This window comes from Thalia democratica, chromosome 7, assembly GCF_965202585.1.
Source record: "Thalia democratica chromosome 7, ktThaDemo2.hap1.1, whole genome shotgun sequence".
Classification (NCBI taxonomy): domain Eukaryota; kingdom Metazoa; phylum Chordata; class Thaliacea; order Salpida; family Salpidae; genus Thalia; species Thalia democratica.
The window spans coordinates 57827903-57899991 of record NC_139171.1 but is presented as its reverse complement, the minus strand read 5'-3'; the positions used below and the strand labels follow the sequence as shown (position 1 = coordinate 57899991).

General features: G+C 27.5%; 3 protein-coding genes across 3 annotated transcripts; 2 read left to right on the top strand and 1 right to left on the bottom strand.

Annotated features, from left to right (window-relative positions):
- Positions 1 to 8208: 8208 nt before the first annotated feature.
- On the bottom strand, positions 8209 to 10976 carry LOC145841659 (kelch-like protein 6). Its single transcript, XM_082949010.1, has 2 exons — positions 10893 to 10976; positions 8209 to 9300 (listed from the first exon to the last, which is right to left on the bottom strand). Exons 1-2 carry the CDS (start codon positions 10974 to 10976, stop codon positions 8209 to 8211), a joined length of 1176 nt encoding a protein of 391 aa, XP_082805136.1.
- A 16587-nt stretch (positions 10977 to 27563) lies between these two features.
- On the top strand, positions 27564 to 49999 carry LOC145840811 (protein FAM228B-like). Its single transcript, XM_082948149.1, has 7 exons — positions 27564 to 27697; positions 28890 to 29018; positions 31801 to 31917; positions 34226 to 34420; positions 35535 to 35678; positions 37086 to 37303; positions 49438 to 49999. Exons 2-7 carry the CDS (start codon positions 28890 to 28892, stop codon positions 49634 to 49636), a joined length of 1002 nt encoding a protein of 333 aa, XP_082804275.1. The 5' UTR covers positions 27564 to 27697; the 3' UTR covers positions 49637 to 49999.
- Positions 50000 to 52864: 2865 nt separating this feature from the next.
- Positions 52865 to 58488, top strand: LOC145841657 (putative myosin light chain kinase DDB_G0292624). Its single transcript, XM_082949009.1, has 7 exons — positions 52865 to 53284; positions 54139 to 54335; positions 55261 to 55390; positions 55697 to 55872; positions 56358 to 56420; positions 56812 to 57012; positions 58389 to 58488. Exons 1-7 carry the CDS (start codon positions 52865 to 52867, stop codon positions 58486 to 58488), a joined length of 1287 nt encoding a protein of 428 aa, XP_082805135.1.
- The last annotated feature ends 13601 nt before the right edge of the window (positions 58489 to 72089 follow it).

Here is a 72089-nt window from a genome sequence, read left to right as displayed (position 1 = left end):
TTATTAAGTTTAATACTTCTATGAATATAGATTATCAATACTTAGTTTAAATTTTTTTAGGTATCTTGGTTTACAAAATAATTTAAAACTTAACTACTAAACCCTTATTGTCTTAACTGTAAAATTTCCCATGTTTGTCATGTTGTACACTTCTTACCAATTGAAAGTTTAAGAAATTCCATTAGAGAGGAAACAATTTTGATTTGTTTATTTTTTAGAAGTTTAAAAATGCTGTTTTTGAAAAGTTATTTTATTATCTAAGCTAGGGGTCGGCAAACTGCGGCCCGCGGGCCAAATGCGGCCCTTGAAGGGTATATCTGCGGCCCGCGAGCACGTTTATTTTTTGAATGGGATGCGGCCCGCGAAAGAAAATTCTGTGGCCCGCGAGCATGTAAATGTGGCCCGCTGAGCAAAAATATATTCTAAGTTTAATTTTTTATGGTAAAAATGCTGTAGTTTGTTTAGATTTGATTAGTTTCATTTAAACTCCCTGTATAAAATTTTTAAACAATTAAAACGCTTCACTCCTTTGGATTAAACAAGTAAAAAAGACAGATTAGCCTTCGAGCTGTGTTTTATAATAATTTTCTTTATACCATAACAAATTATGATGTGAAAAAACAGTCTTAAAAATACTTGGACTCAGTTATTTATATAACACCTATTAAGTATGTGCACAAAATGCAAATGTTTTCCCTTGTTTACAAAAGTAATGCACAGTAACTGAAAAAAATGTCATTTCTTTAAAGTTCATACATTTCGTTTAATATGTAACTTATACCTATAATATCACTGTATTTAAGTGTACATAAAAACATTAAAAGTAATATAATAAAAAGAAATAAGGTTTGTTTTATTTAGATTTTAACATATTTTGAATGTTATATAAGTTTTTTGTGTACTTTAAGTTATTTCCTAGGCACACCTTTGTACAGAGAAGTTCATTTTTAAACCATTTTGTAAACATTAATTAAGTCAGATTTGGTTTAATTTAAGCATAATTTTCGATTATAATTGTTTTTACATAAAATATCTAAAAGTGTATAGACACATTTTAAACAATAAATATAACATAATTACATTATTTTTGTTCAGTATACATTTTTAATTTACAAACAAAGCTTTTTGGAAACTTGAGTTAATTTCTTTGCATTGCACACTTATATACACAGATGTTCTTTTTTAGAATTACCTATTTGATACAAACAAGATTTAGGTATAATAAATTTGTTGAGTCTGTTTATTATCAATCAAAATAGTTTAAATTTAAGCAAATAAACAAAACATTGTCACACACTCAGACTAAGTCAGACTAGTTTATAAACTTTTCAAATATCAGGCCAGTTTAGGCATTTTTCAGTTTTTGACTCAAATTTTTTTGTTTTATTCTAAAATGTAAGGATAGTTTTTATGATGTATGTTTTGTTCATTTCACAGTTTTGGTTTTAATTATGATATATTTTAAGTTTTAAGTCTTGCAGCTGCTATAAATGGAAGTATTATTTTTATTATTATATACATATAAATGTGAACAATCATTGTTGCCCAAAAATCTTGAACTTTGAAAAAGACTTAAAATTTGACAATTTGGGCAAAAATAATCTTGAACTTGAGAATTTTCGAAAACACCTTGAGTTTTAAACAATTTTCACATGTAAAGTAATGAAACTTCGACTTTATAAAAAAGATTTCTCAACAATTTTATTTATTAAAAAACACATTAAAAATCGCCTAACAGTATCTTTTTAATGTTGCTATACTATTTTAGACAGTTTTTTTTACTTTAAACTTAATTTTATACTAAAATTAGATTACAAAACTTGCACTTTTCAAAATATGGAAGAAACTCAGAAAACCTTGGAAAAAAATCTTAAAAACCTTTAGCAACCCTGAAACTGTTTACATTCTTTCTAAGAGTTAAAAATAGCACAAATATTATATGTTTGACATATGTCATGTGTAAACAACATAATAAAACTTTTTTTTACAAAATATGTTATAATGGTAATTTTAAGTATAATGACCAACTGTTTCAATTTTCTTGTCTTTAACACCCCTTGTAAGTAATCAGATTCATATAGTTTCGCAGTATAATGTTCTTAACCTCCTTAATAAATATATGTAAACCTTATACAGAAATTACCATAGTATTTTGTTTGACATGTAGTTTATACCTAAGTTACTCTTATAAATGTTTTAACACTACATGTTATATTTGAGTGTACACAAAAATATTTAAAATAACACAACAACAAATAATAGTGTTTATTTCATTTTGGTTTCACACGTTTTGATTTTTTTAGAAGTTTTCTGTGTATTTTAAATTCATTTCTAACCACACCATTGTACAGAGATGCTTATTTTTAAACCACAAATTTAAGTAGGACATGAGTTAGTAAAAATACCTGAAATAAATATTCTCAGATGATCAGCATTTGGTTTTGCTTTCATCTTAATAGATCGATTAAAGTCCCAATTTGATTTATTTGACTTTGAAATTTCAGAAATTTCCTAAAAGCGTTTTTTTTTTGTCACTGAAAAAATTAACAAAATACTTATACTACCACCAACACAAGTTCTTTAAAAAAGTTTTGAAATCTGAACGGTTCCTCTTTTTAAGTATTTACTTTTGCTACTTAATAACTTACCTTGACAAATTTTTCTCTTTAAAATGTATTTACTGAAGATAATCATGTGCTTTCTTAAAACTGACTTGAGCGATTTGTTTTTTTCGTTTCTCGCAACTACTCCTAATTAACGTTTTGTGATTCTTATAAATCGTCTTATATTTTTAATTTACTCGTTTTTGTAAGCAATATTTTCATTGCAGATAAAGCCATAAATAATTGGTACAATTATTAATAAAAAAAAGTTTTTCTACTTCATTTATAGCTTAACAAACTTTTACTTTTGTCAACAATATTTTAGAAACTTAACTGTTTATTCAAGCTGACTTACAACAGTATTTTTCTTTTGCTGTATGTATTTATTTGCTGTCAAAAAACTTCGTTATTTCGTGAGTTTTATTTAAAACAGGGTTGCAAAACAAACTATTTTAAAAACTCACACTTAATTAAACTTATTTAAACATTTAAGAAAACTTAGGTGCAAGTGTGCAATTTTTATTTAAAACATTTTGAATTCTCAGAATAGTATTTATGACTGTAGTGAAGTTGATTAACTATAATATTTACTTGTCGTTTTGAATATTTTGTACTTTTGTATGATGATACTTTAGTTAAGTATTAAAGCTTTTGTTTTTTCAAAGCAAGTTTTTGGCTTTTTCAACTTTTAATAAACTCAGGCTGGTTTATGTAATTCAGACTTTTTGCTTTTAAAGTGACAACCATGTAAAAAACTAATTAATTTTTAATAAGATATTTTACTAAAGTATTTAAGCATTTATTGCGTTAAATTTTTTTATACTAATTTACATAACATATAAGTTCTAAATTTATTAAGTTAAAACTAGTTACTGAATTTTTTTTTAAAGTGCAAATTATTTAAAATGCAAAAACTATTTATAACAGTTTAAATTTTTTTAAATATGAAAAAAAGGTTGACATTATAAACAATACATAAAAATGGCTTATAGATGGTTTTCAAGCTTGGTTTTTATAGAGAGTTAGGTTGTAAGTAAAATAAGAAACATATCAAGTTAATCTTATTAACTTTTAAAGACAGTACATAGTTTGTTAAGTCTTGAGTATATTAGTCTGTGAAAATATTACTCCATTAAATGTGTATAATTTTAATAGGTTATCTGTGTGTAGCTACAAGTAATTAAAAATAATAAACTTAATAAAAACTAAAGTTTTTAACTAGCGTCACTAAAACTAAAACTGCGGCCCGCGAAGATTTCGGAAACTTGAAAATTGGCCTGCGAGTACCATCTGCCTGCCGACCCCTGATCTAAGCTAACTGATTTTATTTCTATTTCAAAGCAGCGCACAGTAGAGTTTCATTGCAACAGTAGCATTGCCACTCCAACATAGAAAAGTAAGTTAAAACAAACAAGAGTACGGATAACATTTTCATAATACCCAACCTTGATGTACAGTGCATGTTTGTTTCTTATTGCGCATTTTTCAGTCTACATTGAAAGCTTATAGCATGTTGCAGTTAGAGATATACTGGAAAAAAAAGTTGTATAAATGAACTCAAAAAGTAATGAATACAATGTGCAGAGGTGACAAAAGGTGTACTTTACAAACAGCTTTGAAAAATAAAGTTTAGGTGTTCAATAAATATCAATAATTAGGTAAAGGTAAACTTAAACATACTTTATAAATTAAAAAAAAAAATCACAAAAATAATAATTTTTTCTTAGATAAAACATACATTTACTATCTAGTTTTAATCTAACATGAAACTGCTTTAAATCTAGTATCTCTCTTTATTAGGTTAGCGCACCCTAGCTGAATTTTTTTTGCAGACACATTAACTAAATTAAAAACATAATATATATATTTTTTTTAATTATAAGCTAAAACTAGTTTACAATGATAATTTATACAACAGCTTACAGTCTGTTTGATGAATTTGTAAAGCATTTTTTATTAAAAGCTTTTGTTACAGTAAAACTTCTTTTAAAACATTTTTGGTGCATACCAAAATTATTGATAGGTTTTTATTCGATAGTTTAAAAATGCAGATTAAAATTCAAGCATTTATAATTTTTCAAAAAAAGACACAAAGCTCTGAATATTTTAAATAGATAAATTAATAAATATCAACTAATCTGAATTAAAAAAGCTACTTTTTTAGTTAAATTTGATTTATATATGAAGTTTAAGCTAGAACATTTGTAATTTTATGTGTATATATATAATATATGTATTTATCTAATTATATAAAAACTATGATTTAAACAGCTGTTTCACACATGAAATGTAAAATTTCATGTGATCGTCAGTAAGTTACAATTTACTATAATAGTAAACAGAAATTTCGATTTTAAAATTTTTATAATAATTGTGACGTAGTAATGGTAACATAGTAATGGTAACAATTATATAAAACATTTAATATATAATATATGTATATATAAGAATAATATAATTGGGTAAACTTAATCACCTTTAAGAGCCCACTTGAAGGCTTTTAAAAAGTTGATTGTAAACATTCGATTCAATAAGAACACTACATATATCTAATAAAAACAATTATTTGAATTTAATTTGAACTACAGCAGATAACTAGTTTAATTTTATTGTTTTTATGATACGTATGTAGTGTTAAATAATTTTAATTTACTTTGAAATTTTAATGTTCGCAATAAAATAATATGTATACTTAAATAGCTTGTCCTGGACATGACTTTAAACTGTATACTGGTGTATGAATCGATAACCGAATAGTTTTTTCGTAAACCAGGTCCTAGGACCAAATATTTGAACGCTTTTTGTCGTTCAATAAATAATATATATGGCTTAAAAGTTTAAAAAAAAAAGAACAATATTCTTGTTTCTGCTAATTAATTTTTATTATAGTTTTTTTAAATTCGTAAACTTGAGTTTTTTAAATCGTGAAGATATTGCTTGCCAATATGAAAAAATCTCAAAAAGTTTGTAGGTAAAAAACAAATTTAAATAACTTAAGTTATGAAAACTAACACTCATAACCTTCATAAAACAGTAAAGATTATTCAGCACATTTTAACAGACAACAATGTAACTAGTTTCTAAGTAAACAATACGCATATATACTTTTGTAAACTTATTCTCAATTAAGGTTTAAAGTTCTTAACAACATTACACGTGAAAATGATTCCCAAGTGTTCCATAGGCCACAAAGTAGGAGGGAACCACTTGTAAGGGGCCGTAAGGCCATAACTTGAAACTTGCGCTGGATATTCTGAAATTGATTATGAAGTGCAAAAAAAGGTCTTAAGTGTTTTTAATGATAATTTTGAAACTTACACTTGATACTATGGACTTGGTGATGATGGCAAAAATATGACTATCTAAAGTAGAAGTCGGCAACCTACAACCTGCAGACCTAATGTGGCCCTCTAAGAGAAATAATTAGTCCGCAACTTAGTTTTTAGTTACAGTTTTGTGCAGATCAAAAAATTTTAATACCTTTTTTGGTAAATATTTTCAAACATGTTTTTAATTTAATTATTAGGATACAATAGTTTTTAGTATATGAGTATCTTATTGCAATGTTATTAAAAAAAGGAGTTTATTAATATATATAGTATAGTTTTTAAAGTCACGCGGCCAGTGAAAGATTTTTCGAATAAGTTTGTCCCGACGACTAAAATATGTGGTCACCCCTAATTAAAAAACTAAAGTTTCATAACTTAATAATGGTTTCAATCAGTATTATTATCAACATTACACATTTAATCATACTTTTGATCAGTTGCACTCCAAAAGAGTTATGCTCATTTTCAGCTTAGCCCATTTCACTCTTAAAACTATTATCCTGAATTTGGTACTACGCAATTTTTAATTTTTGTCATTTCAATTAAAGTCGAAGAACTACTTAGATACTTTTTGTTTTGAGTCAAACAGTCACCTTAAGACTTAAAAAAAATTTTTTTCTTAAATTAGTAAACAATAAATCTTGTAACATAAACTGCTATTAAAAATAATATTTACACTGCATCTTTTAGCTTTTCTGAACAATATACTACTACGCATTTCATCAGGAATACTTAAGTTTAAACAGTTGATTAAAACAAGTTCTGTCAATCAAAAAGCTTGTTGGAAAGCTTTAAAATTTTATACAATTTTGCGGTTAAATGACAGTTTTAAAACAGCTTTAGTGGAGGTTTATAAGAATATTTCAACGTTCAAAATCGAATTACGTGTTAATAAAAATATATTTTTGTTGTCTTTAGATACACAACAAACTTATTTCTCTTATTTAAGTTTATTACTTTCTTGGACGTTATTTTTCATAATTTTTTATTACTAAAAATGTTTATATTCAAAACATTAAATTTAAACAACTAAGCTGAACATCGTGTAGTTTAAGTATGTAACTTTATTTTTATTGCTTAGGATACAACTGACGAAAGAAGCATGAAACATACTTTGTTCTAAAAATTGAGTATTATTTTTTTTGTTTCAAAGAATTGTACATGTGTTACACTGTAACTTCAGATGTAATATAAAATAAGTTATGTTTTAGTTAAGTATAAGTGACAGGTTCACCGTCATTCCTGACTTTAACTTGATAATTTTAAACTTGATCTTTTTTTTTCAAAATATACGAATTCAAGCTCTCTTTTTTTCTTTGAGTAAATTAAAAATATTTTAATTACTTTGTTTAAATATTTTTTTTTAATTTAGTCATCTTTAATTATAGTTTTATTTTTTTATTATTATAAATAAGTTACTTTCATTGGTAATTAAAATACAATGAAGAAAAAACTTTAATAAATAAACAGAATAACTCTAACAAAATAAAACTCTACATCAGAGTTTCCTAAACTTTTTTTTCAAAAGGCCCCCTTTAAAGATATTAAAAAAGCTGTAGCCCCGCTCCAACAAGATTACTCAAGAAACTACCATTAGAAACACCTTTGACTTTTTTTTTTGCTTTTCGTCATCAACTCCAGAATATCTAGTGTAAGCTTCAAGTTATGACCACATACCCCTATCCCTTTGGCTCCCTTGCTGCTCCCTTGCTGCTCGGGGCTTACTTATGTTCAGGTTAGTAAGTACTGTTGGTAACTTTATAACTAAGGGCTCCCGCGGCACAGATTGCCCGCAATTGGAAATTGTTAAAAAATGATAAAAACTAGAATTTCTTTTTAAAAATTTGCGGGTAGAAAGCCAAGTTTCTAGCGCATTTAGTGACTCATTTGATTTTAACTTTTTAGCTATTTTTTTTGTTATAAGAACTATTTTGACTAATACTAAACATAAAATGAAAATTTGAAGTGATATTATTCTTCTTAAATTCAAGTCGAGAACTTTTATTATGGTGTATAAATTAAAAAAAAATAACACAAAAGCTTTAGTAAAACTAATGAAATTTAATAAAGTTCTATACTTAATACCATTTATACAACTAAAATGTTTTTAATGTAGCAATAGATTACTTAAAACATTATTTAGACTGTTAAAAGTTACTGATAAAAACTATCTAAAGAAAAGACATTCTTTTAAATTCTTAAAACTTTTACTATAAATCGAATCAATAAAAAATCGCATTTAATTCAACTGTTAAAATCTATATTCACAAAGGCTGTCAATACCTACGCACAACTGATGAATACCACGGAATGCTTTTCGGCTCGTTCGCCGAGCACCACTCACCAGCAGTCGTGTCGTACACAACGACTTCCACCTCGCCCTTCCCCCTTCTCATTCTCACCACTATTTTTCCGTTCGCCCCGAAAGCGTCGCAGATCGATCCGGCGCGCGGCATGGGGTTCACCAAGCGGGCGAACCTGCCCGAACGAAGGTCGAAAACCTCGCAGCTTTTGTAAATTTTGCCGCAACCCTCCCCGCCCACCACGTACAGTTTGTTGCCCGCCGCCACCGACCCGTGATCCCACCTCCTTTCAGTCAAACCGGCCATGTACGACCATTCGTCTTCGAAGTGGTCGTAAGCCTCGACGGACTTTTTCAAGTTGTTGCATCCGCCCGTCACCACCATCCTGCCGTTGAAAACGACGCAACTGTGGCCGAACCGCGCTTTTCTCAAGTTTTTAATGCGGCGCGCCCGGCCAGTTTTCGGGTCGTAAGAGTAGCACTTTTTCAACGGATCGTAAACGGCCAGTCGTTGTTGGAATTCCGCGCCGCCCAGTATGTAAAACTTTTTCATGAAGAAGCAAACGGCGTATTGGTCAAAGCTTTCTTCCACTTGTTTCCATTTTTTGTCATACTTGGAAATTATGTTGAGTTGCCGGAACTTGCTGAATCTGTACGCGAAATTGTTGACCTGCAGCGAGCTTCTGTTTGAACCGAGCTGCTCAACGGTGAACCCGGCGCTAGTTTCAAAAAACACCCGTTTTGCGGCAAACTTGAAAGGAACGTATTCGTTCGCGCACCAGCGGTTTTGAAACTGCGGGTCGGTCGACCTGGTGACCACAGAGCTCGTACCTTTTTTCACGACACCTTCGATGTGCTTGCGGCAACTTTGACAACTTTCCCAAAACGGGTGGTTTACCACAACTTTTTCAACGACCGCAGGCGGCAGCAACGGTAACCGAACCGTCTTTAGAAGGTCACACGTGAACTTTCTTCTGTTTGTTTCGTCATAAGAAACCCAGCTGACTATTGCTTCGAAAACTTCAACTTCATTGCTCACGTTCAGCTTTGAACTGTTGATGACGTTCTGAAAAGTCACGTAGTCACAAGAATTAAAGTTTTTTGTTTTTGAAAAAGTAATAAAGTTGCTTTTTAAAACTGACATTATGTACTCACAAAGAGTTTTTAGAGAGAAAGCTTTACATATGTTTAAAAAAAAGAAAACGTTGCGTTTGTTTATTTTTTCTTTTAGAAAATCGATGTATGTTGTTTCTTCAACTTCTATAAGTCGGGTTATTTTCATAAATGGGATGGTATTATCATTCTTTAAATTTAATTCACCTGTTGTTAAATTTCAGCATTTTGAAAATAAAAACTTTAATATATATTAATATTACACTTAGTAATAAAACTAGTTGTAGCAAGCTATTTCAATTAACTTTAGTTTACGTTAATTTAACTTAATTCATTTTTTAAGCGAAAAAGAGCAAAGTATGATCCTTAATCATTATGCTGTAATGCCAATTCTTTTGATTTTAAGATATAAAGTTTACTATTATTATGTGCTTTAAACTTCTGTAAACTAACGTTAATTTTTTTATTTAACTTAATCGTTTAAGTATAAAGTTTATTATTACATTTACAAAAAACAGTTATTCATGTACAATTGAAGCTTCAGCTAATTAAATACAACTAGACTTTGATAGAATGAAAAAAAATGAGTAAAATAGTATTTATATTTTAAAAAACATTAATGTCAACCGATTAATTAGGTGTGTCATTTTAAAAATAAGAAAAACGAACTTTTGCAAAATAGCTTAATTAATAGGTGTGATAGATTAATTACACACTAGCCTAAAACAATTCAAATGTAGGACTAAAATTACAAAAAAGAAAAAAATAAGCATTACTATGTGATTAAACTTGATATTTCAAAAGAATACGAGAAAAAAAAATATGAACAGAATATTAACTAGTTTAAGTAAATAAAAATCAAAGTAGTATTACATGGTCTAAGTCGTTTGTACCCGAGATCTGTTTTACTTATAACCAACTTAAAACGTTTATTTTTCGGACTTAACTCATTAATAATATACAAATCAAGATCTGAGTGCAAACTATCAAAGAATTTCAAACTGCTAGTTACAAAAAAAAAACTTTAAAAGTGGAATATCACCTACAGCCTGAGTAACCTTAGTGGTCTGAATCATTAAGAATACTGATTAATACTAAATTATTGGAATCGAAGTATAAGGAACGAAATGCTTCTGTTTTTATCAGACATATTTTGGCTGTATTTGTTTTTAGTTAGAGTATTTCTATATGTTATAGTAGTTTTAGTATAGTTAAAAGTTAAGCGATTGGAAACTATTATTACTAATTAGGTTTAAGCAAAAACGTGTACTACCACAACAGTTTAGTTTTAAAAAAAGTATATTTTTTACTCTTTAAAGTTTTCAAGCATTTTACCTAATTAGTTTAGTACGTTAAGTATGAAATATATCTTTAGATTTTTATTCTAAACATTATCTAAAAAAATACTTATGTACTTTTTCAATTTGTGCTTAGTAAAAAATAAAAGTACTTACCAGTTTTAATTAAGTTTATTAGCTGCTTAAAAGAGTTGAATTCATGATACTGCAAATTTTTTAAAGTGTTGCTGTGTAATGCTTCGGTAACCTCACCAATAGAAATTTCTTCAATGAGCTCCTTAAACTTTTCGTTTTGTTTTTTCCTTCGTTTGGTATAATATTTTGGTACCATGTTGTTTAAAATAGTTTAGAGTAAATTCTAATAAGTATTTTGATATTAAAATTTTATATAAAAATGACTTCGCTCAACCTTTTTTCTATAAAATTGTTTGAAAACACTTTATCTTTTGAGATTTAGTTCTTTAATTAATTTGTTTCGTTCTTTCATATGTTATGAAGTAAAAAACTCGTGTAAAAATATTTTATTACTCATACAACTTTAAGGCTATCAAGTATGGTTACATGACAATTCAAAGTCTTAAAAAAAAATTTAAGGGCAATAACTAAAAAAAAATATATTTAAGTTAATTTAAAATCGATGGTAGGCCTAATTGTTAAGAGTGTTAATACAAAACATATACAATTAAAGATAATTTTGGAATTGATGTACTTTAAAACTTTATTTATGCATATCTTTTTTTTTTTTCAAAAAGAAAAACTGTTTGTAGGTCGTAAATAGACCTACGATGGTTTTTTACAATTATACATTATTTTTTAGCTGTGACCCTTAAAATTTTTTTTCAACAATTTGAATTGTTCGAATGTAAATAGTCGTGCTACTATTAAGCCTTTACAAAACCCTATTAAAAACTTCAAAAGCTTTTTAATTAAAAGTTGTTGCAGGCTGTAACACCTTTTCGAGTCTGTTTGCTGTTCAAGTTGTTGCTGACTGTATTTTACATTGGCAATAGTTTATACTGTTTAACAATATTTGAAAAAATTCATGCTAGAGTGAACAAGTATAGAGCAAAATAATTGATGAATCTCGAAACAAAGCCATATACAAAATTTATTATAATGCTGTCTTTTTGTCATGATTTATTTTTGTTTAACTAAATAATTTATCTATTTTTAAGATACTATAAAACAACAATATTCATAGACTAGTTTATGTTTAACTACAAGAATCATAAATTTTAAACTACGAAAAAGATGTCATTATTCTAAAACCATGCAGCAATTTACTTTAAACTGACCTTATTCTTAATTCTGTGTTTTTATTTTCATGACAAATATTTTCTGCACAAAAATTTATGTTCTACTACAAGGTACGCATTAGGCAGTGCAATAAAATAGATTCGAACACTTTTAGGTAAAATTGTAGTTTATAGATCAATAATTAGTGTTTACTTATTTGTTTACTTAAATTGTTATTTTTGTTAGAAAACTTATTAGTGCAGGGTTTCCTTTGTCAATTAAGCTTTTACTAATCTAATTTACTATGCCATCAAAAAAAAATACAATTTCAACCAGTCACCACTGTGCTCAAAGTGTTCAACTCTGGTTTAGGCAATTTTTTATCTAATGATAACATTCTAGAAATCAGTCTGCAGGTTAATATCTAACTATTCAAAAACTAACTATAAAGCATTGTCTTTGTTTGAAAATTATAATTAAAAACAAAATAATATAATAACTTTGTTTTTTCTCAGGGATAGCACAACCTCCAGGAAACCTATCATTAACCACTTCGGTCTGTAGCAGAGACCTAGATAGATTAAAAAAGTTACGAATCTCAGAAATAAAATGAACAAAATCAGGTACGACACGTGATGACGTCATAGAGTGTAGAGATCACTTTAAACTCAGAACGGGTCTAAATTGCAAGAGGGAACTAATATGCACGAGAATAAAATTGCACAATGCACGAAATTGCACGAAGTTAAACTTACACGAAGTCAAATTTGCCCGAATGACATTTTTACACGGGAGTAAAAAAATACAGAATAAAAAAATAAAAGAAAATTCAGGAAATATAAAAAATTACTGGGTAAGGGCTAGGGATAACAGTGATGGCAAAAAAAAAATAACTAATAAAAATTAAAAAATGATAATAATATAAAAATTAAAACTTTAATAAAAAAATAAATAAATAAAAAGCTACCGATAAAGAGTATGGGTTAGGGGTAATAGTGATAATAAAAAAAATAAAATAAAATTAAAAAGTATTCAAAAAATAAAAAAATAACTTCTGCAAAAATATCTCCGTGCAAATTTATTTTCGTGCAATATCTTACCTAAATTTGTCTTTTATTTTAAATAAACAGTAAAAAAAAATGATCAAAGTATATCTAGCATAAAATTCTGCAAAATAAGCCGGAAGCTGAAAAACTGTGGCAAGGCCATATTTGTGATCCTACAAATGGTAAAGACTTTCCGTAACATCTAGAATTGGCTGACTTTTTAAACACTTTTAAGTGCCACAGGTACTAAATGGCTGATTTTATTTTCAAATAGTGTTTTTATATTTTAACCTTGGGAAATTTTAACTTTTTAACCAAGTTTAAAAATATACCTGTAAAACAGTTAAATTTGTTAAAATCCACAAATAGTGTATCAGGTTTACAGTAGTACAATAATATAAACAAAACAACTAATTTCAAAATGTAAACCTAACTGAGATATATAAAAAATACTAATTTAATTTAATTGTAGACAATTTAAACTAAATTATAATTTAAACAGTTTTTAGCAACAGCCTACCATCTGGCCAAAACAAATTCGAAGATGTTTTTCTTGAATTTTCCTTAATATAAAAGTAAGTCCTTAAAAGTGAAGAATAAGAATGAAAAAAAAATTATAAGACATGATTATTTTTCTTTGTAAAAAAAGATCATTTTCCTATTTTTTTGCCTAATAGAATATTGTAAACTATTTTCCTGAAATAACTAGAACCTTTTTATCAACCAAAGATCTTTCCATTCTAAGTACACCTTTTACAATTAATACTTTCAGCATCTGCACTTGGCAAAGGCGTTGTAGTAAAAATATTTCTTAATTTCATTTTCATTGATTCACTATCTAAACTAGGGTTTCCCAAACTTTTTTTTCAAATGGCCTTCTTTAGAAAAATTAAATAAGCTATGTCCTCCTTCAACAAGATTACTCAAAAAACTACCATTAAAATCACCTAAAGATTTTTTTTTGTTCTACATCAAAAGCTTCAGAATATCTAGTGTAAGTTTTACATTATGACCTGACGGCCCCCTTTGATGCTCATAGCCCGCAAGGTATCTGTCATGGTCTCCTGAGGAACCGCTTGGCTTATTTTAGGAAACCCTGATCTAAACCTTCTTTCTTGAATTTTTTCTATAAATTTTACAATAATTCTTAAACAATCTATCCCTTTAGTAAAATATTTCAAATTTAAGCCTAAGCTTACAAATTATAGTTAAAGAATAAATGTTATTAATACTAATAAAAACCTAACTCCACTGAAATTCAGAAATAGATTAAAAAAAAATTCTAAACATTATTATGCTACTAAATGTTCTGTCTCAACAATTTCAAATGTTTTTTCTAACTTAAGTGAAATTTTACTATCAACCTCACTTGCTGTTTCCTGAGTGTGAGTTGGAAAATCACAAACTTCACTGCCTTAAGAAAACTCTCTTCAATTCTCTGAAGCTATTGTTCACGGAATTTACTGTAGATCTAACACTTTGTAAACTAAAAATAATCAACTTTACATAGGAAACAAAATTAAAATGTTTAAAAAATTAAAAAATTGACTATCAAAAAAAGTTTTGAATTTCTTAGTCTAAAGTTAAAAATTTTTCTTACTTTGCTTTTGGTAGATGCTTACCAAAAACAAGTTGTACTCCCTGAAAAGGGTAACTCACTGTAAATTGTAGATATTTCTACTGAATAATTTAACTTAGTATTAGATCCTGCTAGTTAACTTTCTTCTCTACATTTATGTTCTTTTTTTTAACTGTTTTTATTAAGAAGAAATATTTCTAATGTTTGCAAAAAACTCCATTTTGCTGACATGTTTTCTTAATGACTAACTTCATTTGATAGCAATAACAATGTCTGTAGTTGGTCCTTCTATATACGTTCTTAATTCTAGTCTGAACTCATTTTTACTATCCTTCCATTAACTATGCTCCATCATAAGTTTGAGCTATAATTTTTTCCTGATTTTCCTATAGCACAATTTTCAGTTGCTCTAAAATGTGTTTGGAAATACCTTCTGCATTTATACATTATGGACAAAAAAAAGCTTAAATATGCCCAAAAACCTAAACTGATAACTTCCTGTACTTAAAAACAATAACTAGCTGGCTTTCACCCTTTATATCAGTACTTTAATCTGCTATAAGGCTAAACATTAGCCTGATTTGTTTAAAAAGCGACTTGCCTCCTTAAAACCAATATATTTAAAATTTAATTTTTGATGTCTGGTTAAGTTACCTTACAAGTTGATCCTGAGATACTATTTGAATGGGCTTTTAGTAAAGGGCTATTATCTGCCAAGAGTTCTAAAATTTATTAAAAATATACCCCCTTTTTTACAAAAAAAAATTCTCATGAGATCCTAAAAAAACATAACCTTTATAACATAAATTAAAACTTTAAAGTTCTTCTTTACTTTTCAATTACAATCTGAAATCATTCTAAGAAAATCCTATACTTTCCTAAAAACCTGGTTAAAATAAAAGGTTGAGGGCAACTAAACTACTTATTTTACCCTCAGAACTCCTATCTTCTCTCATCCTCACAGCAATACAACCAATATTAGTTAAACCAGTCCCCACAAAATTACTTCTAGCTCCTAAAGTAAATAATAAACATAGAAAACACTATGAAGAATTATCCAACCTACTTGAACAACGCCAGCAATTTTTTGATTTTTTTTGCTTTAAAACTTTATATAATTTTTCCAAAACATATGTTTCGTTGTTTTACTACTTATTTAAATTTTAAAAATTTGAGATTATTAAAAATGCTCATACTGTTAACTTTTTCAATTAGTCTTTAATGTTTCTAAGCTTTTTTTCTGTCTTTTTGTATCCTATTCTTACAAGTTTATATATACAAAACTGCAGAAAATAATAGCATCACTACTTAAATTTTTTGTCAACCACAGGGATTCAATCAAGCAAAATTCAACTAAGTGATACTGTTTGATTCAAATTTCATATAGGAGGTTAAGTTTACTTTAAAGCTTTAAAATTTAACATGTTGCATATTTTCATTCCTAGTTTTTCTTTGTTTGTCTTATGTGACACAAATAAATGCAAATTTTTAAAAAATATTAATCAATTATTGAGTCAACACAAACACTTTAATAGTGCACGAACATCTCTCACTTTTACTTTTTAATTCTTAGACATATTCTGTAAAGTATGGTTGAAGCTACTAGTCACAATCAAATACTTACTTAACTGAATGCTATCTAGTAAATTATAGATGCTACTTTGTATTAATAATAAACTTGACAAGACAGTATAAACAAAGTATCTATTACAAAAACCCTACTTTATAAATATAAGAACTTTAATGAACAAAATGGAAGAAATAGAACTTAAGAACAGTTTAAGTTTAACTAAAAGATATTTTAAAGCTTTAAGTAGTGTAATAGATACATATAAAAATTAAGGACTCTAGAACCATTAATGTTATTTAAAAAATAATTTTCATACGTAAACCTTAAAAAATATGCATTATTTGCTTTATACCATAGGTCTAATTTTTAGTCTCTCGGCAAATTACAACAACTCTATTTCATAGTAGTGATAAAGATGCATAAAATATTTGCCTGTTTAACAAAATGGAATAGGTAAAACTGGTATTCCATTACAATTCCTATCTAAACTAACTAAAAATATAAAGTTGTGACTACTTTAACTAATTGATAAGCAAAACTACTAGAGAGTATCAATTAATTTTCATGCATATTATTTTCAAGATTGTATGAATTCTATTACAGTTAATAAATTTTAACAAATGTACTATCTGTGTTTTTTTATCATATCACTTTTACAAAAACTTGTATGAATATATTTTTTTCTTACAACAATACAATATTTACTACAATCTACTTACACCTTTGTTTCCTGGTTTTTTTTAAGCAGGAAAATTTTATAAAGCAAACCGAAGTTTGTTCAACATTCAGAAATATATTTCTTTGCTGTCTCTGATGGATGCATAGACAATATTAATTTAGTTTTATTAAATAGTCGTAGTAAAAACAATTCTTAGCTGTTGAAGAGTGAAACAAGTCAGTTTATTATTAAGTTTATTTACCTGTATCTGAAAGTTTTTATTATTACTGTTTTTTAAATATAAAATTTTATATATCAGCTGATAAAACAATTAATATGCACAAAAATAAGTGCACAAAAATAGCTATTTAGCATCTTTATTGTTAGATCAGAAATGTACAACGTAGTATAATTAGGAGAATGTATAAACATTAAAACTCAATAACACAAACACTATATCTAACAATGAGCCAATTCTGGACCATACAATTAAAACACAAAAAAATATTGTTATAAACTAAAAAATCAAATTAGGATAGTAATTATTATTTATAAAACTAGAAAAAACGTTCACTAAGTATCAAGCAGTATAAATTGTAAGTATTAAAATTACATAGGTTGTGCAAAAAGGGTTTATAAAGAAGTACTAATAAAATTGAGCAGTGCTGCATCTTTTTTTATATGGTAAATTAAAACAATGTTTATTAATTTTACAGTTAGTCCCGGACAAGACATTAAGCTGTATCCGTGAAGTATGATTCGTTAAACAGAAAATTTTTACTTACAGAAGGTTCTTAAGAAAAAATTTAGTGCACTTTTATCATTTAAGGCAAGGTCGGCAAACTGCGGCCTGCGAGGTAGATTTTAGTTAAAATAAAATAAAAACATTAAAATGAAAGGTTTTGCAATAAAAACTTACAACTAGGCTTTTACTTTAATGAATACTCATTAAAAGTACTATTTGACTGCTTATTTTGTTATATTTAGATTTAAAACAGTATTTTTTTAGTAAATACTATAACTAATTTAAAATAACTGCGGCCCTTGAAAACTTTTTTCTAAATAGTGCGGCCCGCAAGCAGTTATTTGTGAGAAAATCGGCCCGCGAGTAGTAAAAGGCTGCCGACCCTTGGTTTGAAGTATAAGTTTTGAAATTTTCAATTGTATTAAAGTAATGTAAATAATATTACTAATAAGGCTTAAATAACTTGAAGGGTTTTCAAAACATTTTTACATAAGGCTTAATTTTAAGAAAATTAAAAAAACTGTTGCCCTTCTCTCAAAATACTTACGTTAAACTTGCTTAATACCTTTTTTTTTTGTTCTATACCTTAAATTCATGTACATCGATTAAGTTAAATATTCTCGCCTCATGGCCCGTATGGACTATTTTACACAACTGACGGAACATATTCACATGATATTTATAAAACAAAAACACTTGTGTTGTTTATAACCCTTAAAAAGAATGTAAACAGATCAAGAGTTGCCAAGGTTTTTAATAACTTTTTCACCAACACTGGAAATATTAGACATAACTTAGTTTAAGATTAAAGTAAATTAGGTCAAGTTAGCTTGAGTGGCCTCGTTGGCCATATTGTATGACGACACTGGTTTTTCAGATATTGTTTTTAACTAATTAATTAATAATTAGCTAACTGTTTTAATTAATAGCTTTGTATATTCTTTGAAGATTATAAATACGTCTTAAAACTTAGTTTTACTATTTAAGGTTAATTTTCTTGGAAACTTAGGTTATATTTAATCTAAGTGGGACTTAAATTGACCAACACTGTCTAAAGTATTTTTTAAACATAGATATGTTTTTAATTCAATTGATTTATGTTCTTTAAAGCTGCAAATAGTTTACTACAGTTATTTAAATAAACTAAACCATTTTGTAATCAAAACATAAACTTACCATTACTGGAAATTGCCTTAAAAGGTATCCAAGTAATGTGCGACTTTATAACCAAAAGATTTTTTCGTACCCTAGGTCCTAGATCCAAATATTTTGAGCACTTTTTATGTCGTTTAATAAATTTTTTTACAAATAGACTTATACCTAGATCAAAGTCTAAATCAACTTGACAATTTTTTTTTTAGTTTTTTTTTTTTTATATAATAAAACGTAACATTTTAGAAGCAAATAAACTATGTTTAATTTTTACCTAGAAATTTCCACAAAAATTTTTTTTTTTGGTTAAATAAGATCAAAAATTTAAAATTAATCTAGTTTACTACACTACACCCTTCATGTATCTTAGCTACCAGATTTCTTTTAGTTTATTTCCACACAACTAAACGAGCGCGTCATTTAAGCTAAAACTAAAAAATAACACGTCTTTTTTTATTAAGTAATTTTATCCTGTATTTTTGGAAAGATTTCTTCACAATTTTAAGCAGTGCTCCCAGAATTTAAAAAGTTTAAGAGTTCCTAAAACTGAATAGATATTTTTAAATACACGAGTATTTTTGTGGCAATTTGCTAAACGAAATCTGTCAAGAATTCTAATATAGTAAAATAAAGGACTATAAGTAGACGGAGTAAAATTATTTTAGTTCAAAAATCACAATTTTAAGAGTATTATTAAGTTGATAAATATTAGTATATGTCAGAAACACTTTCTAAAATCTAGAACTTGTAGAAGTATTAACCTAGTTTTAGTTATGTTTTGTATTATAGACTTTATCATTCTTGTAATTAGTTTGTGAATATACTCAACCAAGAAAGGTATATTTATTTATGATAAAGTCAAGCTAAATTGAATCAACAATGCCTGTGATTAAATGCCATCTTGAGAGTTGCACATATGAAACACCAGACATCGATGCTTCTGTAGTTGCCTCTTTGCTTACCATTCAAAACATTGTTCACATTAATGCAAATTCTTCAAAACCAAAGCTTCCAAAGATGGACCGTCCTCGAAAAGGGACAGACTGCAGTGAAGAGGGTTGGAACATATTTGTACAAAAGTGGACTACTTTTAAGACAGCATGGAGATGACAGATGTAGAAAAACGCCGTCAACTGTTCCAGTGCTGTGAGGAAGATTTAGGCGATGCTATTCTGAAGGGACATGAAGATGTAGTATATTTAAGTGAGCAAGAGCTTTTAAGGATAATCAAGCAGCTTGCAGTTATTCCTGTTTCAGTTGTTGTACGACGATCAGATTATCTTAGTGCAGAATAGGATTTGACTGAAAACACTAGATCATTTGCTGCCCTTTTAAAGGGAAAAGCCAGTACATGCTCGTACACATGTAAATGCCCAAAGGATGGCTGTAATCAAATGATAGATTTTACAGACATAATTCTAAAAGATGTCATGGAAACAGGTTTAGCCGATGAGGATATCCGTAAAGAGGTGCTAGGATGGGAAAATCTAGATGAGAAAAATGTCAATGAGACAATCTGTTTTATTGAAGGAAAAGATATGGCACGTGATGCAATGTCAAAAACCGCTGTTACAGCATCACTTTTCTCATACAAATCCTCAAAGAAAACTACACAAAAACCAAGTGGTAAAATAACTTGTGGCACATGTAATAAATTAACTAAAAAATTTGTTTGGAGCAGTAAAAATATGAGGTATATTGAGTGTTCTGCCTGTAAAAAATGCTGGTTAAAGTCCTGTAAAAAAAATTATCAAACTCACCAAAATTATGCTGATGAGTCAAATGCACTTCTAGTTGGTGGATTGTATACACCAAATGTATATAAGTCCTTAAAGAAAACCACACAAAAACTAAGCGGTAAAACAACTTGTAGCATATGTAATAAATCAATCGATAAATTTGTTTGAAGCAGTAAAAATATGAGGTATATTGAGTGTTTTTCCTGTAAACAATGCTGGGTAAAGTCCCGTAAAAAAGTTTATCAAAGTCATCAAAATTATGCTGATGAGTCAAATGTACTTCTAGTTGGTGGATTGTATACACAAAACTTTGATGGCTTTTGCAGCCAAGGTCGTAGAAAAAATATGTTCGAGCGGAAAAACGCAAAGAAGAAAAAGGAGGTTCGTGACACCGATGTTGCTGATATTAATTTATTGTCAAGTTAGAATGTTCACTGTAAATTAATAATTTATGGTCTTATAAATGAGTTTCAATCCAATGGTGACGTCCTAAAGTTTGTAGTTGACTTTGCAGCAGACTAGTCTAACAGCCATCTGTTCAAAGTGATTTTGGATGAGGACGCAGAGATTGACTTTCAAAAATTCGAACTGTTGATTGGTATCGAGTATTTGGAAAATAAGTGTAGCAGTATTTCGTCAGTGTTTAATGCTATCAGTAATGCACCTTCTACCTTGTTTAAAGTCGAAAATATGATAAAGATGTTTATCAGCAAATTTAGTGAAGTTTCAAGGTGGTTAAATGAAAATGACGTGTGGTTTCGTTCTTTAAAGCTGAAAAGTTCAAATCGGTGAAGCAATTAAGTTTTTAAATGCTGTATTTAGCAACTGACTGAAGAAAATTAAAGATTAAGCTTCAAATTTTTTGTTACAGTTTGTTTGTTTAAGTTGTAGTTTGTTTTAACAAATCATTTATTAGTGAACTAAGTTAATCGTAATTTTTAAAATGTTTTTTGTCTTTTTGAGTTTAATTTCGTTTAATTGTTTTAAAAAAATTTTGTTTCGCTAGGTAAATTTATCGTCTATCTCCTTAGTAGATAAAATTTAAAAAAAAAAGGGGATATGTTGAAGTATTTACCTAGTTTTAGTTATGTTTTGTATTACAGACTAATCATTCTTGTAATTAGTTTGTGAATAAACTTAACTAAGAAAGGTTTATTTATTTAGAAAAAACCGAAGTAGAAGATTTTGCTCTTACTCATTCTAGTTGATTTAGTTTATAAAAATGGTTCAAACTTTTGTATAATTATTTTATTTAAGATAAAATATATTTTTAGTGGTATAGTATATATGCTTAAGTTTATATAAAAAGCTCAATTAATACCCATTTTTGCAATAAGATAAAAACTAGTAGCACCTTGGAGTTGATTTTAAAAATAATTTTTTCAAATTAGTTTTCAGCAAAACAATATTTGCAAGTCAAATTTTCGACACAGAAGGTTATCTACGGATGGCCACCTGAATAGCGGAAATAAAACAAAGTTTTTTGTTTAAATAAATATTTTGTACTTTAAATTAATTTCCGCACACGAGTAATTTTTGACGGTTTTATAGATTTAATATAAATCTTTAATACTTGAAAATATAAAAACATTCAAAAATTTCAGTCTAAAAACAAATTAAGGTTAAAATTATAAGAGATTTTGGTAAAAGTTACCTTAAAGTGTCTTTAAATAAATGAAAATTCATCATAACAACTAACTGTTACTGAAATTTTAAGACAGACGTAAAAGAAGTGTTGCTTAAAAAAAAGAGTCTCTCTTTTAGCTTTTTATTGAGTCAGTATAAACTAGTGAAAGGACAAAAAGAAAGCGATACAATCCTATAAAGTGTTCGTTAAAACGTTCACTAGCAAAATAAAATAGTTATGGGCAAAAATGGTTGAAAAGAAAGGGAGCGAAACAGCGATAATGACCACTAACACGTAATTGAAAGGACAACGTGTTATGACGAGGATACGCAAAAAGTGTCATTACATGCATAATTGACAACCTGCAAATGTGGCGAGTTTTTATTAAAGATGCTAAAACGTTTAAGTTTTAATTAAAAAGCTCAATATTCAAGTGCGGTTCGGTTTGTTGCTAATTTTTTATGGCGGGAAAACATTTTATTACGCTGACCATTGACAAAAACATTGATTCTATGACGCAGTTAGCTGATAATGTTTTAGTCTTGACTAAATTCTCACATTGAAACTGACAATGCTATATAATATGTTTAGTGTAATGACTTAGCTCAGCTATATTATCCTGATTAAAACCTTCAAAGATATTTGCATTGACTAAAAATGGTGTATATTTAAAGCTCAAATTCAGCGCATGCTTCAGAGTAGTTTACCGACTTTTGTGTTAAATATTTGTGTTTAAAAACACAAGTATATTATTAGATGGGTTAAAAATTTTATGACTACCTTTTAAAAAGTTTAATTTGCACAGGACATATTGTTACTAGTTTAAATAAAAGATAAAGAGAATTTGTGTTAGCACAAAAACAGCAAGAATAAATTATAAAACAATAGTATTTTACATTTAAAGACTCCTAAAGTCAGTTTAAACTAATTTATTGTAGTAAATATTTATTTTGTTTTAGTCTGACTTATAATCTTTATTTAGGATTTTTCCTGTTTATTGTTAAAAAACCGTTTTATTTTAAGCGTTAACTAGCAGCAATGTTTTAAATAATGTTTTTTTTTGTATAACAAAATCTATTTAAATTTATTAAATGTCTAAAAAACATTTTTTTTCAAAAATAGTACAGGTGTATAAAATATTTAAGAAATTTAGAATTTTTTAAAATAATAGGAGTGTAATAGTTATATTAGCTTAATGTTAAATTAAAATTGTATTATAGTATCACTTTTGAAGCAAAAAAAATCAACATAATTTAAAAAAAAGGTTTATTTTATTTTTTTTGCATAGTAAAAATAGTTTCTTTATTAGTTTTTACTTTTATGTAAATAATTTGCAGTTAACATAATAATAGCAAAATTTGACATCGGGATTCGGGTCATTTATACTAAAAGAAAAATTTGTTAATGTATATTTTAATTATAATTTAGATTTATTTATAAATGAAATTTATGTTCTACGAATTGTAAAATGTTTTGTTGTTGATTTTACGCCAATATAAAAGTTAAAGTGTTTGATTAATACCACTTCACTTAGTGTTCTCCCATCTTAATTCAGTTTTCGTTCTTTGTTTTACTGTAAGTCAAGTTTTTCTTTGTTCTTTAGAATGATATAAACCATATTGTTCCATAGTTTCAAGAAAAACTTTGCACATGTTTTTAAACAAGTTAAAAAATATTAAATTTAAAGTTAAAAATAATATAACAATTAGTCAAAAGTTAATAATAGATATTTTTTACAGTTCGAAACTGTCAAACCCTAAGAACTAAACATTGTATTTATTACAAAAGTTTTGTTTAAACAAGCAAAACATGCTTTATTTATACCAAATTTCAGCATTCTAACAACATTTGAACATTAAGAAAATATTTAAATAGCTTGATATTGTTTATTTAGTTTTTGCTATGAAAAATGTTATCGATTTTATTTAAATGTTATATAAAAGTCCCAATATTTGTTTTGTCCAAAACATTGTTTTTAGAGCTAGAACCTTTAATTATAAAAAATTAAAATTCTCAATGGCATGTGAAGCAGGCTAAAGGGGACTAACAAAAAGGGGTAGTGTTGTGTAACAGAATTATGAATTATTATAGAATAGGAAATTTGAATAAGCTAATAAATTACAGTTATTTCTATAAAAGGTATTCAATGTAAACATATCTGCCTGAATTTTATCATCACCAGTTTTCTCAGAAATTTTTTAATTTTAATTTTATTTTATTTTTTATTTTTTATGGTTGAACTATATTTTAATAAAAACAATTCTTTTTATTATATGTACTACAATAGACAAGTTTGCATAAAACAATACTTTAAATTCATTTAAATAGATGACATATCTGATTATTATCATATTATCTATTATTATATTATATTATAGAACATTGAAAAAAATCAAAACTCAAAAAAAAAAAAAGGGATATTTTCTAACATTTATACCAAATCCTGTTTGTAATTTTTAATGTAGTTAAATAAAACTGGGAAAATATGAACAAGATTTAGTTAAAAATATGGAAAATAAAATTTGAGTTAAAATAGTCAAGTTTTGTCTATGTGACTTCTATAATGAGCCTATTAAACTCACCAAATTTGGTCCCTATAATTTCTAAACTTGCTATAAAAAATAGAGATAATTCCTTAAGTTGTAAAAAATTTCCTCATAATAAAGTTAACTTAAAAGAAAACAAAATGAAATGCTTTATAACCAAATAGTTAACACATTAAATTTAGGAAAAGTTAAGATGTACTCAACCAGAACTTTCAAAACCACTCTTACTCAAACTTATTATATTTCTCACATAATTAGTTTTTATTTTCTTTTAAGTGTAAACTCTGCAGATTTAAAATAAAATTAGTTTAAAATGATGGAGAGAATATTTTTAAAAGTGGAATTTTTTTCTTTTTTTATTTTGCATTTTAAGAAACTGTACTTACTAACTTTGATTCTACATTGCACATGTTTAAAACTACTTTAGATTTTGTTAAGTGGTACCTTGTAGCTAAGCTTAAAGTCAAATATTTCCATTAAAACAAATGCTACCCATATTTGAATATTTGTTGATGTCAAACAGAAAATGTTTTAAAAGTTTGTTAGCAAGTGTACTAGTTAATGTTTAAAAAAGTAAAATGATACTTTTCTTCTAAATACTTACTAAAATCTACTTACTTTAATTTTAACTTATAGCATTTTATCACTTAGGTAATTATTTTTACCTTTAGCTTGTTATGCAAAAACTAAAGGTCCTATTTTTAGTTTTGAAATTATATTATTATAACTTTAGAGCATAGGGGGAGGGTCCAAATTTTTTTTAATATAAAATTAACATAGGCTCTTATTAAAAAGCTTTGAGTATATACTAAAATATAGTTTTTATAGAACAAAAAAATTAACAACAATTTTTGAGAGATAACCAGTTTTGTAAAAAAAAAACAGATGCTACCGTATGTAGTTAAAATTTTTTTAAATTGTGAAATGTACACATATTTTCCTTTGTTTTTAAAGTGTTTTATCTCAAATTTTTAGAAACGGTTTTTTTATTATTACAAAAATATTTATTGTAATGATTAAAAAATTAAAATTGAAAATTTTATAACCACAAGAAATAAAAAAAAATACTCAAAATAAAAACAATCCTACAAATTAATTGTAAATTCTGAATTAAGAATAAACAGAGGAAGTTTGAGAGAGATTGCTAAAAAACAGTCAGAAAAGAAAGATATTTATTGAAACAGTTTTTTTTGTCTAAACTTTTTCTCTTTCTCTTTTTTCAAAGATCCTACTGAACATTCTGACTTTGCTCTTCATATCTCAATAGTTAATTTTTATTATAAGATGCAGTAAAAAGCAACTGATAGCTAAGTAAAAGTTCTTTAAAATCAGATCAACATATACAAAATTCCAACTCTCCTATACCTTTAATACAACTTGAAGCTTCTCATTCATGAGTTTTGATTTGATGTTAAATAGTTTCAACTGAAATTATACGGTTCCTAACTTAATGTAAAAACGACCTAAAAACTAAATTTTTATTTTTAACAAATATTTTTATTTGCTAGTTTTACAGTTATTTTAGATAAGTATTAAGTAAAGTTTGTTTTATTATTTAAAACAGTATTACACCAAGGTTTTTTTAGTGTTTCAATATTATTTTATCAGTTTTTTTAAACTCCTAGTTTATTTAGTAAAAATATTCTATCAGTTAAGATTTATCCAATCAAACAAATTTTTAAAGGTTTTATTTTGCTTTCAAATTTTAATAGTTTAGTCAAGATGAGAAGAGATAGGATTTACAGAGATGGAAAACTCTTAAAACTGTCACATACTTTTAATTGGAATTTGTTTAAAGATTTAGAAGAAAAAAATATCTTAGTTAGTACATGTTTACTTGTATTTGAACCTCCGGCTAAAAAAGAATAGTTAGAAAAATGTTTTGATTAACGTTCAGTACAAGCTATATTTTAGATTGTTAGCCCTGCATAAAGTATGCCTCATTTGATATAAAGGAAAATTGCAAAGTTATTTTTTTATGCACATGAAAAGAAATAAATGTCAAGGTTCATACACATTTTTATGAAAAACTAATTGTGGTTGTGTTTTGACTTACTCAAGAAACTGTAAAAACCACTATTAAGTACACTTTTGTATATGAGTTGAAGTTGATCTTATTTTTTAATGTAATACCTTTGCTACCATAAACTTTTTACTGCCAAACAAAATATAAAGTAATAAGATGTGATGGATCAAAGTCAGTGTGTAGGTTTCCATTAGTAGGCAAAAAATAAAAAGGCTGTTTGTTAAATTAAAGTGCATACTGGGCACTGGCCCTTAGTGTTTTACAGTGTAAAGATGATTTTTAGTCTTAACAAATGGTTGAAACTTTGAAATATTTAAAAAATACTATTTAAATTTTATAATTAATGATATACATTTTACTGAATTTTGAATTTTTTACAAAATTGTTAGTGAGAATACTGTGGTCTATACATTTTTTCTGAAATTTGACTATATCTCATTAATAAACATATTAAAAAAAAAAAAAAAAAACCTTGGAATGTTAGAAAACAGGAATTTTACTTAAAAACCTATACTTCATTTTGACACTTTCATGCCACCTCATAAATTCTCTAGTTTTAATGTCTTTTATATTTAATTGCTTTGGGTTTTCAAAGTGGTTGAAATAACTAGTAGTTTAGTTTAAAATTTGCAAAACAAAGCCATGTTATAAAATGTCCTTATAATAATATTAACAAAAAAATAAAATGGTTTTATTTATTATAAAATTGATTTGCATAAATTGATTCTTTTTTGAAAAAGTCATAATTTTTTAAAATAAAAACAATAAAGCTTGAAATTTAAAAGTGAGTGAATCTTAAATTTAATGTGTTCAAAACACTATATAAATTACTTTTTATTTTATTTTTTAATTATTTTTTCTTAGTTATTCACTAAAAAGTGTTTTTTTTCTACTTAGTATATTTTTCAAAAAAAAGTTTATATGTTTAAGTTTAAAAGTATACAACATTAGTATTTAGTTCAAAGTCTAACTTTTTTTATAAATATTTAGAAGCTACCTGCCTTAAAATACCCAACATCTAAGTCGTTTGATAGTAAAACCAGTAAAACCCAAGTTTTAATAAATTCTGAAGCTTCAACCTTTTCTGCTGAGAATAATGAAGATATAAAAAAAGAGATAGCCCAAAAGGTAACTAGTTTTTTAAGTGATATACAACAGTTTATTTTTTGAGCTGACACATTTTTTCCTCTTTTAATTGTTTTAAATATCTAATACAGTAAAAAGTTAGTATTGTTCTTGTATATTAATTTATTTTAACATTTGTATGTTTTAATGCATGTCTCTAATTAAGCTTAAGTATTTGTTGTTCTAAAAAATGTACAATGTTTTTGATAACAAAAACAAATATGATCAGACTTTTTTTTAAATCTTTTTTAGATTTCCTATTCTTAAGTTTTTAAAAGTGGTTTTGAATTTATTATTTTTTTTTTGTTTTAGTTAAACTTGTTCCTACAAGAGCACAGTCCAAAAAAGACTTAAGTGAAGTTCGAAAAGCGTTAACAACTAAACATAGACTCTAAATATTTTCATTTATGTGTAAACAGATTAAAAAAAAAAAGTTTATATGTTCTGGTCGTAAATTATAAAGCTTTTTTATAGTTTAACTTGTGTTAAAATCTAACGTTCTTTAGATAGAAATATTTTTCATACAAAAAACTTATTTATGAGTAATTTAAAGTATAGAATGATTATTAGTACATTTATATTGGTTTATTTGCTAAAACTTATCCATTAACATAACTATTTAAGGTATGTTAAAAACATGTTTGGGAAAATAGCTTAAAGTGCTTAAATTTTTGTCATTTAGGCACAACACTACAACTAAAATTTACTATTTGTAGTATTTTTATTTGTTTAATAAAATTAATATTAAGAAAATGTTCTTGTAATTCAATTTTAATAAACTACAAATTTTTTTTTATATTTGCTGTTGTTCCCTAGAATTTTTTTATCAGTTTGTAGTTATTTTAAGTTATATAAAACTTTACAGTAGTGAGTACATGTACTTGTATACCATTGTGTAAATAAGCAAAAAGCATAATTTTTCAATGTAACTAAAACTTTTATTTACAATTTTATGTAATGACTGAAAAAAAATTTAATGCGCTATTTTACTATATACTGACAGACATTCTGGAGAGTTTCTCTATCCCTGTTTTTAGATTTTTTATACAATAAGCATTCATCATACATGCATTCTTTCAGAGGGAATTTAAAACTTTTAAATAACTCACTGTTGTAAAACAGTATTATTTTGTCGCATATTATTATTTTTTAGTTTAGTTTTCAACATTTTCAACTTGATAACATCTTTCATTAGATGAGAGAAACAGAGGGAATGCACAGGGCGCTGACGGGTGACGTCATGAACAGAATTGACAGCGCCATCAGCAAGTTGTGCAACACCGACTCAATTACAAAGAGCAAGCTCCATGAAGACCTTGAAAAAGTTTGTGTTGTTGTATTAGAAACATACCAGTGTTTACTTGATCTATAAACAAAATTTTGCTAATTTAAAGTTATAAAAGTAAACTATTCTTCTTTTATTTCAATCACTTTTTATATGTTAGAAAAACCAATGGTGTGTTGATATTTTGAAAATACATATTTTTCATTGAACTTTAATACAATATATGAAATTTAAGTATCTACTGTTATAATTTAAACTTTTACTTGTTTTATTGTAATAAATTCAAAATAGTTTTACATCAAATTCACATTTTGAACACATTTTGTACAATTAAAAATAAAAACTATTTAATTTCTTCTTTTTATGAAGACCTTAAGTTGGTATAGTCAATAATGTATGATAGTAAAGTTTAAATTTTATCTGCAGAGATTCCCCAATAAAAGATTTCTAAAATTGAAAACATACCAGTGTTTGTTTGATCTATAAACAAAATTTTTACATGTATAAAAGTGGACTGTTCTTTGTTATTTTAATCACTTTTTTTAAAAGAAAAAAAACAGTTTGGGAATAGTCTTTACATTGATAAAAATAAAAAATTAAGTTTAAGAAGTGTTGATGTTTTTTAAATCAAAAGTTATATTAAGCATAAAAAACACCAAAAAAAGGTTATTTTTTTGCAAAAAGCAGGGTTTGTGCGCGCCAGGCTAAATCAGTTTTTTGAAAAAAGTTGAAAAACTCAGGCTAAATCAGTTTTTTACTTAAAATTTTGAGAATCTCAGTTTTTCTCAGTTCAAATGCTTGAAAATTTTTAATCAAAAATAATTGAGAAGTCTTTTTAAGATCAAATTGAGATGTGAATTTATTTCTAAATAAAGGTTTAGTTATTAAAGACAAAATCAGTCAATATTTGTAAAGATAAATGCTTGGAACCTTTTGTTGAATCTCTAAAAAAATTTAAAAATCTTCATTTTTTGTTTTGAGTTCATTATATACGTCATAATTATGAAAATTTTTAAAGAGAAGTAATGTTTAAACATTACAGTTTAGTTCAACAACTTAGCTGATTTTTTTTGAGTTTTAATACTCGTGTAAGCGTTTCATTTTAAATTTTAATAAAAGACAATGCACGTCGTTTTATTATAAATTTTCTGGTTATAATGTTTTTACTTAGAGCTTAATGAAATTGAACAATTGTGTTTAGTAATATATATTATATTTTTAAACTACAGTAACCTCTCGCTTATTTACGCACATTGTGTCCACAGAAAAAGTGCGTAAAGATATGAGAGATCGTAAAGAAACGAGAGGTACCAAATATACTCACTATAATGGTTGTTTTATAATATTGCTTCAAGTTAAAAGCAGACTGGACACTTTCCCACTTTTAACTATTTGTTTACTTCATTTATAAATATGAAAACAACAGATAAAACTATACATATATTAAAAAAAAAGGATTTGAATTTCTATAAAATAATAATAATACAAGTAGAAATAATTTTACTATTTTAATAATAAGTAGAAATTATCTTTATCTTTATTTATATGTGACATTTATATTCTATTATACTAAGCAAATTCAATTTATAATTAAGAATGTCTTTACAATTATAAAATGGTGTTTATAAATATATAGGGCAAGACTGCTGTATTATTTCTTTGTGTTTTAAACTCTCATTATTTCATTATACTGTCATTATTAAACACAGTCATGTTTATTTCAAAATTTTGATTTAATCTCTTATTGTTAACGAAATTTCAGATATACTGAGGTATAACTAAATGTTTATCAATTAGTCAAGGAACATAAATTTACAAAGTCAAAAGATATAGAGAGGTGTGTTAGCATTCAAAAACATATTTTAATTTAAAAATATACATTAAACCTAATTTGTGCAATATTAGAAAAAGATAAAATTTTTATTTTCTGAATTTTATAGAATTCTGAAATGCGTAACTAAACGAGAGTGCGTAACGTCACGAGTGCGTAAAGATCCGAGAGGTTACTGTAGTAAAAGATTAGATATAACACTTATTTTAAAACTTATCACTGAATTTGTTATGTTAAGGGCGTAGGGGGGAGGTCAATCACCTTTTTCACAATTTAGTCTTATTTTATTGAGTTGTAACTAAGCTATGAATTGCTTTTTGCATATTTTTAAAGCTCAAAATATTTTTGAGATAAAGCTGCTTAAAGTCGGAGACTACAATCGTACTAATCAAGACCCCCAATATCTAAAATGACTTATAAAGGGGATTTTCCTTACTTTAAAAAAATGTCAGACTAAATTGGTCTCAGTCAGGCTAAATGAAAAAAAATTCGCGCACGAACCCTGAAAAAGAAAGAAATGTTTGATATAGTTTATTTTGTTGTGTAAGGAATTACATATTTATTTATGTTTAATGTAGATATCTTCATTGCAATGTGCACTTTTTTGTACTTGAATGTTTTTATAGCTGTAATATATTCTGAATTTAGTTGTGAAAAAGTAATTGATAACAAAACCTACTGTTATTAAAATTGAAGTTTTTTCGAAAGTATGTTTAATTTACCTAACAGGAAACTTAGTACCGCAAAAAAAACATGTATAATAATTTATAGAAATTACATTCAACACACAATTAAATACATACAGTTAATAATCTCAGAAACGTTTTAATTCTATAAATGTATAACTAAAAAAAATTAAATAAAAGATTAGTTTTAAATTGAAGCAGTTATACAGGAAACATGAAACTACAAGAAGAAAATTCTTTAAATTGTTTATTATTAGTGATTTTGAATTAATTTTTAAGTGTTTTAATATATTTAATTAACCAGGAAACCTGGCATCACAAGAAGAAATTGCCATACATGAGAGAGAATGCATCAATGGAGGCGATTGCAATGAAACACATAACTAATATCGTACTCGACAATGAAGAAGGTTTTGCAAAGGTATTTTTTTAATTTGATATGCTCGTTCTATTTATTTAGTATTTATTATTCCAAACAAGTATGTATAGCGCTTTTATAAATTGTAATTCAATGGTATTCTACCTAGTTTGGTATTGTTTTTAAACGGTATGATAAACAAAAGCATAGGAGAACATTATTTCTAACTTAAATAAATTCTTAATTATTTGATTGTAAACTGTGGATGTTGGTATATTCATAATTAATACTACCTTATTAAATTAATATTTTGTAAATACTAGATGATACTTTAGTTTACTTTACAAATCAGACAGTTTGAGAAATGTATCTATTTAAAAAAAGAACCACAAAACACTATTATATAAACTCTACTTCAAAAATATAAGTTAATTTTATAAATCAAAGGGAAACATTAAAAACTTAACAACAGTTTAAGTTTAAGTGAAAAATACTTAAAAACTTTTAAATAATTTGAGAACTAAAATGTTTTTAAATCTAACTAAAAAGACTTGAAAATTTGATGTATTGTTTAAATAAAATGTAATAATACTAATAAAGTAAACATACAACAATAAATAAACACGCAGTAATTAAAATAATTCTAGTTTAACCTCAAGCTTGATATCAACACTGACTCTATATTTTAATAATTGAATTTGAAAAAAAAATCTATTTCTCAATAATACGCTTATGGTATTTTTGTTGTTGTATGAACACAATTGATATTTAAAACAATGAAACAATAAGTAAAAAACAGTCGTCTCAATACATGATAAGTCAATGAAGGGAGTGGGCAAAACACTTTTGTTACTCAAATGACTAAGCTACCAGTTACAATTACTGTTTTTTGTTTAAATTTTGAGATAATAGCAATCAAAGTTAGAGAGCTCGGTAGGCAGTTTTCGAAATGCACAAGTTTTATTTTTTACTATAAGTATGTCTACTTAACATTTTTTGAAATAAATACCTCAAAATTTTAGAAAGTGCCTCTCGCAAAATTTATAAAAATCTGTTGTACGAAATTTTTAGTCTTCCTTTTTTTTCAAAAATAAAAACATGCTTTTTTTGGTTCAAAAAACTTGTATTTTTTTAAATTTCAAAGTTTCTTACTGTATTTTCTAAAAGTTTTTGGTATTGATCTCTAAAATCGTAAGAGAAGATATGTTTTAATTGGTACTTATTTATCTACCGTGTGAGTTTTCTCCTCCCACAAAGAACCTATTGTACTCACTGACTTTACATATAAAAGCTTTAAAAAAATTTCTAGCTTAGCAAGTTAGTATCAAGTTGTAAAAAAACAATACTTCCCTATTCCCTTGATAGAATTTATTTGTAGTATTTACTAGAAGAGTTAAAAAACTTTTATTTAAAACTTTAAATTTTTTAATTTAAGTCTATTGCCACAAGTAGTTATTTTAACATATAATTTTTTTTTTCTTTAAATTTTATGAATCACAATTTTTTGGGTTGATTACACTATAATTGACAAAGTATAAACTACCAGTATTTGATAAAAAATAATACTTAAAATTTAGAAGACACAACATAAAATTTGCACAGTAAGTTAGCTTGAATTCACACTACTGTACACAAATGTACAGTCGGGTGCATACGTTGCTCTGACCTTTGAGTTTCCGAATGAATTTGTTTTTTCAGCATCGAAATCACATAAAAAGCAACACAAAAAAATTAGCATCCAATCTTTTTAGATTTTTCTGAAAACAACCCCTATGTAAGCTGTATGGGACCTTAAAAATTTGAGTTTCAAGTTTTTAGCTGAAAACTTTTATATGTGTAGTAACAGTCACAAAAACACAATCAATATGTTTTAAAACGATTTGAAGAAAATTTCTTGGAGGCAATTTTGATTTTCTGAACTTTTTTTAAAACTTTTCGTTAATTTTAAGTTTTATTGAGAATATCAAGAAGTGCCTCCATGACATATTCTTAAAATTGTCTTAAAACGCGTAGAATGTGTTTTTGTTTAATTGCTGCACGTGAAAAAGTTTTCAGGCAAAAACTTAAAGGTGGAACTTTTAAGGTCCCATACAGTTCACACAGGAGTTGTTTTCAAAAAATGTAAAAAGCGCGACGGCGGTAAAAGCTAGGAAGCTGATGTTTTTAGTGTGGTTTTTTATGTGAAATTTTTCATCTCGCCACCCAAAAACTTTCATTTTTTGAGGGGCAGCACATGCACCCTAATTAACACTTTAAAAAAAAATTCAAGCAAAAGCCATTCACAAAACAAACAATGTCTACACAACATTATTCAAAACAAGTTAAGTATAATAAATATTTATACTAAAAAGATTTTCTATTTTTTTTTCAGAACTTGGAGGACACGATCAGGAACCACGAGCTGCTGAGCGAGAGGAAGAAGGAGGTGCGGTACCGGAAGTGGAAGGAGCAGGTTCACCTGCCCGTGGAGAGGGCGGTGAAGGCCACGATGAGGGAAAACTTCGCCAACTTCAGGGTGGCCAAGCAGAGCGCGTACAGGGACTACCTCACCGAGACCAATGTGGACGTTAGTTTGTTTATATGAATAAATTACAGGGAATATTTGACTGAAACTAATGTGAATGTTAGTTTGTTGATAAAAATAAATTACAGGGAATATTTGACTGAAACTAATGTGGATGTTAATTTGTATATAAAAATAAATTACAGGGAATATTTGACTGAAACTAATGTGGATGTTAGTTTGTTGATTGAAATAAATTACAGGGAATATTTGACTGCAGGGTTGCCACTTTACCTGGAAACCTGGAAAAGCCTTGAAAAACCTGGAATCCGTCATTTTAGGCAAAAATAACCTGGAAAAACCCGGAATTTGAGGAATTTAGAAAAAAACCTCGAAAAACCTGGAAAAACCTAGAATTTTTAATAATTTTTACATGTTGAGTAGAAAATTTTTGATATGACACAAAAATCTATCATATAAATAAGATTTTTTTTGTTGTGATCAAAAATTTTTTTATTAAAAAACACATTTAAAGTAATTTTACAGCATCTTTAAATGTTTTTGTACTATTTATCACATTTTTTTTTATAGAAATTAACTTAAGACTAAAAATAACCCAAAAATGTTTACTTTTAATAACCTGAAAGAAATTTGTAAAACCTGGAAAAAATTTTGAAAAAATGAGTGGCAACCTTGTGACTGAAAGTAATGTGGTTGTTAGTTTGTTGATAAAAATAAATTACTGAGATTATTTGACTAAAACTAATGTGGATGTTAGTTTGTTGGTAAAAATAAATTACAGTGAATATTTGACTGAAACTAATTTAGATGTTACTTAATTAATTAAAATAAGCTACAGGGACTACCTTTTCTTTTGTTAGAATTATTTTGCCATAGTATTTGATTTTAGTAAAGTCAGGATTTTAAAAAGGAACAATTTCACCTTGATGTCGGCAAAAGTCACTGAAGTAATATCAAATTTTATTTTAAATTTTACAATTTCCCATTTAGGCTAGTATCGCCCTCTTAGTTTGACAATCAAATTTTAGAAAAATTATTACTTGAAAAGAAGTTTAGTTTGATAAGACAACTATTAATTTTTTTTTAATTTTGATAAGCTGAATTTATTAAGAAAGTCAAGTTAGTAAACATCTTTTATTAAAACTAATTCGCACAGCAACCGTCGTACCTGGATGTTGGGTCGTCCTACTACAACGGGATGAAGTTGTACAAGGTGTTGGGGGGGAGCATGCGGGCCAACATGCCCCGGCTGATCGACCCCATCCACTCGTACCAGGACCGGATCAACCACGAACACAGGGTTTGTATAGTGTTTCTATGTTTTTGTTGTACTTAGTTATGTACTCAACTCACAGGGTGTATTTGTTCATTTAAACTGATTATTAATGAATTACTTATTACAAGTTGTTCAATTGTAGTTTGTTATTTTATGTTACTTGTTTATGTGCCTTTGCTTTCTTTTAAGTCATGCTTAAATTTTTATTTAATGTTTTTATTAAATCTAGGCAAGTAATTTTTCTCTTTTTACTTAAAAAATTTTTTAAACAGTTTTTAAGAATAAAACTTGAAGTATAGTTTAAACTTTTTACTGCTTGGTATATGTCTCAATGGTCCCCAAAGTTTGCATTTGTACAGTATAGCGCCTAGAAGCTAAATGACTGAATATTAGTTTTCAGCTGTTGATGTACATGTAAAATTTCAATTGAAGATAAAAAGACATCACTTTAATTATTATTTTATATTTATTTATAAATAATAAATTTTTGGTCTAATTTATAAATAAGGTATGGATTACTTTAAAACAGATTTAAATATAAGCACTATATCATAAACATTATTTAAATATATGTACAATCTGTTTTTTTTATATTAAATTCTTTTTCTGTTAAAGATTTTAAAGGTTCTTAAATGTATTTTGGTAACAAATAGAACTAGTCAATGTTTTAATTGCTTTTGTAGTATAAGTATAAGAAAGTAAACTGAATAATTACATGTATACTCATTTTTTAAGTAGTCTAATATTTTTGCTTAGCTTTGGTAATCACTCATCTACAATCTTAACTTTTTTTCACTTAGTTACAGTTCCTTTATTAACAAAAACTAGCCTCTAAATTTAAAAGAAGCAGGTCTTTATAAAGATTCACCTGACTTTAATGCTGTTTCCAATGATATTTTTAAGTTTTCATTTTACTTTTACACTGTTGTCTTCGCTTAAAGTATTATTTAACATATAAATTACACTCATAAATTATACATTCATTTGAACGTCGTAACGTGCATTTTTGTGATTCAAAAAAAAGCTGTTTATTCTGATGAAAAGCTTAATGCGTGGAAACTGTAATAAACAAGTCGGACATCAGTTGTTTTTTGCATTACTATATATGTTTAAGTTTTACGACGTTATTATATTATTTCCTAATTTATTATTATTTTTTGAGTATATGACCCATACACGTTTTACCTAAAACTTTAGCACCTTAAATCCACCAAAAAATCTCTCAAGTTACGTTAACAAAGTGCTCAAGTGCCAAGAATTTGAACAAAACTTGTACGAGTCGTATATTCAAAAATTAATAATAAATTAGAAAAAAAATATAATAAGTTGTTTTTACTAATAAATTTTTTTTACTTAGTGACGTCATACACATTTTAACCGTAAACACTCTGTTTTGATAAAATAACACTTCCACGTTTAAACTCCACGCAGACGATCCACCAGTGCGAGACGGGCGAGCTGCTGACCAACAAGCAGCTGGAAGCGCGCAGAAGGCCGTGCGCCAGCGTGCAGGGCGAGCTGAAGCCGCTGGGCAGGTCGAAGCCGGACAGCGAGCCGGTGCAGTGGCTGCTCATGAAGTACAACGACGTGGACATCTACAACAGCCAGCCGAAAGACCCGACGAAGCACCAGTTCAGAGTGAAGAAGCGGTTTGTTTGATTTTATAGATATTAGCAGGTAATTGATAGCGGATATAAGACATTAAAATTATAAAAAAAACTTCAGTTTATAACAGTTCAGAGTGAAGAAGCGGTTAGTTTGATTTTTTCGATTTAATAGGTATTTGATACTAGATATAAACCATTTAAAATTATAAAGAAAGAAACTTTAGTTTATAACAGTTCAGAGTGAAGAAGCGGTTTGTTTTGTGAGTTTTTGGCTAGTGGGTGTAGTCGAGTTTGTTACTGAATGTATATTATTTGAGTAAGGTAGTTTAAAAAAACTCAAATTACTTTCGAGTTTAAATCGATCATTTAAAAATAAAACAAACAGCCGAAATTGTTTTTTAACTGCATAATCATTTACTTTAATCGTGTGATCAAATAGTTTTTATTTGTTTACTGTATATTATTAAATCACTCGAGTCCCTCAGTAAGCCAACCGAGTTGCTTGTAAAGAAAATAAACTTAATTGTTTTAATTTTTTGAGTTTAATTAGAAAACTGAATTAAATAAAAAACCGAAGTAAGTTAAATTATTTATTTTAATCTTGTCATCTATTATTCACTCTTGTCGCGACTACTCCAGCCCCTCAATGGGCCACCCCAGTTGATGTAATTGAAATAAGTATTATTGTTTGTTTAGTTTAATTAAAAATAAAATTAAATAAAAAACCGAAGTAAGTTAAATTATTTATTTTAATCTTGTCATCTATTATTCACTCTTGTCGCGACTACTCCAGCCCCTCAATGGGCCACCCCAGTTGATGTAATTGAAATAAGTATTATTGTTTGTTTAGTTTAATTAAAAATAAAATTAAATAAAAAACCGAAATAAGTTAAATCATTTATTTTAATCTTGTCATCTATTATTTACTCTTGTCGCGACTACTCCAGCCCCTCAATAGGCCACCCCAGTTGATGTAATTGAAATAAGTATTATTGTTTGTTTAGTTTAATTTAAAAATTAAATTAAATAAAAAACCGAAATAAGTTAAATCATTTATTTTAATCTTGTCATCTTTTATTCACTCTTGTCGCGACTACTCCAGCCCCTCAATAGGCCACCCCAGTTGATGTAATTGAAATAAGTATTATTGTTTGTTTAGTTTAATTTAAAAATAAAATTAAATAAAAAACCGAAATAAGTTAAACATTTATTTTAATCTTGTCATCTATTATTTACTCTTGTCGCGACTACTCCAGCCCCTCAATAGGCCACCCCAGTTGATGTAATTGAAATAAGTATTATTGTTTGTTTAGTTTAATTTAAAAATTAAATTAAATAAAAAACCGAAATAAGTTAAATCATTTATTTTAATCTTGTCATCTTTTATTCACTCTTGTCGCGACTACTCCAGCCCCTCAATAGGCCACCCCAGTTGATGTAATTGAAATAAGTATCATTGTTTGTTTAGTTTAATTTAAAAATAAAATTAAATAAAAAACCGAAATAAGTTAAACTATTTATTTTAATCTTGTCATCTATTGTTCACTCTTGTCCCGATCACTCCAGTCCCTCGATGGGCCACCCCAGTTGATGTAATTGAAATAAGTATTATTGTTTTTTTAGTTTAATTTAAAAATAAAATTAAACAAAAAACCGAAATAAGTTAAATTATTTATTTTAATCTTGTCATCTTTTATTCTCTCTTGTCGCGACTACTCCAGCCCCTCGATAGGCCACCCCAGTTGCTTGTAATTGAAATAAGTATTATTGTTTGTTTAGTTTAATTTAAAAATAAAATTAAATAAAAAACTGAAGTAAGTTAAATCATTTATTTTAATCTTGTTGTAATGATATTAACATCTCATTTTCGTATTTTAAAGCGGATGTTGTAAACTGTTTTACGTAGATTTCGTGACGTGCTTCCAGTATTAAAAAAACAAACATATTTTTATAAAAAACAAACATTTTTATTATTTCAAGGAGTTAATTTTATTCCGACGCGTATATATCGGCGTTTGTCTTTCAAATACGCGTTAAAGTTAGCTGCAAAGTTGTTCTGCGTTACGACCAAGTTACGATTAAAGTAAACGTTTTACTTCAAGTTTCGAGTACAAGAAAACGTCTACATCGCAGAGTTGATGTTAGTATTTATGTAACTTTACGTTTGTTGATACTTTTTATAGATTTTATTTGTGTCGTGATTTAATAGTTTCTTTCTTCAGAACTAAGAATTATTATTGAAAATAAAGTAAATTGCATTTATTCAAAGTGTGTTTTATTCATAACTTAGGAAATAGTTTTGTAACTTATACTGTTTGTATATTATTTACTTCTCGTAAGTATAGCAGTCAGTAAGTTACTGGAGACCACGTAGTTAAGACAAAAAACATAAAAACCAATAAAAAAACCTAATTGGTTAAAGTGGAAACCACGCAGTGTCTTTTAAGAACCTTGAATCTTCTGGTTACAAATCTTTAAGCAGTCAACAACATAAATGCACACAAACAACAATGACGATATCAATCTTAATAATTCTCATCAAGCAGAGATGATGAAAGATAATGCTGAATTTTATCCGTCAAACAGCATTCAACAACAATTTAGAAAATCAAGCGAAGTTAAGCAGCTAACAAATGAAGAAGAGTTAAGAGTTTTGCAAATGCAAATAAAAAAACTAAATAATAGATTAAAGCAGTCTAGATCACCACATTTCGAACGTACGATGCTAGAAAAACGCGAACCTTTTTACGATGATTACGAAAAAAGTAATCAAAATAATTTAAACATTTTTAGCGACACATTTAAGGCGCAAAGACTGAGTAAAAAGTTTAAAAGGTTAGACTTTGTAAGAAACCCTCGTGATATTATTAGTTTTTTCGAGGAGGAAATGTTAAATGAAAATATTTCTAGTAATACAGAAAAGTATAAATTTTTAACTGGGTTTTGGCCGAGAGAAGAGTTGTCAGATTATTATAAAATGACAGAACGAGGTGAAAGAAATTACAGTTCTTTAAGAAACTTTTTTATTAATAGGGACAATCAGTTAGCTGAAATTTTAGATAAAATTCCAATTTGGAATGAGTGTACAAACTTTAATAAAATATTTGCTACAGCCGTAAGTTGGGCCAAATGTCGAGAACAGGACAGAATTAAGTTTTTTCTTGCATACTTAATGCCCTTTTCGATTAAAGATAAGATTAGGGATTATTTTGATGAAAGCTTAGAAGTTTTTAAAAGAAAAGGACAAGCCATATGGAATGCTTATAAAGAAAACGCATTAATACCTAAGCAAGTTAATTACGATAGACTACAGCAGTATGAACAAAATCATTATAAGTCTAAAATAAATTACCACGAGCAACAAAATTTTCATTTAAGAGACAATGGTATTTGTCATAATTACAATTATCGTCAACATAATCAAGATAGAGATAATTTTAAACCAAGTAAATCATACAATGGGAATAGTAGTAATAATGTTAACATAGCACAGTGTTTGTCATGTCATCAACTTTTATCTACAAAAAAATTTAATACAACCAAAGAGTTTCAAGCAGTTAAAGAAAAAGCTCAGGTAATAAAAAAAACAATAGCGATTGGAGTAACTGGTCAAGTAGTATGGTTTAATGTTCGCAAAGGTTACGGTTTTATTCATCGTGATGATCGGAACAGCGATATTTTTGTTCATTATACAGCTATCATCAAAAACAACCCTAACAAATTATTAAGGTCTCTTGCACAAGGAGAAAAAGTCCAGTTTGATATTGTTGTACGTAAAAATAACATGTCAGAAGCCGCAAACGTGACAGGTCCTAATGGTAAAACAGTTCAAGGGTCTAAATATGCTGTAGATAAGAATTCAAACTACAACCAAAAGTTTCAACAAAAAAGATTAAGCGGAAACTATTATTCAAGTAACCCTCAACAGCAGAAAAGAAAAGCTAATAGAGCTAATAAGCAAGCTTTTGCTTTTAAAGCAAAACAAGGTAAACTTATCAAAGAAAAACATCAGAAACAACAGCAGAAAAATATCAGTTACAATAAAAAGTATGATAGCAAGCCAAAATATCAAGTGCCAACAGTGCAGCTTAAAAGTTATAAACAAGACTCAGGCTATTACAATTCTTCAAAAACAAAATCACAAACTAGCGTATCAAGCAACATATTAGCTAAAGAGAAAAACAATTTGGCAGTACTTAATTCCTTTGACAAAAAAGAAATTATAACACAGAATAAAAAAGAGTCAGAATTACTAATAGCAGGTCTAAAACTTTTAACATTTATCATAAAGCCTTTTGAAGATAAAATATAAGTATTTTCACAAAACTAACGAAACGGATTTTAATAAAGGTAAAAAATTGTAATTTTTTATTAACATGAACATCTATTTTATTATTTTTTAAACTCAGGTAATTTTTTTAAGAAGTTAAAATGATAGAAACTATTAAGTGTATTTATTTTGTATTCTTTTCTGATACAATTTCTGAATTGTAAAGTTTATTGCTTTTTTACTTTTAATGATGTGTTATGAAGTTTTTTTATATTATAAATTACAGTCTAGCAATTGAACTATTAATTAAAAGCTATCAAATAGCAATTATAAAATAGAAAAGTTTCATATGCCTATTTTTTGCATTAAAATTTTAGTAACTACTTTTTTTCTCTAACTTTAAAACAAAATTAAATTACCAGACTTTTTGCTCGTAAAATAATCAAGTTCAAGTTTAAAGCTTTAAAATTCAACTCGTAATAAACTTTTCCTATAAATTTTGAATTTTAAAGTACTTTCAACTCCCATTTAGTTTTGACTGTTACCGATCGAAAAAAAGCACTCGCTAAATTTTTCTCATTATAAATTTCTATAATACTTAAGTTTTGTGTTGCTTTAATAGAAATACTTTATACTTGAATCCTATAAAAGTTTTTGCATGAAAATACTACTTATTGTTTTGTTAAGCACCTTAAAGAAAATGTTTTCTGTTTTGTTTATTAAAGTTTGCGAGTTAACTATAAAGAAAATATGTTTTTTTAAATATAAAACAAAATTAAAATGCTTATGTGTTCTAAAATATTAAATTTCTATTCAATGCATCTTTAAATGCTTAAAATGTTTTGTTTTGTATAAAATAATAGGTTTAAACATAAATACTGACAGTTTCGTTATTGTCTTTTGGCATAATAACTTGGTAGTTTTTACTAAACTTTCTTGAAAGAATATCTCAATTTTTATTTTTGAGCCGCGTATTTTTGTACAATTAATTCTTTCAAATGAATACTACAATGATGGACAATGAAAAGATGAATATTTTCTATGTAAACAAGTGAATTCGATGAATTTTTGAATTTGAAGTTTATAGAAGAACAAGCGAATTAAAATAATTCGTTCCTGCTAAATAAACCACCGTAGAATAAGAAACCGGAAGAGAAATGCCGGAATAGAAAAACCCCGAGGATAACAAGCCCGAGGACAACAAGCCTATGGACAAGAACCCCGAGGAAAAGAAGCCTGAGGACAACTAAATGACTATAATTGTTACTTTTTCCTATTTTCCTTTTGTGTCTTATCTTAATTTTGTAAATTATGTAATTTTTGAGATAATAAGTTATAGAGTTTCTTTTTCTTACTTTTTTAAACCGAACTTTTAATATCGATAAAAAAATTTAAAGTTAAGTAGGATTTTAAGGATTTTTATTATTTAAAACCAGGCTAAAAACGTTAAAATTGAAAATGAAAAAAGAAACAATGTAATGATATTAACATCTCATTTTCGTATTTTAAAGCGGATGTTGTAAACTGTTTTACGTAGATTTCGTGACGTGCTTCCAGTATTAAAAAAACAAACATATTTTTATAAAAAACAAACATTTTTATTATTTCAAGGAGTTAATTTTATTCCGACGCGTATATATCGGCGTTTGTCTTTCAAATACGCGTTAAAGTTAGCTGCAAAGTTGTTCTGCGTTACGACCAAGTTACGATTAAAGTAAACGTTTTACTTCAAGTTTCGAGTACAAGAAAACGTCTACATCGCAGAGTTGATGTTAGTATTTATGTAACTTTACGTTTGTTGATACTTTTTATAGATTTTATTTGTGTCGTGATTTAATAGTTTCTTTCTTCAGAACTAAGAATTATTATTGAAAATAAATTAAATTGCATTTATTCAAAGTGAGTTTTATTCATAACTTAGGAAATAGTTTTGTAATTTATAATTGTAGCTACTTGTAACTAAAGTTGTCAGTTAGTAAGTTACTGGAGACCACGTAGTTAAAACATAAACATAAAAACCAATAAAATAACCCAATTGGTTAAATTGTCATCTATTATTTACTCTTGTCACGATCACTCCAGCCCCTCAGTAGGCCACCCCAGTTGATGTAATTGAAATAAGTATTATTGTTTGTTTAGTTTAATTTAAAAATAAAATTAAATAAAAAACGAAAATAAGTTGAATTATTTATTTAAATCTTGTCATTTATTATTCACTCTTGTCGCGACTACTCCAGCCCCTCGATGGGCCACCCCAGTTGATGTAATTGAAATAAGTATTATTGTTTGTTTAGTTTAATTTAAAAATAAAATTAAATAAAAAACGAAAATAAGTTGAATTATTTATTTAAATCTTGTCATTTATTATTTACTCTTGTCGCGACTACTTCAGCCCCTCAATAGGCCACCCCAGTTGATGTAATTGAAATAAGTATTATTGTTTGTTTAGTTTAATTTAAAAATAAAATTAAATAAAAAACGAAAATAAGTTGAATTATTTATTTAAATCTTGTCATTTATTATTTACTCTTGTCGCGACTACTCCAGCCCCTCAATGGGCCACCCCAGTTGATGTAATTGAAATAAGTATTATTGTTTATTTAATTTAATTTAAAAATAAAATTAAATAAAAAACCGAAATAAGTTAAATTATTTATTTTAATCTTGTCATCTATTATTCACTCTTGTCGCGACTACTCCAGCCCCTCAATAGGCCACCCCAGTTGATGTAATTGAAATAAGTATTATTGTTTGTTTAGTTTAATTTAAAAATAAAATTAAACAAAAAACCGAAATAAGTTAAATCATTTATTTTAATCTTGTCATCTATTATTCACTCTTGTCGCGACTACTCCAGCCCCTCAATGGGCCACCCGAGTTGATGTAATTGAAATAAGTATTATTGTTTGTTTAGTTTAATTTAAAAATAAAATTAAACAAAAAACCGAAATAAGTTAAATCATTTATTTTAATCTTGTCATCTATTATTCACTCTTGTCGCGACTACTCCAGCCCCTCAATAGGCCACCCCAGTTGATGTAATTGAAATAAGTATTATTGTTTGTTTAGTTTAATTTAAAAATAAAATTAAACAAAAAACCGAAATAAGTTAAATCATTTATTTTAATCTTGTCATCTATTATTTACTCTTGTCGCGACTACTCCAGCCCCTCAATAGGCCACCCCAGTTGATGTAATTGAAATAAGTATTATTGTTTGTTTAGTTTAATTTAAAAATAAAATTAAACAAAAAACCGAAATAAGTTAAATCATTTATTTTAATCTTGTCATCTATTATTCACTCTTGTCGCGACTACTCCAGCCCCTCAATAGGCCACCCCAGTTGATGTAATTGAAATAAGTATTATTGTTTGTTTAGTTTAATTTAAAAATAAAATTAAACAAAAAACCGAAATAAGTTAAATCATTTATTTTAATCTTGTCATCTATTATTCACTCTTGTCGCGACTACTCCAGCCCCTCAATAGGCCACCCCAGTTGATGTAATTGAAATAAGTATTATTGTTTGTTTAGTTTAATTTAAAAATAAAATTAAACAAAAAACCGAAATAAGTTAAATCATTTATTTTAATCTTGTCATCTATTATTTACTCTTGTCGCGACTACTCCAGCCCCTCAATAGGCCACCCCAGTTGATGTAATTGAAATAAGTATTATTGTTTGTTTAGTTTAATTTAAAAATAAAATTAAATAAAAAACCGAAATAAGTTAAATCATTTATTTTAATCTTGTCATTTATTATTCACTCTTGTCGCGACTACTCCAGCCCCTCAATAGGCCACCCCAGTTGATGTAATTGAAATAAGTATTATTGTTTGTTTAGTTTAATTTAAAAATAAAATTAAATAAAAAACCGAAATAAGTTAAATTATTTATTTTAATCTTGTCATTTATTATTCACTCTTGTCGCGACTACTCCAGCCCCTCAATAGGCCACCCCAGTTGATGTAATTGAAATAAGTATTATTGTTTATTTAGTTTAATTTAAAAATTAAATTAAATAAAAAACCGAAATAAGTTAAATTATTTATTTTAATCTTGTCATCTATTATTCACTCTTGTCGCGACTACTCCAGCCCCTCAATAGGCCACCCCAGTTGATGTAATTGAAATAAGTATCATTGTTTATTTAATTTAATTAAAAAATTAAATTAAATAAAAAACCGAACTAAGTTAAATTATTTATTTTAATCTTGTCATCTTTTATTCACTCTTGCCCCGACTACTCCAGCCCCTCAATAGGCCACCCCAGTTGATGTAATTGAAATAAGTATTATTGTTTATTTAGTTTAATTTAAAAATTAAATTAAACAAAAAACCGAAATAAGTCAAATTATTTATTTTAATCGTGTCATCTTTTATTCTCTCTTGTCCCGACTACTCCAGCCCCTCAATAGGCCACCCCAGTTGATGTAATTGAAATAAGTATCATTGTTTATTTAGTTTAATTTAAAAATTAAATTAAACAAAAAACCGAAATAAGTTAAATTATTTATTTTAATCTTGTCATCTATTATTCACTCTTGTCCCTACTACTCCAGCCCCTCGATGGGCCACCCCAGTTGATGTAATTGAAATAAGTATCATTGTTTATTTAGTTTAATTTAAAAATTAAATTAAACAAAAAACCGAAATAAGTTAAATTATTTATTTTAATCTTGTCATCTATTATTCACTCTTGTCGCGACTACTCCAGTCCCTCGATAGGCCACCCCAGTTGATGTAATTGAAATAAGTATCATTGTTTATTTAGTTTAATTTAAAAATTAAATTAAACAAAAAACCGAAATAAGTTAAATTATTTATTTTAATCTTGTCATCTATTATTCACTCTTGTCCCTACTACTCCAGCCCCTCGATGGGCCACCCCAGTTGATGTAATTGAAATAAGTATCATTGTTTATTTAGTTTAATTTAAAAATTAAATTAAACAAAAAACCGAAATAAGTTAAATTATTTATTTTAATCTTGTCATCTATTATTCACTCTTGTCCCGACTACTCCAGCCCCTCGATGGGCCACCCCAGTTGATGTAATTGAAATAAGTATCATTGTTTATTTAGTTTAATTTAAAAATTAAATTAAACAAAAAACCGAAATAAGTCAAATTATTTATTTTAATCGTGTCATCTTTTATTCTCTCTTGTCCCGACTACTCCAGCCCCTCAATAGGCCACCCCAGTTGATGTAATTGAAATAAGTATCATTGTTTATTTAGTTTAATTTAAAAATTAAATTAAACAAAAAACCGAAATAAGTTAAATCATTTATTTTAATCTTGTCATCTATTATTCACTCTTGTCCCTACTACTCCAGCCCCTCAATAGGCCACCCCAGTTGATGTAATTGAAATAAATATTATTGTTTGTTTAGTTTAATTTAAAAATAAAATAAATAAAAAACCGAAATAAGTTAAATTATTTATTTTAATCTTGTCATCTATTATTCACTCTTGTCGCGACTACTCCAGCCCCTCGATGGGCCACCCAGTTGATGTAATTGAAATAAGTATTATTGTTTGTTTAGTTTAATTTAAAAATAAAATTAAATAAAAAACCGAAGTAAGTTAAATCATTTATTTTAATCTTGTCATCTATTATTCTCTCTTGTCGCGACTACTCCAGTCCCTCAATGGGCCACCCCAGTTGATGTAATTGAAATAAGTATCATTGTTTGTTTAGTTTAATTTAAAAATAAAATTAAATAAAAAACCGAAATAAGTTAAATTATTTATTTTAATCTTGTCATCTATTATTTATTATTTACTCTTGTCACGACTACTCCAGCCCCTCGATGGGCCACCCCAGTTGATGTAATTGAAATAAGTATCATTGTTTATTTAGTTTAATTTAAAAATAAAATTAAATTAAAAACCGAAATAAGTTAAATTATTTATTTTAATCGTGTCATCTTTTATTCACTCTTGTCCCGACTACTCCAGTCCCTCGATGGGCCACCCCAGCTGCTTGTACAGCGACCCGTTTCTCCTGGTCCACTCCTTGCCGAACATCTCCAGCTTGTCGTCCTGCCCCCGCGACCACCACCCGTACCTGCCGCTGGACGTCCGCGGGCACCTCGGGCACTTTTCCACGTCCATGTACGCTTTGGAGGGGGTGTTGGGGCGCGGCTGGTCGGGCAGCTTGGTCAGGGGCTTTCCCTTGGTGGCGCGCTGGTCTTCGCACTGTCGGCGGGAAAAATGTTAATTTGGTTAGAGTGTGTTTTGTGGGTATGCTAACAAAATCCGCCCGCGTTCAAATCCACCCAATTTTTTTTCTTTATTTAATAATTAGTTTTATATATTCTTTGCATTTATATTTTATTTATTTTTCACTATCACTGTTACCCCTAACCCTTACCTAACCCTCGATCTGCTAGCGGTTCTTGAATTTGATTGGGTGGATTTTCAACGTGTCCCGTTTTGTGTGATATCTAATTTGCCTACAAAGCATGGGTCGCTATCATTACCACAGTTTTAACAAGCATTAAATGTGAAAAAGTTGTAGACTAGTATATAATTTGTTTTTTTGGAAAATACAGGTTTTTCATTAAGTTAGTTGATTTTTTTGCTGTGCTCGTGACATCTTTTCGCAAATTTTTGTTTTTTAGTTTGTTTTTTGCAATGATGGTAAACTTAAAAAAAAAATGTTTCGAATATTAACTTGAACTTATAACTAAAAGCAGTTTTAAAACTTAAATTTTCCATAGATTTTTTATTAAAAGTACTATTATTGTAAAACATTGTGTTGAAGTCTGTTACAAAATATTAACTTAAATTTTTATACAAGTAAAGTAAACTATTAAATATCCGAAACATATTTCCACCGACTTTTTCAACGAATTCCTTCACGTTATCCTTGGTGAATTGGAACTTGTCTTTCCACTCTTTGGCGTCTTTCTTCTCGTACTCTATTCTTTGCCGCCAAATTTTGTCCGCGGCCACGAAATTCTCAACTTTTATGTCTTCCAGCTTCATATTGCTGGTGTAATTAATTATTTATTGGTTAAAATACAGTTGTTGAGATTCAAGTCAGTTTGCAAGGCGTACAAGTCACATAAATTCGTTTACTCAAGTATAATTGTAATATTATGTTTATACGTTTTATTGAAATTATTTGTTATTTTTATTATAAGTTATACAGAAACTACTGATTTCAAGGTTCAATTGAGGTAAATTCAATTTAGTACTAGTGTTCATTAATTTATTTTTTATACTTGGTTGAAGATTATAAACTTTATTTACCTGGTATTACGATTTCATTGAAGTATAAACAAGTCAAACTTATCTTTTGACGATTTATTAAAAAATACTTGTTTGAAAATTAATTTTAAAAATGGATTTGTGGACGAATATTTTGTTTTGGTAAAATATAATATTGAAATATGTAAAGACAAGTTTAGTTGAAATGGGTAAATAAAACGCACAGCGAAAATGTTACAAGTGTTTTTATTAAAAGTGATTTCGAGTGAAGTGCTCTCAGGATTTCCAAGTTGAGTGCTTAAATAAATTTTTGAAACTTTTATTTTTATACAGTAAAAAGTATTAGTTTGTGAATAAAGTATATTTAACTTTTGAAATTTTTTACAACGAGTTTTTTCATATTTTCATTTTTATGTTAGTATGAAGAGTAAATCAGTTTTTATAAGACTTTTTTCTAATAGACCTTCGGTTTAATAATTCAAGTGATATATTTTTTTTAACCCAAAAGTTTCACATATATACTTTTTTTAATTTGTCAAACAGGTCAAACTAGTATGTTTTATATTCATAAATGTAGTTTTAGTGTTTACTTTATAATGAATATGTTCATTATTTATACCAATTAATAGATAAACAGTTTGAAGTTTATACTTTCAACCATTTTAATTATCAACATTTATCCCGCAGATCACTGGACCCAGTCCAGACGCGGACCACATTGGACCTGGCCCACAAGCCGCGTTGCCAAAGCAACCGAAAGCAAGGGGTCAACTTGAACGCGACGAAAAGGCGGCAGTTCATCGAAGTGATAAACGCGTCCAAGCGTATCGACAAAATATTGAGGATGTCGGACAACTTGAAAAACAAGCTTGCAGCGCGAAAATAACCCCATTTAGTTCTTCATTTCGTTTTCATTAGTTTTACTTCCTAAAAAACTGGTTTCTCGCTTTCAAACGGTGTTTTGAGACTCAAGTTAACGCTCTCTAAAATAAAAGTTTTACAGCCTCAGTAGATGCAAAACTTTTTGTTTTGTTTTAATTATTTGTTACTGAAAATTTTCGCCTTGAAGTTTTTATCAGCTCTGTTAAGTTGTAGTTGTATATAAGCTAATTAGTATTTCACTGTAAGTTTATAGCTAGTTTGTTTTTGTTTTAATATTCATGCATGCGTGGAACCAAAGATTTATCATACCAAAGATTTCACTGTACTGTTAAGTAACACTGTATATTTTCGTTCTACCTAATAAATTTTCAACAGCTTATGTTCTTCGTACTTTTATGACTTGTGTATTTGTATGACATTGTTATTTGAGTTATTATGAAATTTTATTAAATATATCTCGAATATATGATTTAAAATTTGAAAAAAGTACTTGTAAGATCCAATTAATAAGAACTGTTGTACATAAAGGGTTGCTAAAAATTTGAATTTCGACATTTTAGGCAAAAAAATCTGGAACCTTGAACAAAAACCTGAAGTTTTAACTTTTTTTACATGTAAAGTAACGAAATTTTGATTAGATACGAAAAATGTTTCATTAAAAATGTTTTTCAACAAAAAATACATTTATTGTAGCTTTACAGTATCTTTTCAATGTTGTTATACTGTTAAAGACACTTTTTTTAACAAAACTTTAATTTTATACTGAAATTGGACTAACAAACTTGATTTTTAAAAACCTTGAAGAAATTCAGAAAATCTGAAAGAAGATTACAACCAACCTTTGGCAATCCAGTACAAATAAGTATGCATAAGATAAAGATTATTGACAGTCATTCCTAATTTAAAAAGTCGTGCAATATTTAAAGTAATAAATACGTTCATATGTTTTATCACTGTTTTCCATGACTATCATATATCTTTCTAGATTTTTTGAATAAGCACGTAAGAGGTATTTAACCAAAACTGAGTCTGCTTTAAAATATCTTGAAAAAATTTAATGAATACGTTAAAACTAGGAATAGAAAAACAAATTTATTTAACCCGTCCGTTTTTACGGCTTGAAACAAAGTTTATCTCTTTTGAATATATTTCTGAGGCAGGTTAAGTTTGAAAGGTTTTAAATCGTTTACCCTAATTCTGCGTTCCACGGGTCAAAGGCGAAAACTGCGGCCCGAGAGGTACTTTCCAGCTCAAAATCTACTTTTTTGCAAAAAGTAATAAAACAATTTAGTAGCATAAGCTTACAATGAAGCTCTTGATTTTACGATTATTCATTTTTAATGCTCTTGTATCGGTTGTTTTTTCACTTTTTCGGGTGAAGTATCATTTCCATGCTGACTAGTAGTTTTTACTAAAATAACTGCGGAACTCTGTTTTGTTATAAAGCGGCCCGCAACTCGTAAAAGGCTGCCGACCCCTGTTCCCTTGCTGAACAACGAAAAACTTAAATACGTCATGTAAGTGGAGCTTGCTTCGATGAATATCTGTACTTTCCTAACGCTATTTTGAACGTTGGTCACTTTTCATACAGTTCGTATGATTGCAAAAGGCACTTTTTATGATTTGCTAAAAGCACTTTTAATGCTTCCACTTTCAGTTATGTTTTAGGGGAATTATTAAAATAAAATTGTTATGTGCTCGTTATATCGATGAAGGCGGAGTTTAAAAGGTAAAGTTTGTCTGTTTGCTGGAACTTCCATGGTGTTTCTTTTAAAGGACAAGTTTTTTTAGACAACTTTTGAACCAGCTTAACAAATAAATAAAGCTAGCAGTATGATTTTTTTTTCATTTCTTGTTTATTTTAAAAAGTGTTTGTATACAGCTCAAAGTATCAGGAAAGGATTTGTATGTTTATGTAATCGAAACACATTTTAACTAAAAAAATATAAAGTATATTGAAAATATTACACGACAATTAAACTTCTAACAATTCAAACTCTAGTAATTCCAAAATATTGTGAAGTATCCAAATTATATATATACATCTTTTAGTTTGTTTAACAGAATAATTTTAACAATAGAATTACATGTTTTGTGTTCATATTCAAAATTTTTTTTAGGTAACACTAAACTAATTTTTATAACTTGCTAAAACATAGCTGCTTTGAGTAATAATTAAAATTTTCTCTTTTCATTAAGTTTTTTTATTACTACAATCTTATTAATTATAACTGCAACAGCATTATTTATATTTTTTCTTGAGATCTGGTCCCTTAAACCATTTATTAAAATTAAATTTTAATGTAACCGTATTATTATTATTAAAATTTATTGTATGCTTTAGTTCTTCTAAAGCATATTCTTATCTAACTTGAAAACAGGTTTTTAGCGATTAAATTGGTTTGCTTATTTTAATTTATCTACATTGGTTAACTTTTTAAGCACTAAACTTTTTCTAAATTTAAAAGAAAACTGTAAGAGCATTAACAAAAGTCAATACACACTTTATTATCTTTTCAAAGTTTAATATTAGACAAAAACCACCTGTGAAAAATTTTTAAGAATAAAAAACCATGACATAAGTACTATAAGCCATATTAGATTTACTTTACAGTTTAGAACTTTGAGCAAACTATTTTAAAACTTTCATGTTCCAAACACAGTCATATATAAAAAAATAAAGTATCATAAACCTTTAATGGAAAAAGTTACAAAGCCTAATATGTCAATTATAAAAATGCTGGCTACCATTTACTGGGGCTGTTTTTTCTAAACTTGTAAATTTATAAATAATTTTGTTATACATTAGAAAAACATACTTGCTATGGACCTAACGACTTTAACAAGAAATGCTTATGTATTTAAATACACAAGGCTGAGTATTTTTGCACATAAATAACTGACAACGTGAAATGAAAAACAAACCTTTTTAACGCATAAACAGCCTTCTTTTAATCTAACTTTGGTTCAAATTAATTGATTCCGAAAACAGAAATTGTGCAACTCAATGGCACTTAAGCTAATAATTTCAATCTGCCTGAAAAACTACTGATCCAGTTTTATAAAACTGAAAACTAAAAATATACAAAAAAAATTCAAATTGTTACGTCATTCAATTCAAGTTTGAAGTTATTTTCTTACAAAAAATTACCAAGAAAAACCAACTTGTATGTACTGTGAAATGTAAAAAAATTGTAATACTTTTTTGTTTTTTTATTTTCAACTCATAAAAATGGCGAAAGATGACGCAGCAAAAGAAAGAAGCTCGAAGGACATCAGAAAGGAGCAGATAAAAAACTCGTGGGGGATCGTCTACGACTCGGGCGACGACTCTCCCAACGTCTTCCTCCAGGACTCCACGGCCGTGTTCTGGTCCACGCAGGAGGGCAGGATCTTCAGCAAGAAGAACAAGCTCCTGTACAAGCTGGAGAGCATCGTGACGTGCATAGAGCCGTCGAAGAAGCTGTTCAAGATCCGCATGAAGGACGGGGAGATCACCATCGAGAAGCTGTGGAAGGGGGGAAGGGTGGAGGTGGACGGCAATCTGCTGATCCACAAGAGGGAGATAGAGAACGGCAAGGCGGAGATCTTCCTGGTGGACAAGAAGATCACGCTGATCTTCGAGGCGTTCTGCGACCTCACCAACGATCAGGTTTATTTGTGATATTTTTGTATAAATTATTACTTTGTGCTTTTCTTTCATTAAAAAAAAAAAAAAAACGGTTTGTTTAGTACTCATTTTATTTTATGTTGCGACTTTATTTACTTTGTTGTTCGATCCAGCTTGTTTAAGGTCGTACAAAACTGAAGATCGGATTTTTTTGACTTAGTTTGCTTAGTGTGAGGACGAGTCAAATTAACCAAAAAACTGCGAAGCTAATTTTTTACGAAAAGTGTTCACGGGCCGCTAAATTTGACAAAAAAAACTTTACAGAAGAGTATTTGTAATGAACTGATTTTTCAGTAAGCACTTCATTGGAAATGAAAATTAAAGCACATTTGTGTTTGAATTGCACAATATATTTTCAAGCTAAAAAATTCGTCGATACTTTTTATTATCTAGCCGTATGTTGCCTATTACTAATTTGATTTTTGTTTAAGAAAATCATAATTTTGGTTTTTTAATCAATCTATTGAAAACTTTCGATGAAATTTTGAAAGAAAATTGAAAATTGAAAACAAGCGGTATCGAATTTTAAAAATAAAATCAAAATCTTAGAGTCCCTCTCAACATTGAATTATAAAATAAAAGTATTTAGAGCTAAACTAGACGTTCGATATATGTTATAAAATTTTTATGCTAAATGCATTTTAAATATGAAGTGTGTTAACCCCTACGTTAGTAATTGTTTGCACTATTCTAAAGCTACCATCAAAGGTCCAAAGACAGGCGCATAATAATAATTAGTTTTATCCAATTCTAAATAACAAATAGTTCTTTTCATAATTAATATAAGTTAGGTTTAAATGCTTATAGCACGTCAACAACATGCCAACGCTTTGCAGGTGATGTCCAAGATCCAGAACAGGTTCCGGTGCGTCAACCTGCTGGGGGAGGGGGGCTTCGGCCTGGTGTACAAGGTCTACGACACGCAGAAGGAGCGGTTCTGCACGGTGAAGACGGCTGTGGATGAGGAGGACACGGAGGAGATGCTTGCCGAGTACAAGATGCTCAAAATGCTCAACCACAAGAACTGCATCAGGTGGGAGGAAAAAATTTTGTATTTGTTTGATTTTAAATATAAGATTCTCAACCACCAGAACTGAATTAGGCTGGGAGAAAATTTTTTATATTAGAATTATTTTAAACAAAATATGCCAAGCCACAAAAACTGTATTAGGTTGGAAGGGAACATATTTTATATTAGTTTGATTTTAAATACAAGATGCTTAATCACAAGAACTGCATTAGGTTGGAGGAAAATATTTTGTATTAGTTTGATTTTAAATACAAGATGCTAAACCACAAGAACTGTATTAGGTTGGGAGAAAATTTTTTATATTAGAATTATTTTAAACAAAATATGCCAAGCTACAAAAACTTTATTAGGTTGGAGAAATTTTTTTATATTAGTTTGATTTGTAATAAAAAGATGCTAAGCCACAAAAACTGTATTAGGTTGGAGGAAAATATTTTGTATTAGTTTGATTTTAAATACAAGATGCTAAACCACAAGAACTGTATTAGGTTGGAGGAAAATATTTTGTATAAGTTTGATTTTAAGTACAAAGTGCTTAATCACAAGAACTGTATCAGGTTGGATAAGTTAAGCTATTTTGTACTGGTTAGGTTTAAATTAAAAGAAGCTTAAAACGCTTTATAACAAAAAAGTATTAGGTTTGAAAAAAACACAACAGTACAAAATTAGTTTATAAAAAATAAAACAAGTAATGTAACATGGCAAAACTAATGTTTTAGGACAAACTTTGTGGTTAAACAAATTAACTTAAACTTTACTGACTTAACTGTGTATTAGATTTTAAATTATAAGTTTTTTAGTTCGCTCTAAAACAAAAATCGATAGATACAAAAAACTATTAAAAAATAAAGTTCGATATTTGCTAGAAATTAACTTCAGTATAACTTATAAACGTTACCAGCTGTATTGATAAACCTTAATTCAACAGGTTATACGACTTTCTGATGGTTGACAACTTTCAGTTCATCGTGCTGGAACTCGGGAAAGGAGGTTCAATGTTTCACAAAGTGAAGAAGGGACCTTTGAATGAAAAACAAATGCTCTTCTACTTCAAACAGGTACTTGTGTTGTTTTTGGTTATTAGTATTGTTTATCTGCTTTAATGACGCAATTTTTTTTAAATCTTCTTGTTTTGTTTGTATTAGCTATTAATAACTTACTTTTTATCTATGACAACACTTTATACCTGTAATATGTTTTAAGGTTAAAATTATAAAAAAAAGCATTATCATAGATTAATCTTCTGAAAAGAAGCATCTTGTTCAGACTATAATTAAATAACCACAAACCCAACATTCAGGCTGTGGTTAATTAATCATGGTCTCAATTAATTCAAAAATAAATAATTAACATCAAACATCCAGGTTGTGGCGGGAGTCGAGTACCTGCACAAGATAGGCATGTACCACCGCGATCTGAAGCCCGAAAACATTTTGCTGATGACCGATTCCGACCACGCCCGCGTCAAACTCATCGACTTCGGCGGGGCTTGCGTGACGTCAGACGAATACGAGATGGCGCTGTTGGTCGGGTCTTACAGGTAAAATTAATATGCTATTTACGTATTTGAATGTTTATTGTTGTTTTGTTATATTATTTAAATGTTTTTAAACAGATTATAAAATATAGTTTTGTTTATAATTGTTCTCTGACTTCAGACGATTATAGGATGGCATTACTAGTACGTTCTTACTTATGTATCTTATGATATATAATATTGACAGTTAAGTATTTTGTAAGACCGTTTTTGTTAAGAATTATTGCGCAGCTTGTAATGATAATAAAATAGCATTGTTGGTTGGGTGTTACAGGTAAAATTTTGATTTAAACAATTTGTTATTAATTATAAAGTCACTACCTATGATTACAAGATTATACTATCAATAGCATGTTACAGGTTTGTATTTTGCGATGTTACTGTAACATTTTTCTAACTACTTTTATGTCCCTACTGATTATTATTAGATGGCGTTGTTGGTTGGCTCTTACAGGTAAATATTTTTTAATGTTTTATTATTTTATTAGTGGTAATAATCATCGCACCACTACTGATGGATACGAGGCGGAATTATTGGTCGGATTTTACAGGTTAAGTATTTTTAACGGATTGTTTGGATAAAATAATTCTGTCAATAATTTTTGTGTCCTTACTAACGATTAAGAATCGACATTATTTGTCGGATATTACAAACTTGTTGTTTTCAAAATTTAAAAATAAAATCTGGAATATTTAATTTTTGTTTAGTGTAATAACTTTTTGAAAGTATATTGGAAAGTTTTTTTAAACAACTAATACTTTAAAATACATCTCCCACATGTTACCTGGATTCCTCAATCTAAAATCTACAATTCATCAATTTAATAAAGTAAAACAACATACTATGCATCAATTTATTATTACTTTCAAGGTACATGGCACCGTAGATCCTGTACAGTGACATCAACAATTAATATTTTATTTATTTATTTTTTTTTAAAGGTACATGGCACCAGAAATTCTCTACTCCGACATCAACAACCGCCACCCGAAGTACACGGCGAAGACCGACGTCTGGGGCATCGGCATCTCCATGTTCTACGTCCTCACCAAGATGGACCCCTACACCTACAGCAAGGACCTCAAAGTCTACCTGGACCGGATCAAGAAGGGAAGCGTGAACAAGAGCTCGCCCCTGTTCAGGTTGAACTTTAGATTTTTCATTAATTTGGGCAATACGTTAACATTTTTCAACATGCAAAATTACATGCTATTACAGTATAAGACAGTGGTTCCCAACCTTTTTGATGCCCCGCACCCCTAAAGTCTGTTAATTTGATCTCGCACCCCTAACACTATATGCTGTAATTATTTATTAATTAACTATCATTCCACTTCCTTATCTTTGACATGATTGAGTACTAATTAAATAAACTGTATTTTAAGAAAAATAAAAAAGTTAATTACTAAGAATTTTTTTTTTCATTAAGTTTATACAAAAACAATGCTTCAGCCTATGACTTCGTCATTTAGTTTTTTAAGATTTGAAAAAGTATTAGAAGTGAGGAAAAAGCACTAGAAAAGTAATAAATATTAGGCTTTAACTTAAAACTAAACTCTTTATACATTTTGTTATGAATATATGTACTTAAAAAATAAAAACCAGCTGTTCTAAGTTAAGCTTATGTAATCTTTTATTTTCAAAACTATTAGCAGCTAGGAGGTTTTAAAAATAATAAAGGTTTGACTTAAAATTTTAAAAAAATTAAAAGATGTTTAGTCTTAAGTTGTCAAAAGATATGTATAAAAGCAAATACAAAAAAAGTTTGTATGCTTACAACACAAATAGAAAAAAGTAGATTGAAAAAGGTAAACGGTATAAGTTCAAAAAAAGAATGAATAAAATAAAGTTGATGTATTGAAAACTTTTGCTGATTTATAAAAATTGGTTTCACTAAAGCTAAAAACAAGTTTTATTAAATGGTATAACACACAGTAATTGCTGAGAACTTTACAATTTACTGATGTTAAATCTTTAAGCACCACTTTCTGCACAACTAAGCTTAAAAAAAGATTACATTATAAATGTAATAGACTTAACAGCTAATAAAAAACCTGCTGAAGATACTAATTTTTATCTAAATATTTCAATTAAAATAGATGCTAGCTCATAAACTGTTTTAAACAATTAATGGCCAGTTAAGAAATAAATGATTTAAATTAAAGGTGTAAAACTCTAAGAAAGCTTTACTAAAATTTTAATTATAAACTAACAGCTATTAATAAAAATAGTAAAATGAATTTACTTCTAGAAAAGCGCTCTTGCTCTATGACGTATTAATAAAATTTATTTATTTAGAAAACAGCGCCAACTTCTTTTTAAAACAAGTTGTACTTTTTAACTTTATAAACTTTATCAGAGAGTGAAAATCTTCTTCTTTATCATACAAAAATAAAAAGCCATCTCGCACCCCTGGTTGGGAACCCCTGGTATAAGACCAATTTGATTAGATTTCTTAAGTAGCAGACGTCCAGTACTTTTGATAAAACAAGAAACACTTCTTAACAATTTCAAACAGGGCTTGTACGCAGAAGACGCAGAAGATGATATTGTCTTGCCTGGACGTCAACCCCGACAAGAGGGCAACCGTCAAATCGCTCGTTAACAACTGGAACTAATAAAATAATAACATGACGTTTTTGTGCGGTTTACTTTTAATGTTTAAATTACTGTGTTTTTTTAAAATTTCATACTATTTACTCAACGTAATGATGGTGGTTTGTGAGAGAAAAAGAAATATTTGAAAAAAAAAAAACTAAATTTTATTTTGAAATGTATTAATAATCTGTTGTAGAAGAAACAGTGTAAACTCAGTAGCCGGGTTACGGTATCAGCGTAGAAAACAATTTAATTTTTTCAACAATTTTCGAACACTTTCAAATGAGTACAACGCGTATACACCTCTTACCAGTATGCTTTTACTTCATTATTTACATTTTTTTCAAGAAAGAAAAAGGTTTTAAGTTTTATAACACTAGCATTTTAAAATTTTTATAACATGTTGATATGCCTGAATTTATTACCTATGAAAATGTTTTATAACATTTAAAGAAAACTTATTAATTCATACTTAACGACTTGGTATACTTTACTTTCTTTTTTGTTTCTGTAAAGTTTTGTTAAAAAATATTTTCTTGCTTAGTTTAGTTAAGTAAATAAGTGATGTGTAACTCCATGACCAAACGGTATTTTATATATCTAGGTCAGGGATTCCTAAACTTTTTTCATAACGCCCCTTTCAGGTAATAAAAAAATGGCCCACCCGACAAAGATTACTCGGAAAACTACCGAGTAACTATATTTAACTCTCAAATGGAAAAGAAATCTTTATTGAAAAACAAAAATAAAAAATTGATTAAAATTTTAAAATAAATAAATGAGGAGTCAATGAAGTACTTTAAAATCTTACATTAATGAAAGAGACCAGAAACAAACAGTATAATGTCTGGAAAAGTTTAAAATTCTCTCTCGTTCAAAATCCACCCGCATTTAAAATCATCCCAGTCAAATTTTAGAACCACTTACCGATCGAGGGAAAGGGTTAGGGTAACAGTGATAGTAAAAAATGAAAAATAAAATAAATAAATAAAATGCATAAATAAAGAAAAAAAATGGGGTGGAGTTTGAACGCGGGTGGATTTTGATAATATACCATAATTTCAAGTGGAGTTGAAGAGAAAGATAGTGAAGAAACTACTGAAGTTGCTTTGGAAGCACTAAAAAAAGTAGATCCAAAAATTGAAAAAGATGAAATTTTGTCTGTTTATAAATTGAAAAATTAAAAAAAAATACAAGAATTAAAGTACTATTATCCCAATAGTAGTGAAGTTTGTATCCAGTAAAAAAAGAAACGAATTCTTATAAAAACGAAAACAACTACAAGTTCATACGGTTCAAAAATGGAATTATTCGCTTGAAAAAAATAATCAGTCTAAAATTCTAATAAGAAAGAAAAAAGATATTGCAAGTATTAAAACTTTATTTAATAACATTCTAAGTAAATAAAAATATGAAAATCAAGCATCTTCTTATGTCTGTAAATTACAGTTTTTTTAAAGAAATGCCATTTAGCTTTATAAATAAATCTGATTTATCAAAAAATTCTGTTCCTATTTTTGCAATGAATATACTTTCAATTTAGTAAAGTTAAGAACACTTAATTTTTCTTAATGAACAATGACAACATAAATAGAGAATTTTATTTCAATATTAAACAAAACGTTTTTAGTACACCATACATACCTACTGAGAACTTTGAATCTAAGAAGAATAAAAATTTCAACGATAAAAGCTCAACTTTTCCCCATATAAACATAAGAATTCTTAGTTAAAATTAATCACTCCTCGACGAGATAATGTCCTCAAGTAGTAATTTTCTAGATATTGTAGGTATATATTAAACAAAACTTATTAAAAAACAGCAACATAGATCTAATACCATTTGAAAGCTACAGTTTAAATTTTGTAAACTCTGAAACCATATCTGGTTGCGTACTTATTTACATTAAACACTCAATTTTATACTCAGTAAGACAAGACCTCAAATTTACTTGCAGTAAATATGAATTGTTATAGCTAAAAGTATCTGTAGAAGTAAACAATTATAACAGTAAAATAATCTAAGTAGGGCTCATATACAAACATCCAGGACATTCCATTAATGTGTTGAATATAAAAATTTCAGACTTTTTTATTGAGAACATAAATATTTATAAAGATATGTGTATTTTTTGAGACATTGATATTAACTCTTAAAATGATTAGCTTAACTCAGTGAAAAGTTACTTAATTTATACTTTTTGTCTGTTTTTACTATTTTTACAAACTGCTTAATATTAATATTTATTTCTTTAGTATGCCAATATAAAAGTTAAGTAATAGATCTACTTTTTAACTAAATGTTAAGCATTATCTGAGACTAATGGTAAACCGAGACTACTTTCTCAAGTTAATTTATCATAAGTTAATATAAGTTTCTGATAAAACCTAAAATTTTATACTTTTTTTTGTATTTTCAAATATTACTTGCTTCTTTATAGTCACATTTTTTTGGATTAGAGAAGTATTTAAATAATATAAATTAATTAATATAATAGAAGATAATTTTGTTTGCTGTTATTATTCTTTTTTTTGTGTATTTTCTCATTAAGTGCATAGTGTTACACTACTTATTTTTATACTTTTATTTATAAAATTTAAATTAATTTTATGGTTAATTCACTTATTTATAAAATATGAAAAATTATAAAAAACTTTATATTTATCGATTCAAGTATAAACTTCTTTTATGAGTATTTCAATGAACTAAAAAAAAATTAAAAGTTTAACTTTTTGCATAAAATAATGATAAAATTTAACGTAAAAGTGTTTCAGCTTATTAGAATTTTACCTTATCTAAAAAGTGTATGACTTGTTGTGCAATTACTTTAATGTCTGATGTTAATAATACTATTAGTCTCGTTTTAAATACTTAGTAAAATACACATTTTTAAGTTTAAACATGTTCTCTAGTTTTATATTTATTCATTTAACTTCAAGCTATAGCTATATTTTTCGATTTTATCTTGTTAGACAAGTTTTGAGTACATTATGAACAAAACTTTCTTTTGTAAGCACATAACTAAGTTATTTTTGTTTAATCTCCTTTTCTGTTCTTTCAATTTACTGATTGTCTTATTTCTCAAGGTTTAAAAATTCAGATTAAAAAAAAAATTAGCTCGGAAGAAGTTGTGAAAGCATGTTGTGCACGACTCGATAACCGAAAGGTTTTTTTTCGTACCTGCCCAGTGACCGAGTCCATAAACCTAAATTTTTGAGTGTTTTTTTATCGTTCAATAAACAACGTAAACACGCTCAAGAACTTTTTTTTTCATCCTCAACTCCAGAACATCTAATATAAGTAACATAGCCCCTTTACTACTCACACCCCCCCTCTTCCGGCCCGTTTGCTGCTTGTGGCCCCAAGAATTCCAAATGGCCCATTTTGAGATACTCTGATCTAAACTCTAATGTGCTATAAAATAGTTTGAATACTTTTTTTAGAAAGTTGCCACAGGACTACTCGTTTGTTACAATTTTAAATGAGTTTTTTAGTATTGAGGACTATTCAGTTTCGAAATTTCAGCAGCTCTTCAATAAATTTTAGGGAAGGTTTTCCGAAGTTACAGAAACAAAAGGTTGTGAAGATTGAATAAACGTTTGTTTTAGTTTAACTCAAAATGACATGTTGGTGCAGTTATTTTGTTGTAGAAAAATGGTAACTAAGGTGTATACAGAGTAAAGTGTATGTACTCCAACTCAACTACTTTAAGGTTTTGGGTGTTTTTAGTAAATAAGATAATCAAAATGTTTTAGTGAAAATTATATCTTGTAAAAGCTTAATATGCTTCTAAAAAATTTTCTGTTTCATAATAATCAAGGATTACAAGTAGTAAAAGTTGCTTTATGGGCTATGAATGTTAGTTGGCCAACATCCAAAGCCTCAGTTGGGTCAGGTTGACTTTTTATGGGTAAAATGTCAACCTGATCTTTTTGTTCATACTTTTCCTGCAGGCGGGGTGACATTCTAACAGGCTTATGTTCAGGACCCGCTGCAGGCAACTTACCACTAATGTTATCTAAGTTGGACATAATAACTTTAAACTGCTTATAAGTGCTCACTTGTAAATTATCAGTGGACTTTATCTTTAAAATACTTAATACTACTCTAGGGCCTAGGCTACTTTATATAAATCAGACAAGACAGTTTTAAGTGATGAATCTTTTATATAAAACACAACAAGAAATACTAGCATATACAAAACTATAAATTACTATTACAAACATATTTTCAGTACAAATTGATTGCTATTTAAATCTATTTCAAAATACTTAAAATAATAAACTAAAAATTAAATAAAACTTTTAATATGCAATAAACTGTAAAAGATTTATTAAACTATAAAGCATGTAAATCTGGATCAAATACTTAAAAAATTAAACACCAGCTGAAATATTGATTTAAAACAAAACAATACTTATAATTAACATTCACAAAATAAGTTCAAAAAAAGTTGTTGCTTCCAGCTGCACACAAAACTCTGACTAGCTGCTCACATGAAGACTGCCTCATCATGTTTTGATGTTTCGTTGCATCAGTATTAAGTTTGTAACATTTCGTCAGTGTACGAATATTGCCGTTTGTTGTCTGGTTCGTGCATTCAACCGTATCAACTCTAAATACTGTCTAAAACAATTACAATGCAAGGAATTTTGCATTGTCATTACAGTTAAAAAATTTTAAATGTTAGGTTGAATTAACATTTAATAGATATAAATATAAAAAATAGTTAGACTGACCTTCTGATTATGGTAAAAAGTTAAATTTTGTTTTAAAATTATTGCTTAGAAATTATTTGTAGCTTTCGAAAATATGAAGCAATTGTTTTATTTTACTTATAATACTTAGATAAAATAAATTTTAATACTTTTGGAATTCTTATAGAGTAAAAAGTAAAATATATAAAAAGATTAAGCAACAAATGAGCTTAAAGAATTCAATTAACCGAAGTGGTACCTAAACTAAATCACAACCTTAGTTTTTTATAAAAGAAACTTTTACAGTAGTAAAACTAAGCTGTTTTACAAAAATATTAATTACTAATATAAAAGAAATAGTTTTGTGTGTTTCTAGAAAACTAGAAGTTTTTCTTTTGTCAATTATCTATTTTTGTTAAGCCACCAAGCCATCTATCCTAATTTAAAAAAAAATCGTAGTCTTGTTTATTGTTTCTAATGTTCTTCAAAAACTCTGCCTAATTTAGATATTTTTTGTTTCAGGCTTGTTATTAGTACTTTTAATTATTATCTGTTTAATATGTATTTTTTTACTCTAGTAAGCATATTATTTTGTTTAAAAAAAATATTTTAAATAAAACAAGCTTGACTTCTAAAAGCAATACTGGTTTAGTTGAAGTTAATAGTCTAGTTTGTTTTAGTTTTTTATGAACTCAGGCTAGTTCATTATGTCTTAAGGTTTTTTTTTCAATTAAAGTTTTTGACAAAAACTAAATACTTTGTTAAGAATATTTTTCTAGTACTTAGGATTAATGCTCAATAATTTTTGGCCTTTTTTTATAGTATTATGCCCTTAAGCATAGAAGAAAAAGGTTTTTGTGCAAAAATGTCCCTTTATAAAAAAGTATCTTGTGCAAAAGTGTCCCTTCGTGCATATTTGACCTTTCGTGCAAAAATATCTTTGTGTATTTTTGACCCGTTCCAAATTGACATAGCTAACATTAGCATTATTACAACTCTTGTATAGTCTTTTATTTAACTTGGGCTAATGTTGAGTTTCAAATTAATTTATTTTTAAGAATCTAATTGTTCAAAAACATTTTTTATTTATGAATTTACAATTGTTCGTATACTAATGCACAATTTAAGAAAAATCATTAAATAGTGTTGTTTCAAACAATTTAATAGTTGGTTACAAACGGTTGGTTTATACTATTAAAAATTAGTTAAAGACAAATATCAGCAAATGCTCAATTATATATAACAATTGAATTTAAATTCATTAACAAATGTTTAAAACTAATATATTTAGAAACTAACAATGTATGGTTACCAAGTTGACAATTAGAGTTTTTTTTTCTAAATACTTGTGCATGAGATTTTAAGTCAGAAAAAACAAACCTTTATAAAGTCTAAAGAAAGTATTACAGAATGTACTACACTCAGTAAAATAAACATTACATAACAATAATTTAAATTTCATTTAGTTTAATATAACGACTTGGGAAGCTTAAAAATTTTACTAAAATTGGAATTATATTATTTTAAAATGTGGTAAAATGCTTAAATTGTAGTATAAATACTTTATTAGCTTTATAGTGTTTTAACATTAATAACATAATAATCACCCAGTTTCTTTATAAAATAAAAATAATAAGTATTTAGCTTTGAAAATTATGTTTTATTTTATTTAACTTTTAGACTCAATTCGTTCTAATTCTACATAAAATTTTGTTTTAGTAGGTAATTTATCATGTTTTAATAACTTTTGAAGTAATATGTCATTATGAAATTTTTTGTTGCTGATTATAAAATCTCTTAATGTCATGCTTTTTTAGGGAACTAGTTTTATTCTTTTTAATTTAAAGGTATACCAAAAGGTATTTCTAAAAAAAAAAATTCTAGTACTGAACAAAGATATACGTAAATAAAGATGAATGCTTGAGTATTTATGTGGCGATATTTTTACAGAAGCTATTAAATCATTAAGATAAAAGTAGATTGACTACTTTTACATTTTGTCTCTTTTGAAAAAAAGTATTGAAAACTTTCTGTGAAAGAATTGGATTAAAAACATACTTATTTTTCTCTTTAGTAGGATTTCGTTACCTAAAATATTTAAAAATAAAATATTCATCTTAACTAGCAAATACTTTTTGATGTCTGTAAAAAAAAGTATTAACTATGGGTATGAAATAAATTAGGTAATAAATGTATTCAATTAGATCACAATATTTTTTCATAGTTTAAATGTATACCTTACATTGATATATAATATATTTACAACACCATGACTTACAAAAAAATATTATTTACATCATAACAAAAATATTAAGAAGATAGGTTTTTATAGTTAAGTTGGGTTAGGATTAACCAATTAAAGTGTTCTAATTGGACTTGAATAAAATTTTTTGCTTCTTTTAAAGGGCATAAGCAACTGAGTTTTTTCACAAAATAAGCCAACCACAACGCAAATATCTCAGGCAATGTTATCATTGTGATGAGATAGAGTAGTTTTATGAGACCTAGAGACTGAAATTTAGACCATTTTTATATTGTAGAAAATCAATGCAAATTAATTAGTGTATTTCTTAAGATCAAGTATAAGAAGTGTTATTTAAACAATATTTAATTGTTTCAGAATTCTTTAAAAACTTTATAGTTCATTTTAGTTAAAGTTTTGAAGTATTTTCACTGCCTGTTAAATAATTGTTATTTTTTGTCTAGTTTAATTAATTTATAAAAGTAACACATATTTTTGAAATATTGTTACTTAAATAGTGTTTTTGCATTTTTTTTACATAAGATACATTACTGAAATTGTATGTTTGATTTACAATATCTAGACTAAAATACAGGGTTGCTACTTAACCTGGAATCCTGGAAAAACCTGGAATTTGACAATTTAGGCAAAAATAACCTGGAAAACCTGGAATTTTTATCAAAAAACCTGGAAAACCCTGAAATTTTTTATTAGTTTTTGACATTTTCAGTAGTAATATTTCAATTTCAGACAGAAATTTATCACATAAATAAGATTTTTTTGTCATCATCAACATTTTTTTTATTTAAAAACACATTTAAAGTAACTTTACAGTATGTTTTCAATGTTTTTATAGTATTTAACACATTTTCTTATATAGAATTTTATTTAAAACTAAAAATCGGCCCAAAAATTTGTACTTTTAAAAACCTGGAAGAAATTTGGAAAACCTGGAAAAAAAATTTGAAAAAACGAGTGGCAACCATATAAAATAGCATAAAGTGGTTAAACAGTAATAATTAAATAATGTAGAATTGTAATTAAAAACTAGTTACACTGCTGTTCTAATTAGTTGAATGCTGAATTATGTAAAATTGTTATGTAGTTAAAAAATTAGTCTGATGAAACATTTCTTAGGCCATGTTTAGCTATATACAAACCGATTTTGGACAGGGAGTTCATTATAAACAACCTTGATACTGCTAATATGTAGACATTTGTATTATTTATTGTCTAATGCAAAGATTTTTTAAGCAGTGTTATTTCTCATAATCAGTTTTTGATTTCAATTTAAAATAGTTTTATAAAATATTCTTTAAGTATATTCTTGTTAGACTTAATTTTTGTAAAAGTTTTGACCACATTTAAAGTATTTTCTGAAGTGTGGTTTTTTTTATTTTTTTTAGAGTTTATAATTTCCTTATTACAAAATATTTACACTCATGTTTTGCTATTTTTTTTGTAGAGCAGCCCTTAGTATAATTTAATATCAGTATCACTTTAGTTTATATTATCTATTTCTTATGGTTACTAGTGTGGGTGTAAAACATGCTGCAATCATATAAGTTTATTTTATAAAGTAACATACATCCATGGGTTACAGAATATAATTGTGATGAGTAGATGCAATAAATTATGCGTGCTAACATCCGTACTTTATAAAAGCAATTTTGCAATTATGTATGAGGTATTAGCTTAGTGTGCGTATTTTTGGCTCACATAAGATCTTTAACATTTTTGTAAAACAAAATCTAGTTTGTATTTTGCTATTAAACCTCATGCTTGTTATCAGACTCTAAAAATATTTTTTTTTGTAAATTTGGTTTGTTTTTTAATTGTTTAGATGTGTAGAAATTTTGTTAGTTTTTGATATTGTTACCCATTCTAACCTATATAGCAATAATTGTTAAACGGTTCAAGCATATTTTGCTTGATTTTTTACTTTATCCTTACGTTAATATATAACCCTACAAATTAATTTACTCAAGTAATTTAATCTGAATATGTAATTTTATTTCGTTTGTAACGGAAATAAATTTTATAACTTCAACAGATCGTGAAATTATAACAGATAAAAAATGTCTGCAGCACCTGATAGCAATAAGCACGATGAAGGAAAAAGAAGAGTTGAATGCCCGGTTGAAAATTTTGTTAATATTTTAAAATACAAAACTCACGCGATTTCAAAATTCAGCAACGAAAATGGTAAAAACTATAATCAATATGATTATATGTACCATTCAAAAGATACTGAAGACATAGGTAAGTAATTTTTTGTTAAACTAATGTTTTTTTTTGGTTCTTTCATTAGTATATGGCTATATGAGTAGTTATTTCATTTACTGATAAAGCAGTATTTAATGATTCTTAACTATCATAAAATAACTAACAGCTAAAAATATATGATTTAATTAAGTTTCATGAAAAATTATTAGGCTTTTCCAGTTGTTGTTTATACAATTAGTTAAAGACATAAAAACAATTACTACATGATAATTTATCTTTAATACTAATAAACAAATACTAAAGTTTTAAGTAAAATAGTTAGTTCATCGTTATTAGTTTGAATAAAGTTATTGTATTACAAACAAAAAATAATGAGATCTTCTTAAGCTTAAAATTTTCTATTTATCAGTTTGAAAAATGAGATTATCCGTAACTAAATAATAAAATTATTTAGGTGACAAGAACCAAGTTAAAGAAAAAATAATTTCAATTACTAAAATAAATAAGCTTGCCCTCAATGAAAATGCTTGTAGTAAAATTAATACAACCGTCAGAAAAAAACTACACTATAAAAATGCTGCATCTATGTATAAGTTTTCAAATCTGTTCAACTTATTAAGACTCCAAAAAGAGATTTTTAGCTATATAGAACGTTGTTTTACAATTGTAAGTGATACTGAAAGCTTTGTACACCTGAATTACAATTCTTTTTTAAAATTAATAGCAAGTTCTAAACTTTCAATAACATCAGAAATTGAAGTATTTAAAGTAGCTGACAGATGGTTGAACCACAACATTAAAGAACGTAGCAAGTATGCTAAAGATATTTTATCAAAAATTCGTTTACCTCTACTGTCAAGAGAAACTATAAGACAGTGTTTAAAAAGTTCAAAATATTTTAAAAAAGATAAAGATTGTGTGAAGTTTTTCAAAAAAGTACTAGACTGCAACAACAACTTCCTTTTAAAAATGCCAAGGATTTTTCATGCCAAAAGGTATTGTAACCAGAATGCTTATCAAATAGTGGTATGTGGGGGTAAAGACTCAAAATCATCAATTTTTTGTGATACTATAAGTTGTATTGATGTAAAAAGGTTAGGAGATATAGAAGCTTATCCACAAATTAAAATAAAAGGATATGGTTTAAAAGTAGTTTATGTTAAAGGTGATCTATATGTTTTTAATGGTCGAGGATGTGATAGCAAACGGATAAAGTCTGTATACAAATACTCACTTACTTCTCAAACATGGAGTCAGGTAGCTACGATGGATGATCGTAGAGGTTTTTGTGCATGTGCATTTATGGATAAAATATTTGTTATAGGAGGTATAAAAAACGGAGTAAGATATAATTCTTGTGTACAATTTGATACAAATGATTGCAGCTGGAAAGAAGTTTCTAGAATTTATGAAGCGATATCAAGTGCAGCTTGTGCAGTTTTTGAAGAAAGAATAATAGTTTCTGGTGGGTTAGATAATAATATTAATCAATTAAAAACTGCTGAGTCATATGATGTCTTACCTGATAGATGGTCACCAATGTCAAATATGAACAGGGCTAAATTTGGTCACAGTTTAGTTGTTGTTAAGAACAAGTTGTTTGCAATTTCAAAAATGGCACATTTTTCTGAAGTTTTTGACAACACTTGTAAAAAGTTTATGCTTATTGAAACACATGTATTATGCCATTCTGTGATTATAAGTGCGTGTTCCATCGGAAATAAAATTTATGTCTTTGAATATAATTATCCCAAACTAGTATGCTATGATACTGATACAAATGAATGGTCAGAGGAAGATTGTGAAGTAACAAGAAACCTATTTAGAACTTCTGGTGTAAAAGTACCTATTTTATGCTTAAACAACGAAATTTAGCGCTTAGGTGCAGCAAAAGTTTTGTATAAGTGCAAGTACATTGGATTTACAGAAATTTTAAATAAATTGTTTATTTACATAAATTCAATGTATAGTTAATTTAGTACTCAATTTAAATGAAGTTTTAAAATAGTTTTTTGGTATACTATTTTTAGTAAATTTGGTTTTTGAAAAGGACCAAAACTTTTAGTTATTTTACTTCTGATTTTAATCGCTTCATATATTTTATACATTCGGATGGTTCTGTATATGTTATTGTAGCATGTAATAAATGTTCAACTACATTATAATAGTTTCTTTACAATGTTTAAACTGTTGCTTGTTTTACTTATTATTGTTTAATAAAAACAATTTAGCAAATCTTGATTATTTGGCTTAAGTTTAAAATTATTTTATTAACACTCATTTTTGCTTAAATCCAGCAATTTGTCGCTGGTGAACAGCGCAGCTTATGTGTTGAGTTATATTTGTGGAAGTCATTTCAGCACGAAAGTATTTTTATCATGGATGATACGTTTTAACGTCGTTAACTGTTGTTAGTTTAAAGTTTTCAAGTTAAAATTAGTTAGTTAAATTTGATTGTTCTAAAAACAAACAGAAGTTTAGTATAAATAAAATGTTTAGCAAATAAAACCAAGATAGAATGAAATAAACTGTTTTCAATAACTTAAATAACTGAAAAGTTGTAGTAAAACTTAAACTAAAACTAATCAAAAACAAATTTGTAAAAAGACAAAATTAAATATATTTACAAATAAAATAAAGTTATTGATAGACAATAACAGTCAGCAAAATAATTTAAATTTAAATTTTGGCCTTAAAAGAGTTTTTTTTTAAGTAAAGCTGGCGACTTAATTTCCCACCTAAAGATAAACTGTCACCAAAGGTTCTATATGAAATCAGTTTCTGTAAATTTGGATTGAATTTCGAAAAAAATAAAAGTTTTATGTCTTAAATGAGAAATAAAAAATTTTAGTTTTTTTATTAAAATTTATCAGTTCAATAAAGTACTATTGTTGAATAAAACAAACTTATGAAGATTACCTAAATATTCTTTTATAAATGTTTATGTTGAAAACTTAGAATATTTTAACTTAGTTTTGCATTAAATTTTAATTCATGTTTTATGCAAATGTTAGTTTTTAGGCTACTAAGAAAGATAACAGGTGAGATTTTTCATGAACAAAATATTAAAAATTATATTGTAGTAGTTAACTATATGTAAAAAATTTAAAATTCTTAATTTTTCAGTCATATAGTAACCATCCGCCTAAGTGCGCAATTTGAACAAGCCGAAAAAATGAGTTGCAAACTGACTGTGCGTAAACTTTTGTCGTTTATTATCTATGTAACAGTCAACCGAATCCGGCGTTATTAAGCTGCGTTTGCAGCTATTTTTTTTATTAGTTCTGTTGTCTCAATGATTTTTGTGTCTATAAACTCTCAATTCGCTTAAGTATGACTTGTGCTTATTCTTGTTCTTGTTAGTCAAGTTTTAGCCGTTTAATGCTTGAATTAAGTTTGCTTATTTTGTTTGGTTAAAATACTATGAATGTTTAAGCATTTTATTTTGACCGTTGGCTTGAATAAGCCGTGTTAGTATTTATTGTTATTTGTAGTTAAAGCTTGTTTTATTGATATTCTAGTTTAAGTTTTTTATTGTGAGTTTCTACTCGTACCATAATTGTAAATAAAGTTTCTATTCATGTACTTGACTTTAGTCTAGCATAAACATAAGTTACTTTTTAGACACTTAGTAAATAGTAAGTAAAACATTAAGTTAATTTATAATTAAGTTAAGATTGTTGTATAGGTAAATAATCAAAATTCTATTAATTTATGCAAACATTTGAGCGCACTAGTTACACCTACATTAAACCCAATACATGATGACAGACTTAATAATATCACTTTTTACATTCATGTTTTATTGGGTATGTTAATGTAAATTGTATTGTTTTATTTTTAATTATACATTTGACTTATCTATAGAAACAAAAATATTTTTGAAATTTAGCTCTCAAAAATATAAAAATATCATTTTTAATAAAATGCTTCTTACTAATTTTACAATTTATCAAATACTAATTAGTCTGAAATGGATGCTTTTCAAGTAATATTTTATTTTGCGTGTGCCCAAATCTTTGTTTCCTAAAAAATAACCCCCTTTAGGGCCGTTACAGAATTTCATGGGGCCATTAGCTGTTAACGAGTCATAGGGGGCGTCACAAATTAAATGAAATAGGGGCCATCATTCGAATTTAACACATTTTGGAGATGATGAGAAAAAACAAAAAAAAAGGTATTAGGCGTATTTAAAGTTAGATCTTTGAGCAATATTGTTGGATGGGTCCATAGCAAAGATGGTAAGAAGCGTCGCAAATTAAACATATCACTTTAAAAAGTCCCCGACAGTAGGATTTTTTGATCTAGAATGTAAATAAACATTTACAAAATACTTTAGTAATTATTATTGTTTCTTAAGATTGATTTGCTCATTATTTAGATATCAAAAATAATTTAAACAATATTGTTTTTAGTTTCATCATTAAATTTGTTGAATTATATAGCAGCCACAAA

Excerpts from the sequence above, each read along its gene's own strand:
- LOC145841659 (XM_082949010.1), bottom strand. The coding sequence starts at position 10,976 with ATGGTACCAAAATATTATACCAAACGAAGGAAAAAACAAAACGAAAAG. Across the intron at positions 9,301-10,892 it reads AAGAAATTTCTATTGGTGAG|AACGTCATCAACAGTTCAAA; the intron begins GTTACCGAAGCA and ends GTGACTTTTCAG.
- LOC145840811 (XM_082948149.1), top strand. The coding sequence starts at position 28,890 with ATGAGAGAAACAGAGGGAATGCACAGGGCGCTGACGGGTGACGTCATG. Across the intron at positions 31,918-34,225 it reads ATGAAGAAGGTTTTGCAAAG|AACTTGGAGGACACGATCAG; the intron begins GTATTTTTTTAA and ends TTTTTTTTTCAG. Across the intron at positions 34,421-35,534 it reads TCACCGAGACCAATGTGGAC|CAACCGTCGTACCTGGATGT; the intron begins GTTAGTTTGTTT and ends TAATTCGCACAG.
- LOC145841657 (XM_082949009.1), top strand. The coding sequence starts at position 52,865 with ATGGCGAAAGATGACGCAGCAAAAGAAAGAAGCTCGAAGGACATCAGA. Across the intron at positions 54,336-55,260 it reads AACCACAAGAACTGCATCAG|GTTATACGACTTTCTGATGG; the intron begins GTGGGAGGAAAA and ends TTAATTCAACAG. Across the intron at positions 56,421-56,811 it reads TTATTGGTCGGATTTTACAG|GTACATGGCACCAGAAATTC; the intron begins GTTAAGTATTTT and ends TTTTTTTTAAAG.